Source organism: Pistacia vera, unplaced genomic scaffold (assembly GCF_008641045.1).
Source record: "Pistacia vera cultivar Batoury unplaced genomic scaffold, PisVer_v2 Contig534, whole genome shotgun sequence".
NCBI classification, from domain to species: Eukaryota; Viridiplantae; Streptophyta; class Magnoliopsida; order Sapindales; family Anacardiaceae; genus Pistacia; species Pistacia vera.
Window position 1 is genome coordinate 424,840 of NW_022196373.1, and position 72,089 is coordinate 496,928.

The following is a 72,089-nucleotide window of genomic DNA, read 5'->3' on the forward strand; positions in this document are numbered from 1 at the left end:
TTTCTTTTATTTCTTTCTATTCTTTCCTTCTTTCTATTCTTTCTTTTCTTTTCTTTTCTTTCTATTCTTTCTTTTCTTTTATTTCTTTCTATTCTTTCCTTCTTTCTATTCTTTCTTTTCTTTTCTTTTCTTTCTATTCTTTCTTTCTTGCCGATCGGACTCGGTTGAGGCATGGATTTGGAACCCTGGCCGTGTGACTGTATTCTCTAATTCTGGGTACAGTCCTCATCCACATGCACTTCTAATGGACTGTACAATTCTTCTTTCTGAATTCTGAGGCCGCTCACTAAAGGCGGTGTGCATGTGCAGCTATGTCACTCATGGGTTCCCATCGCAACAACTTCTCTTCTTTTATCTTTTACTCTTCTTTAAATAAAAATTCAGATTTGAACTTCTTTAATATTCTCATTTCTTTCTATTTTCTCTTTAATGTTCTTTAATGCTTTTTAATGCTCTTATGAGTATGTGTGCATGAGATGGGCTCATGCTTATAATTCTTTCTAAATTCACATATTTAGATGCAACAATGCATATGGAATGTAAACATGTCATTCTCTACCATCTACAAACTCATCTCAAGATAACAAATAATCATACTCATACATGCACTTTTCTTTGACATTTCATTAAACAATTTATGTGCACACACAAGCTCCAAATTGTCTACACTTATAATTCTCTTCTAAGCCACCATTGGAACAAAATTCTCTGAGATTAATGCAAACCTATCCAGGATTTACACTCCATAAATTCTACTCCAATTCTTCCATAATTCATCCAAACTCTCATCAAACATCAAGTACACAAACACTACTTCTCATGGATAAATTCTAATCATCATTCAACATCCATTCCATCAACAATTCTTCATATATAAACACATATATGCATAAAAGAAATTCTCTACACAATATTATTCCAATCATAACTAGGGTTGGATTTACTTACCTTAGATGTGAGCAATCCAACACTTTAGTAGTCTTCTTTGCTCCAAGTCTCTTTCTCTTAAATCCTATGAACACAAATCATAAGAATTCAACACTTCAAAAATCAAAACTCATATCTTAGTGCAAGGATCTTACCTAAGGATGCTTGGGATTGAAATTCCACTAAAAATAACCCAAAATCTATGAATTTCCCTTGAAAAATAATTGAAGAAATTGAGAGAATTTGGGGATGAAGGTTGCGTGAAAGAGGAGAAGAAATGGCTAGGGTTTCATTCTTCAACTCTTGATATAAAATATTATTTGTAGTTTCCCATTTTACCCTTGCACTTTATATGAAATTCCATCAATATTCCTTAGTCAATTACCATAATGCCCTTATTTTTATTGCATTCTCTATGAAATTATATCTCTTTTCACTCCCAACATTTTCAACTAATTATGAGTGAAAAGACCATTTTACCCCTAATGAAATTTTAAGGCATTTTCTTCACATTTGTTCACGATAACTTTAACAAAATTTAACTAAGGGTATTAAGGCATAAGTAAAGCTACATACCTCGATGTAGGTGTTACAATTCTCCCTCCTTACAAGAATTTTGTCCCCAAAATTCACAACAAACAACTCAGGATGGCAGTTCCGCATATCTTGCTCTACCTCCCATGTTGCTTCTTCTACCTTATGATTCCTCCATAAGACTTTTACGAGTGAAATACTTTTGTTTTAGAGCTCTTTAATCTTTCTATCTAAGATCTGTACTTGTTGCTCCTCATAAATGAGATTCTCTTCTAACTCCACTTCTTCTACTTTTAGTATATGGGAGAGATCACTGACATATCTTCAGAGCATCGAGACATGGAACACATTGTGCACCCTATCCATATTAGGTGGTAACGCCAACTTATAAGCTACCTTTCCAACTCGTTACAACACTTTAAAGGGGCCAATGTATCTAGGTGCTAACTTTCCTTTACCACCAAAACGTATGACCCGCTTGTAGGGGGAAACTTTAATAAACACTTTATCACCCACTTCAAATTCCACGTCCTTTCTCTTTAAATCTGCATAGCTATTTTGTCTATCTAGAGCTTACTTCATTTTACATCGGATCAACTAGATATCTTCTATCATTTTCTAAGTTAGCTCCAGCCCAAGAGCTATATGTAACTCATCTTTCTCTCCTACCTCATCCCAATGCAATGGAGATCTACATTGCCTACCATATAAGGCTTTATAAGGAGCCATCTTAATTGTAGGCTGATAACTGTTATTATAGGCAACTCCACCAACGGTAACATCTCATGCCAAGTCTTTCTATAATCCATGCAACATGCTCTCAACATATCCTCAAGTATCTGATTTGTTCTCTCAATCTGGCCATCTGTCTGAGGATGGTATTTTATACTAAATGCTAATTTGGTACCCAAGTTTCTCTGCATACTGGTCCAGAAAGCCGAAACAAATTTGGAATCTCTATCCAACACTATAGTCTTGGGCACACCATGGAGTCTGACTATCTCCCTAACATAGATCTAGGCCAACTGATCTATGGTAGTGTTATCCTTAACTGGAAGAAAATGGGCTAATTTCGTTAATCTATCTACTATCACCCATATCGCATTATACCCTTTTTGAACTCTTGGAAGGACTGTGATAAAATCCATTGATATACTTTCCCATTTCCATTCAGGAATGTTGAGTGGCTGAAGCAAACCTGATGGTCTTTGGTGTTCTACTTTCACCTGTTGACAAACCAAACACTTAGTCACATAATTTCCAATATCTCTCTTCATACCTGACCACCATTAACTTTTCTTTAAATCTTGATACATCATGGTTCCTCCAAGATGAACGATATATGGTGTATCATGAGCCTCCGCAAGAATCTTTCTCTTCAACTCAACATCTTGGGGAATGCATATATGATTCCGAAAATGGAGAACACCATCTAACAGTTCGAATTCTGATATCTTACCCCCAATCACTTGTTGACTTATTTTCTGACACTACTCATCAACAACTTGTTTTTCGTTAATCTTTTCTAGCAAAGTAGGCTGAATGTCTAACCAGGCAAGCCTTCCCGATATCACCTCTATTTGGTCCTTGATCAACTCGCCCAATAACTCTTTCTGTCTTGTGAGTTGAGACAAGGAGACCTTTCTACTCAAGGCATCAGCTACTACATTGGCTTTTCTAGGCTGATACTTAATTTCACAATCATTGTCCTTTACCAACTCTAACCATCTCCTCTGCCTCATATTCAACTCTCTTTGGGTGAAGAAGTACTTCAAGCTCTTATGATCCGTATAAATGTTACTCTTTGCTCCATACAAATAATGTCTCCATATTTTTAGTGCAAAAACTACAGCAGCCAACTTTAGGTCATGCGTAGGGTATCTCGTCTCATACTCTTTTAATTGATGAGAAGCATAGGCTATTACCCAACTGCATCAATACTGCACCAAGTCCCTGAAATGAGGCATCTATATAAATATCATAATCTACAGCCTCCTGTGGTAACACAAGAATAGCAGCTATGGTCAATCTTCTTTTTAACTCTTGAAAACTTTCTTCACAGGCATTCGACCATATGAAAGGAGTTCTCTGTTTAGTGAGAGTTGTAAGCAACTTAGCCAACTGAGCAAACCCTGCTACAAACCGCCTATAGTAGCCTGCTAGCCCCAAGAAACTTCTAACTTTCTTTACTGTCTTCGGCTTTTGCCATTCTAGAATTGCCTTTACCTTACTAGGATCCACTGATATACCCTCCTTTGAGACGGTATGGCCTAGGAAGATAAATTGATCTAGCCAAAACTCACACTTAGAAAATTTGGCAAACAACTTCTTATCTCGCAATTACTATAGCACAAATCTTAGGTGTTTTTCATGCTCCTCTTCTGTTTTAGAATAAACCAAGATATCATTAATAAACACCACTATGAATCGATCAAGACAATCTTGAAATACCTGGTTCATTAAGTCCATAAAGACTATTAGGGCATTGGTTAACCCAAAGGCCATCACCACAAACTCATAATGCCCATATCTGGTCCGAAAAGCAGTCTTGGCAATATCTTGCTCTAAAACCCTTACTTGGTGATAACCCGACCTCAAATCAATCTTTGAGAACACGGCTGCACCTTTCAACTGATCAAACAAATCATCTATACGAGGTAATGGGTATTTATTCTTCATTGTCACTTTATTTAACTCTCTGTAATCTATACACATCCGTAAAGATCCATCTTTCTTCTTCACAAATAAAATTGGAGCACCCCAAGGAGAATGGCTAGGTCGAATAAAACCCTTGTCTAAGAGTTCCTAAAGCTGCTTTTTCAATTCCTGAAGCTCAGCTGGGGCCATCCGGTAAGGGTTTTTAGAAATTGGTGCTGTCCCTGGTGCCAGTTTAATACTGAATTCTAGTTCTCTTTCCAGAGGTAAACCCGGGAAATCTTCTAAAAATACATCTAAAAACTACCAGACTACTGGCACATTCTGAATCTCTGGTTGTGGGACATCACTACTATGCACTACATGAGCAATATACCTTGACCACCCTTTTCTTGGCATCTTTCTGGCCTTTACACTGCTAATTAACATACAAAGTTGGTGACCCTCGTCAAAATTAAACAATTTGATGAGAATGAAAAATATCATATTTACCCCCCTTAATGTTTATTCTTTTATATGTATTTGTTGCCTAAATGTACTCATTATTATTCTATTTTGATTTAGGATGCAAATGGAGGCGTTAATTGCAAAACGGAACTAATTAAGTGAATTCGGACAGTTTCGACGTTGTTTCATAATCTGAGTATAACTCTCTCATCAGAGCTCCGATTGAGAGGATTCAAAATGCTGTGGAACTCTAAGAAATATATCTACAACTTTCATGTTTTGAGTTTGGAGAGATACTCACTTCATCAAGGTTGTAATCGAGCTTGAAGTTGACGCATCTACACTGGATGTCCTGGAGCATTATGCCTTGTCATGCAAATCAATTGGGCAGTTTATTATTGGAAGATTTGAGGACATGTGGCACGCAAGTTACAGCTCAGAATCACCACTTTCCTATTTTATTTTAGGACTTTATCTTATTTTCAATTAATTAGAATCAAATTAGGATTAATGTTATTTTAGGATATTAGAATATTTCTTTTAGGAGATTTAGGGGGATTCAAATACTTGAACTAGATTTTTGTTAAAGGGATCAGATTAGGGTTTTTGAGGGGGATCACGCCTCTCTTTTCTCTTCTCGGCAATTTTCTATTTTGAGTTTTGAATATGGCCATGAGCGGCTAAAACTTTTGTAACTTGGTCGTCGGAAACAGAGACCTAGGAATCAACCAACTGTGAGATCTAATCTATTTTATTTTAGTGTTCAATTTTCGTGTTTGAGTATTGAATGTTATTCTGTGCATATCTTCATGATTGATGCATTTAATTACTAGGAGGCCTACTAGTGTATTATTTGTTGCAATCTACTACTAAGTTAGATATCAAATCCGTAATTGTTTGATCCCTCTAACTTGTGAAGCAATTAGGGTTAATAATTTGCTGCGTCAGGAATTAGTAATCTTAAGAAGAACATTCAACTAAATTAAATACAACCACTTGTGTTTGTGTTGTTTAGCTTCATCGATTTCTTTAATTCTTAAGGTTGCCATTAGATTAAATCTTTAGCACTTGTCTAGGGTTGTTTAATGGTAAGATTAATTAAGATCGCTTGTTTCCTAATTAATTACAATTAAGGAGAGATAGGAAAATAGTTCCAACGGTGAATATTCAAAGTAAGAATTGATTTACTTTTGCATCAATGATCAGTTGTAAGATTCCGATGGTGGATGTTGACAGAGACCAAGTTTCGTTATATTAATTGATTTCAAATTGAAATGTTTTTGTTTTTGTTTTTGGCTAAGATTGTTTTCTGTTTTACTCAAAACCCCCAGCCTTATTCACATCATAGAAAATTCGGCTAGACACTCTTCGTAGGATCGACTCTTGCTTACCCTATTTACAGTTCAGTAGTTAGGTTAGGAAGGTTTTTAATCTTGGTTGCCTACGACAGCATACCACTTGTCACCATCATCAAGATTAAATCTGGCTTTCTTCTTTCGACAATCAATCTCTACTCCAAATCTCCCTAGGAAGTCCATGCCCAAAATAACATCAAAATCGGGCATATCAAACACTATCAAATCCACTGGCAACTCCCTTCCATGGATCACTACGGACTCCCCCAGAAGCATCTCTTCAGTTACTACACTAACACCATCTGGTAACTCTATCTTAATGGGACAATCCATTCTAATAGGTTTCAAACCTAATCTCTCTAAAATCCCATGTGTAATAAATGAATGTGTGGCTGTAGAATCAATTAATGCATAAAAGGAAACTGAGTGAAATAATAACTGACCGGTAACTGCAGATGGGCTAGCTTCAGCTTCACTCTGAGCTACTGTACGCACTCGAGCATTGGTGCCTCTAGGTGTTTGTGCTGCAGGTGTAGGAGGGGCTTTACAATCTCTCATCATATGTCATGGCTGCTGGCATCTATAGCATACATTTCAGCCCAAATCTTTAAGACACTCCCCAGAATGATTTCTTCCACACTTTTGACACTGGGGAACTTTAACAGTTCTTGACCTTTTATTCTGCCAATCCCTCATGTTCTTCTTCGGTTGAAATCTTTTCTTATTTCTCACCTCTCTATTAGTGGGGGCATAAGCTCTATCTCTATGTGGAGCAAGAGGTGGAACGCTAGAGGCTACTGTCGATGGAGTTACTAGGGTTAGCTTATTCACAAATATTTATGCCCATAAGGCTCATTCCAAAGCTTCATTGTATGTTTGAAGGGGCTGGGCACCGACCATCACATCTCGGGCTATTTCTAGTTTCAGTCCATGTACGAACTTATCCCTTCTCAATTCTGGTGTACTTATTACACCTGGCGCAAACCTTGCCAAGGAATTAAATTTCACTGAATATTCTTTCACTGAGTTAGTCCCCTGTTGCAAACTGATAAACTCTTGAATCTTTTCATGAACTTGATCAACTGTTCTATATTCGACCTCAAACAATCTTCTGAAATCTCCCCAGGTCATCGAGGCTATATCGTGGGTGTCCTCTATCAATTCCCACCATATACGGGCATCACCCCTAAACAGAAAACTGCCATACTGAATCTTCTCCTGGTCTGTCATAGGGAAAAGTGTCATCGTACTCTCAACTGATCTAAACCACTTGTCTGCCACTATTGGGTCCGTCATACCCCTAAATTCTGACAGCTGATGTTGACTAAGGAACCCATATATCGACTCAATATGATTATGCACAATCAGGGGTATTGGCCTCTCTCTCTCCTCTATGGGGGTTGGTATAATAACTGGGGTCTCAACTCTCTCTGGAATAGAGCCTCACTGATTCTTTACCAAGACTTGCTGTATAATATTAGGAATTCTTGCTTCATTGAGGATAGGCAGAGTAGATTCTGAAGGGTAGGAAGGTTCACCCGTACTTATTTTCTTCTTACTGCTTGCTCGAGTTCTACGTCTCATCTACATAACACCAACACTTTTAGTCAACTTAATTAACTCATCTACTACAAGTAAGGAAAGAAATAACTTACAACAGTCGACTACAGAACGTCAATGCGGTGTGAGAGGCATACTGTCAAAATCCCAAAACCTTTGCTCTGATACCAAAAATGTAATCCTTTCTCTCTAGCTAGTATACTCATAAAATAATAGTAAAACTCACTAAATATATGTAAGAAAATATACATGTAGATGAGTATAAAATAATAGGCCCATAACTAATTTTTTCTTTATATACAAATCTTTACTTAATATAATAAAGTCTCAAAATAGTAACTCGACAATGTTGCCAAACCCTTCCGCTTCTTGACGTTCCAAGCGACCGCATCTCACCTACAACCTGTAAAAACATTGAAAACAACAGGGTGAGAACTAATTGCTCAGTAAGTAAACTCGCTATGCTACCCTTCTCTCTCCGTTGCTTAAATTCTGAATTTCATTCCTTGCATCACACTTCTCTATTCTTCTCTGTTCTTTCTCTATTCTTTCTCTGTTTTCTCTCAGTTGTTTCTCAATTTCTAATTTCTCACTACTCATGATAATAGGCATGGTATCATGCACAGGTATGATGCAAATGCATAAATGCATATAATGTGCATTTTCTTTTCTATTTTTCTTATTCTGTTTCTTTTCTTTGTGTTTCTTTCTTTCTTTCTTTCTTGCCGATCGGACTCAGTTGAGGCATGGATTTGGAACCCTGGCCATGTGAGTGTATTCTCTAATTCTGGGTAAAGTCCTCATCCACATGCACTTCTAACGAACTGTACAATTCTTCTTTCTGAATTCTGAGGCCGCTCACTAAAGGCGGTGTGCATGCACGGCTATGTCACTCACGGGTTCCCCATCGCAACAACCTTCTCTTCTTTTATCTTTTTACACTTCTTTAAATAAAAATTCAAATTTGAACTTCTTTAATATTCTCATTTCTTTCTATTTGCTCTTTAATGTTCTTTAATGCTTTTTAATGCTCTTATGAGTATGCATGCATGTAGATGGGCTCATGCTTATAATTCTTTCTAAATTCACATGTTTAGATGCAAATATTGCATGTCATTCTCCACCATCTAAAAACCCATTTCAAGATAACAAATAATCATACTCATACATGCACTTTTCTTTGACATTTCATCAAACAATTTATGTGCACACACAAGCTTCAAATTGTCTACACTTCTACTTCTCTTTTAAGCCACCAAAATTCGGAACAAAATTCATTGAGATTAACGCCAAACCTGTCCAGGATTTACACTCCATAATTCTACTCCAATTCTTCCATAATTCATCCAAACTCTCATCAAACATCAAGTACACAAACACTACTTCTCATGGATAAATTCTAATCATCATTCAACATCCATTCCATCAACAATTCTTCATATATAAACACATATATGCATAAAAGAAATTCTCTACATAATATTATTCCAATCATAACTAGGGTTGGATTTACTTACCTTAGATGTGAGCAATCCAACACTTTAGTAGTCTTCTTTACTCCAAGTCTCTTTCTCTTAAATCCTATGAACACAAATCATAAGAATTCAACACTTCAAAAATCAAAACTCATATCTTAGTGCAAGGATCTTACCTAAGGATGCTTGGGATTGAAATTCCACTAAAAATAACCCAAAATCTATGAATTTCCCTTGAAAAAGAATTGACGAAATTGAGAGAATTTGGGGATGAAGGTGGCGTGAAAGAGGAGAAGAAATGGCTAGGGTTTCATTCTTCAACTCTTGATATAACAAAATATTATTTATAGTTTTCCATTTTACCCTTGCACTTTCTATGAAATTCCATCTATATCCCTTAGTCAATTACCATAATGCCCTCATTTTTATTGCATTCTCTATGAAATTCTGTCTCTTTTCACTCCCCACATTTTCAACTAATTATTATTGGAAAAACCATTTTACCCCTAATGAAAATTTAAGGCATTTTCTTTACATTTGTTCAAGATAACTTTAACAAAATTCAAATAAGGGTATTAGAGCTTAAGTAAAGCTACGTACCTCGATGTAGGCGTTACATATGAAGAATGATATTAGTGATTATATGGCTAAATGTTTAATTTGTCAGTAGATTAAAGCAGAACACCAACGACCATCAAGATTACTACAACCTCTTAGTATTCTTGAATGGAAATGGGAAGACATATCTATGGATTTTATTGTTGGCCTTCCAAGAGTACAAAAAGAAATTGTGAGGTTGCATGGTGTGCCTAAGACAGTAGTGTCAGACAAAGATTCAAGATATGTTTCAACCTTTTAGCATGGGTTACAAAAGGCGCTAGGTACAAGGCTAGCTTTTAGTACAACTTATCATGCCCAAACAGATGGCCAAACTAAGAGAATCAATCAGGTGATTGAAGATCTGTTATGGGCCTGTTGTATGGATCATAAAGAAAATTGGAGTGATATAATTCCAATAATGGAATTTGCCTATAATAACATTTATCAGGCTACTATCCAGACGACACCATATGAAGCTCTATATGGGAGAAAGTGTAGATCACCTTTGTATAGGGATGAAGTAGGAGAGAAAGAGTCTTTGGTTCAAGCCTTAGGACCAAAGATGACTCAAAAGATGATTGAAGATATCAAGTTAATCAGAGAGAGCATGAAACAAGCCTAGAATTGCCAAAAGAGTTATGCAAACTTGGAGAGAAAGGAAGTGGAATTTCAAGTAGGGGACAAAGTGTTTGCTAAAATTTCCCCATACAAACATGTCAGGAGATTTGGCAGAAAAGGAAAGCTTGCTTCACGACACATTGGTCCTTTTAAAGTACTAGAAAGGATTGGGAAAGTAGCTTACAAACTTGCATTACCACCGAGCATGGAACAAGTGCATAATGTTTTTCCGGTGCCATTGTTACGCAAGTACATAAATGATCCTTCTCATGTATTATGAGTAGAGGAAGTGAAATTGAAGGAGAATTTGATTTATGAGAAGTGTTCAGTCCAAATATTGGACAGAAAGATTAAAGAGCTCCAGAATAAAAGTATTCCACTCGTCAAAGTTCTTTGGAGAAATCATAAGGTTGAGGAAGCTACTTGGGAAGTGAAACAAAATATGAGAGACCGCTACCTTGAGTTATTTGCTTAATTTCAAGGATGAAATTCCTATAAGGAGGAGAGAAATGTAAACCCCACTGGTATGTCCAAGGCTAAAATAGTCTTTTCACTTTTATATGCTAAGTTAACTACCATGCACATGCCTTAGGGGTAAAGTGGTAAAAGAATGATGATATTTTTTTGGCTTGACAAGATAAAGATGATGAAGGATTGAGGAGTAATTAAAAGAACATTGTTAAGGGCAAAAAGGGAAATGATGTTATAAGCCATTAAATGCAAAATGCAAATGAATGACTTTTGCAAACAAAAAAATAAAAAATAATCTTGCTTTTAGTTTGTATGAGTTGGCCAACACATGTATTCTTCTACTTTCCATCATCTTCTTCAATATTTCTACGATATTCCATCTTCTTCTTCGATACTTCTCCATTAATTTTATTTCCTCCATTGAAATTTCAAGCTTCTTAGTTGCAATCTTTCAAGTGTCTTGTGATAATCCAAGGATTATACTATTTAATTTAGACTTTTTAATCAGATTTTGGATACTTCTTAGTTCGTTTATGCCTGAATTGCTACTTAATTTAAACATATTTTCTATTTTAGGCAAAACGTGTATTTTGAGCGAGTAATGAGCGGATTGGAGTTTCTGGACCCAGAAGCAAGTGAATCTCAGAATTTGGGAAAGTTCTGAAGCGGAATTGGAGCACTATGAAGCTTGTTCCCATGGGAAAGCATCGAAGATCGAAGATTAAAGCAAGGAAGCAAACAGAGGGCAATTCTATAAATTCAAAATTTTTCAAGAAGGTTTGCCGCAACGAAGTTTATTCTTCGCCGCGGTGAAAGAAGCTAGGAACGAGATTCCACTTTAGCTCTTCGCCGTGACAGAGTTTGCGAAATTTTGTTTTCTCCAAAACACACAGTTTTATTTTAGGAAAGGTTTTAGGTTTTTGGGCGAACTATATAAGAGAAACCTTGCCATTTTGAGAGGGGTTCGTCTAGTTTTTGTTTGGTTTAGAGTAACTTTTACATTTGGAGAGAAGATTGGAGATTTACCTTGTGGATTCATCAAATATGGGAGATCTTTACTCTCTTTTCTTTGTTTCACTATGTTGATTGCTGTGTTTACTGTTTTTCTTGCTATTTGTGTTAATTTAGTTATGAACTAACCCATTTTGGGTTAGGGTTTTGATGTAATTCAGATTTCTATGGATTAATCAATTGATTATTGTTGCTTTTATATTCTATTGCATAGATTGTGTGATTATTCTGATTTTTATTGATTTTACTTGTTGAACATGATGAGATTGAGAAATGAATCATGTTGAGCTTCTTAGGTAATCACCATTGTTGTTTTGAATGCTAGAGATAGATTTGAGAAATAATGAAATCAATCTAGGATTCCATTAGCTTAATGAACTTGGATTTATTAATCTTCAATTTGTTGGGTGCGGAAGATTAATAGGGAAAAGTAGGAATTCATAGCCTGAGAAGGTATGTTTTACAACTTAGGGAATTTGATTTACAATCCATGCATGTGAGTGTAAAAGTAGCATAAATGTGTAGAATTAATCCATAGGATCCTAATAAAGTCAAAACCCTAACTGTTTGCTTTACTTGATATTACTCTTGCTTTAATCTTGCTTTCAGTAAATAGTTTTTTTTTTTTTAATTGCATAATAGATTTTGCTTTCGATTTAGTTTTATATTCTCCCATAAATCCAAACACTTTCGGTTTCTCCAAGTTGAAAACGAATAGGAAAATCAGTGCTTAGCAATCAATCCTCGTGGGAACGATACTCACTCATCATTTTATTACTTTGAATGACTATATTTGCGTGTTGTAGTAACAACGCATCAAGTTTTTTGCACCATTGTCGGGGATTGATTTTTGTTTTGACATTGAAATTTTCTTAAGTTAGCTAGATTGGAGTTTTATTTTTGTTTTAATTGTTATTAGTTACTTTTTGTTGTTCTTTTCTGTTTTCTAGTGATCTTATGTTTTCTCTCTTTCTTTTTAATTTATGCGAAGAGCTAGATGTCAGCCAGTGGTTCCTGTAGATCCAGAGATTGAAAGAACCGCAAGAAGACTTAACAGAGAGAGAAGAGAACGAGAGGCCATAGCTGTGGAGATGGCAGAAATTAGAACATTGAGGGAATTCTCAGTTCCCATAGTGGATGGCAGTGGGTCAAGTATTACTAGACCAGCAGTACAAGCCAACACTTTCAAAATAAAGCTGGCAATCATCGAGATGATCCAGCAGTTGGTACAGTTTAAAGGGGATTTAAAGGAAGATCCAAATCTGCACATTGCAAACTTTTTGGAGATTTGCGATACTTTCAAGTCAAACGGAGTGTCAGATGACACCATTAGATTGAGATTGTTCCCTTTTTCATTGAGGGATGAAGCAAAGGGATGGTTAATGGCACTACCACCAGGGACGATTGATGCGTGTTTCTTAAAACATGCAAAATGTAGCAAGTATACTAGTCGCTCAAGTAATAAAATGATGAGTAGAGTATCTTTCCCACGAGGATTGTTAGCAAAGCACTGAGTTTCCTAATGTTATCAAGTTGAAGCAATCGAATTCTTTGGATTGGTGGGAGCAAATTCTAATTAAAAACAACAATGAATTTTAAACTAAGATTAAAACTTAATTAAGAAAGAAATATGAAAGCACTGATAATCAATTAAAGCAAAACAGGTAGGGTTTTGACTTCATTTGAATTTTTATGGGTTAAACCTAAAAATTACACTACATTCACATTCATACGCAATGGTTGTAAATCGAACTCACTAATATGTTAAACATACCCTCTCGGGCTATTTTTTCCTATTCATCCTTATTAACCTTTCGCACCCAACAAATTGAAGATTAATAATTCCAAACTCATTAAGCAAAAGAATCCTAATATGATTTCATTAATTCTTGAATATATCTCTAGCATCCAATACTATAATGGTGATTACCCAAGAAGCCTAACATGATTCATTTCTCAATCTCATCATGTTCATTACATACTTTATTAAAAATCAGAGTAACACACAACCAAAGCATATTCATATGAAAATAACACAATCAAACACTTAATCCATTAAAAATCCAAACTGCCATCAAAACCCTAACCCAAAATAGATTAGTTCATAGCTAAATCAATATTACAAAAATGTAAAATGGAAATAATCAGGTTCAGCATAATGAAACTGAGATAAAAGAAGAAATCTCCCCAAAAGATGAATCCTTTAGTCAGAATCGAATCTTCTCCCTTAAGCAAACCAAATCGCTCAAAGTTTTACTAAGAAAAATGCAAAAGTAGCTAACCCTAAAAAGATGAAGACCCCTGGGCAAAAGGCTAAGTTTTTCTTTTATACTTAGTCTAAATAACCCAGCCAAAACATGCACAAAACGAAACTGTACATTTAACAAAACTGAAAATAATGACTGTCGCCGCGGCAAAGAGTGAAGCAGACACGTTCGTCCCTAGCTTACTTCGCCGCAGCGAAGACAATTCCTTCACCGGGGCAAAGCTTCTTGAAAAGTTCTGAAATTACAGAACTGCCACTCTTCTTGCTTCTTCGTTTGATTCTTCGATTCTCGGTGCTCTCCCTTGGGAACAAGCTTCATCGTGCTTTATACGGCTCCGGAACTCTCCTATCTTCTAAGATCCGCTAATTTCTGAGTAAAAAATATCCAATTTTGTCCTTATTTGCTCAAAATGTCCATTTTAACCTGAAACACGATAAGTAAAGAATTAAGCAACAATTCAGGTCAAAATGCACTAGAGAGTACCTGAAATTCGACAAAAAGGTCTAATGAAAACTATATAATTCACGGATTATCAACTACCCCCAAACTAAAGCTATGCTCGTCCCCGAGCATACAGTACAAAACTAACGAAAACACAAACAACAAACAAAAACAAAAACACAAAACACACACAACAAAACTGAAAAACAAAAACCAACAAGACTCAACTTTACAAAGAATTACCTAGAATTTGCACATGTCTCAAAAGTTGTTGAAAAATTATTATCAGGAAATGTTCAACACTCCAAGAAGTTATAAGCTACATCGACTGTCTTCCTCAATCGGTCCACCAAGTAGGTGATCCCCACTTCAACCCACATTTCAACTTCCCGGATTATTTTATGCAAAAATTGTAAAGTTTATCAAATGGTGGCATACTCCATAAGCCTAAATATCGAACTACTCTCCACTAATGAGGACTAGACACAGATAAGAATCAAAAGGTCTTTAAAAGCTTATAACGTTAGGCTCGGGTAGTGGGTTCCAATAAAAAGGATAGGAATAACAAAGTAAGAGAACTCGGTTGTCCTAAAGCAAAACTAAAATCACATCGAAACCCACACCTTCTCAACCACCAATCGACATGTCCACTAATTCACAACCTTCAAACGCGTATCTTTAAAACTTTTGGATACCATAAATGCAGGGGAGATTCGTTTAAGGTGTACGTGGCGTTGTTATACCCGAGGTCGCCAAGTACTGCTAGGCAATTTTTAAGGCGGGTTCTGGTTTCCAGCCGGTATACCCTTAAACTAGGCAGAATTTTGTGTTTTTTTTTTTTTTTAACACAATCAATTGAATTGAATTGAGGTGACTACCTCTTTTGTTTTTATTCTTTTCTCTCAACCCCCACATTATTCTTTTGGTCTCTTCATCATTTTTCTTCTCTCAACCCCCAAACTATTCTTTTGCTCATTTGTACACTCTTCTCGTTCTTTGTTTTGCACTAGGACCGAATTCTCCTAAGGGTACGATAAAGCGTTTAGGGTAAAAGGATTTGACAATTTTTGTTGTTTTCCAAGAAAAATAAAACAAAATTCATACGGCTCAACTGGGCGACTAGGGATAATTTCATTCATGGGTCGGCTAGAAAGGCTCAAACGTTCCGAAAAATACCTAAATCATCTCCTCAACCATGTCTAATCCTAGAATTTCGCCTCAAGCATTTCTCAACTAGGTTCTAGAGTCAACCAACATTAACAAGACTTTACCTAACCGCATAAAATGAATCTAAGCATGCCGAAAAAAAAAATGAAAATGGTGGTTGAACCACTCAACAAACCTCAATCAAAATCCAGTCAATAAACATAAACTTGAAGCAATGCTTAACATTTCTCAACAATAAAAATTCAACAATCCTATTCTCATCATTGATTTATACAAATCATCATCGACAAAAACGAAACAACCAAAAGAAACAAAAACAAAAATAATTTTTTTTTTCAGTTTAAGGTGTACATGGCGTTGTTAAACCCGAGGTCGCCAAGTGCTGCTAGGCAGTTTTTAAGGCAGTTACTGGTTTCCAGCCAATATACCCTTAAACTTGGTTTTAAGTCTATTCCCTGCCCCCAAACTAAACATGACATTGTCCCCAATGTTCCATTATGCACAAATCAGGAATAGAGAATAAAAACACAATAAAGGTATGAGAATTCTCCCTGGTTAATCCATTAATTGTCGCTCTAAAATGAACACTCGGTCTCGAATTTTTCATCATCCAAAATCTGTCAAAACAATTAAACTGTGGTGTCCTTTATGTTAGTACAATTCACACTAACTTGAAAAAATTACAACCTAATCTCGTCCTTTTAACAACTACAAATTAAAACAATAACTAAACAACTAACAAAATAAACAAAATGCAAAACCAAAATAAACTGAGTTTAATGTTTCAAGTGAACATGAAATTAAATGAAAACTATTAAAAACATAAAACAAAAACAGGGGGCTCGGCTCATGTCTGTTTCTATCTTCCTCTTCTTCCTCAGAGCCCATCCACTCATCCGAGTTCCAGTAGACCATTGGTATGCTGAAGTGTCAACATTAAGCTCCTTGAAGCTATTTGTCAGTAGCTCATGCATCTTTGTCCGCTCCATCATCCAATCCTGACGTCTCTTCATATATTTCATCAGGACATCATTTCCTGCATCATCTCTTTTTGTGTACCTGTGGAGTGGATGATGTGGGCAAGGCTTGTTCTCTCTGCCTTTTCGCCCCTACTCTTGGTGTGCGCAGCTTCCGTTCGGTCAAGGTTGTTTTTGTAATAATCTGAATCTAGAGTTGGAGCAACAAGAATACACTGCTCGTCATCCTGAACCTTGACCCCAGCTTTAGGCACAAGGCTATGATGAGATGCGGGAAACAGTAACTTGCTCGCCTCTGTTGGATGCTAGTTAACGTTGTTAAAAATGATGTCTTCCACATCAATACTCTTCCCTGTGGCAATAGAGTAGAGCAACATTGCCTTCTCATGAGTCACTGTGCTATATGTGATTCCAGCATTAATTTCGCACAGACAAAATATTGCCATAGCCGAGCCATCGGTATCAACTGCGTTCCTTTGAGTGTCTTATTTGTTTTTAGACACTTCCCACTCCGCCTCTGGTTTCGCAATGAACGACAGGATTATATTATCATCAAATTGTGATCTTTTGAACTCCACATACTGATCATTGAGAATTCGGGCAAGTTATAGAACTTATGATCTCCCTTGCCGTAAATTGCACATCCTCCCCTCTTACAAACAACAGTATCTTTATGACATTCCGGGAAGTTGGCATAGAACTCCCTCACCAATGGTTTACAGTGGATTGTCAGGAGCACGCATAAACATGTCCCAACATCTCCCGCTACTCCAGTCCAAAGCTTGTGTTGCGGTCAATCCACGCTCAGGGATGAAACCCTTATCCTTTCTTTGGATTATGCCTCATATCTTTTACGGGCTTCATCATTCACAAACCGGTTGTCAACACTCTTCCCTTACTCTACTCTTGCCCTTGTACGGTTGCTTAATTGTCGAAGCCATTGTTCCAACTGAAAATTCAATCCAAAATTAAAACCCTAGAATTCAGACCTAATTCTACACAGCCACTTCAAACCTGCAAAAACAACCCACACTTCCAAAAATTCGCAATTCAACCCCCAAACTACAATTTTCCAATTCAAACACAAACACTCCAAAAAAATCAACACCCACACTCTAACAATCAGTTAATTCACAAACTTCTCTCTCAATCAATATCACAACTCAAAATCACCCAATAATTCTCAAGTCAATCTCAACAAAATTCTCAAATCTATGATTAGAAACTTGAAATTTTCCGAAATAAAGTTTGGGTTATTGAGATCTTACCAATATGAAGGAGTGTGCACCACAATTGAACGGAAACGACCCAGATAGAAAGCCCCAAATTTTCAATCCAAAATTTTTGGTGAAATTTTCGCGAAAATTGTTGTTGAAAAGGGTTGTTTTGGTTTTAGGAATGTTGTAGAGTAAGAAATTGGTTGGAAAAACAAAATGAAGCAAAAGATGGAAGTTTGAAAAATTCTCTCTAACTCAAAATGCAAGGCGGCGTGAAAAATGAAAAGAAAAAAGTGAGTATTTATAGAAAACCATCGTCGCCACGGCAAAGAAGAAACTTCGTCGCGGCGACGTTCTTCGTTTATGAACCCTAAAAATTTTCCAGGTTTCGCGCCGGCGAAGAAAAATTCTTCACTGGGGTGAAAACTTCCGAGGATACAAGGCTTACTTCGCCCCGGCGAAATGCCTTAGCCAATTTTCCAAAAAATTTTTTTTCACTTTCTTCGCCACGGCGAAGACAATTCCTTCGCCGAGGCGAAAATGGCCAAGAGCTTACCCAATTTTCAAGTCTCTTCGCCGCGGCGAAGAAATCTTCTTTGCCCCGGCAAAGTCTGGAACTTTTTCATACTTTCCTTTGTGTAAAGACTTCACCTGAAAACACCAAAACAATTACACAGAATTCATAAAAACTATAATGAAATTAAACAAGATTGACAACCAAAATGACAAACAAAAAGTTAAAAACACTTGGGTTGCCTCCACGAAGCGCTTGTTTATAGTCGAAAGCTCGACCGTCTCAATTCTCAATCAGCCCGGACTATCCAAATACATCACATCCTGGAAATTTCCCTTGTACGGAGCTTCAATTGCTGATGATCTTTTTCACACAGTGGCTTTGTTGAAAGTTTCACTATCCATTTCCATCCCTTGGTCATAAATTTGGTAGCCGACTCTCTCTTCCGACCGCCTCCTCGTTTTCTTGCTAACTTCACCCTTTTTTATCCCAGAGGCCCGTTCCTTATGTGTACCAAACTCGACGTGGCTTGTCTTGGAATTTGTGCAACCTCTTCCGTCATGGTCCTCACTTCCGAACTTATCGGTTTTACAATGCAGTTCTTAATTTCCACTAATATTATTCAGTTGGCAGGGCTCAACTCTTGACTGATTACCACATCGATTTTTAAACACGACTCTTGTTCAGGTGGAGCTTCATGATCCAAGGACATAAATTTTATTTCTTCATCTTGCATCCCATGACAACTTCCCTTCGAACATCGATTAAGCTCTTCTGGTGGCTAGGAATGGTCGTCCAAGATAAGAGGAATTCTTTGTCTTCTTCCATATCCAACACAAAGAAATCCGCAGGAAAAATAAACTTGCCATCTTAATCAAAACATCCTCCACTATGCCCTTGGAAGCTTTATTGATCGATCTAGAAGTTGCAAGCATGTGGATGTTGGCTTAACTTCAATTCCTAGTTTCCTGAACACAGAAAAAGGCATAAGGTTAATGCTTGCACTAGGTCCATAGAACTCGATCAAAGGTTATATCTTATAGTGCAAGGGATAGTAAAACTCCCTGGATCTTTGAGTTTTGGGGGCAGCTTCTTCTGGAATAGCGATGCACTCTCGTTAGCATCACCGTTTCCTCATCTTCTAACTTCCTTTTGTGCGATAAAATTTATTTAAGAAATTTCGCGTAGCTGGCATCTGTTGCAATGCATCTGCAAAAGGAATGTAATATGCAGTTTTTAAAAACACAAGAAACTTAATAAAATGCCTTGATGTTCTCTTTTTGAGTCTTGAGGAAGGGTAAGGGTGGTGTGTGATGCGCCAACTCTGGTGGAATCTCGGGGAATGGCAATTTCTCTTTCTTTTCTTTTTCCCTTCTTCTACTCCTGCTTTTCTTTTCTTAGGTGGGTGGTTTCTCTTTGCTTCACTTTCTTCATCAATTTCCTCATCAGAATCTTCCTTTTTTTTGATGAAGTTTCCTCTTTCCTTGGGTCCCTCACCTCTTCTAAACTCTCACACTTCTCAACGAAATTGCATTACTTGCTCACGTGGGTTGGTTACTATATTGTTGGTAAGGAACCTTGCGCGTCGATCATTAAGCTTTCGGCCAATTGGCCCATCTGTACCTCAAGATTCCGAATGGACGCCCCTTGGTTTCTAAAATTGTCCCTCGTTTCAATGAAACCTGTGGTCTTTGTATGAATTTACCAAACATGTCCTCCAACTTCGTCACTCTTTGATCTCCGGTTGATTGGTCACCCCTGGCTGGTAATTGGAACTTGCCTTGGTTCCATGATTATTTTGCTTTTCTGATTTCCCCAAGCCAGATTTGGATGATTTCTCCAACCTGGGTTATATGTGTTGGAGCATGGGTTGTCTCGGTTGCTCTGATTTCCTGCCAAGTAATTCACTTGCTCGTTGATGAAGATGACGAAGCAAATGGTTCTCAACTTGACACTCGCTGCTCACATGGTTTCTGCACAAATTCACATGTAGTTGAGGTGCTTGTATAGAGTTTACCTGCATAGTTCCCAACTGTTTTTGAAGTACAGTGAGTTAGGCTGAGATGGCTGTGAAGGCATCAACTTCATGAAAACCGAAGTTCCTTGTTATAACTCTCTCATTTGGTCTTTGATAGTTGTTGCTTGCCAAAACCTCAAGCAACTCATATGCCTCCTCTGGTGTCTTATTCTGCAAAGCCCACCTGAAGCTGCATCCACCATGGTTTGCACATTACCCATCAAACCATTGTAAAAAGTTTGGACTTGAAGCCAACTGGCAAACCATGGTGTGGACACTTCCTCATTACCTCCTTGTATCTCTCCAAGCCTCGTACAATGACTCGGCATCATCTTGTACAAATGATGTGATATCATTTCTAATTTCGCTGACTTAGCTGGAGGAAAGAACTAGTCAGGAATTTCGTGTTAGATCATTCCACGTTGTTATTGTTCCCGGTGATATGCCATTAACCACCCCTTTGCTTTATCTCCAATGAGAATGGAATAACCGCAGCCTAATAGATCATCCAACACTCCATTTGACTTGAAGGTGTCACAAATTTCCAGGAAATTTGCAATGTGCTGATTCGGATCTTTCTTCAAATCACCGTTGAATCTAACCGACTGGGATCATCTGGATGATTGCCGACTGATCTTGAAGTTGTTGCTTGTACTGTAGGTCTAGTAATATTGACCCACTTACTTCACTGTGGGAACTGAAAATTCCCTCAGTGTCCTGTTTTCTTGTTTAGCCATTTCAACAACAACTTCTTAGATTCTATAGTAAGATTCTCTCTTTCTCTTCTTTCTCTGTTATGTCTTCTCACCGGTCCTCCAAGCTCAGGTCAACAGGAACCACTGGTTGAGTCTTGCTCTTGCATAAACTGAACGAACACAAGTGAAGGAAAGAGATATCACAACTCTAATGAAAATTAAAAACAAAAATAAACTTCAATCTAGCTAAACTTAAGGAAAAACTCAATGTAACTTAAAACAATCCCCGGAACGGCGCCAAAAACTTGATGCCGTTTCTTACAACATGCAAAAAGTAGCAAGTATACTAGTCGCTCAAGTAATAAAAATGATGAGTAGAGTATCGTTCCCACGAGGATGTTTAGCAAAGCACTGAGTTTCCTAATGTATTCAAGTTGAAGCAACGAATTCTTGGATTGGCGGGAGCAAATTCTAATAAAACAACATGAATTTTAAACTAAGATTAAAACTTAATTAAGAAAGCAATATGAAAGCACGGATAATCAATTCAAGCAAAACGGGTAGGGTTTTGACTTCTTTGGATTTTTATGGGTTAAACCTAAAAATTACACTACATTCACATTCATACGCAATGGTTGTAAATCGAACTCACCAATATGTAAAACATACCTTCTCGGGCTATGTTTTCCATTCATCCTTATTAACATTCCGCACCCAACAAATTGAAGATTAATAATTCCAAACTCATTAAGCAAAAGAATCCTAATATGATTTCATTAATTCTTGAATCTATCTCTAGCATCTAATACTATAATGGTGATTACCCAAGAAGCCTAACCTGATTCATTTCTCAATCTCATCATGTTCATCACATACTGCAATTCAAAATCAGATAGTAACACAAACCAAAAGCATATTCATATGAAAATAACACAATCAAACACTTAACCCATTAAAAATCCAAACTACCATCAAAACCCTAACCCAAAATAGATTAGTTCATAGCTAAATCAATATTACAAAACGTAAAACGGAAATAATCAAGTTCAGCATAATGAAACTGAGATAAAAGAAGAAATCTCCCCAAAGATGAATCCTTTAGTCAGAATCGAATCTTCCCCCTTAAACAAACCAAATCGCTCAAAGTTTTACTAAGAAAAATGCAAAAGTAGCTAACCCTAAAAAGATGAAGACCCCTGGGCAAAAGGCTAAGTTTTTCTTTTATACTTAGTCCAAATAACCTAGCCAAAACACGCACAAAACAAAACTGTGCATTTAACAAAACTGAAAATAATGACTGTCGCCGCGGCGAAGAGTGAAGTAGACACGTTCGTCCCTGGCTTACTTCACCGCGGCGAAGACAATTCCTTCGCCGGGGCGAAGCTTCTTGAAAAGTTCTGAAATTACAGAACTGCCACTCTGCTTGCTTCTTCGTTTGATTCTTCGATTCTCGGTGCTCTCCATTGGGAACAAGCTTCATCGTGCTTTATCCTGCTCCGGAACTCTCCTATCTTCTAAGATCCACTAATTTTTGAGTCAAAAATATCCAATTTTGCCCTTATTTGCTCAAAATATCCATTTTAACCTGAAACACGAAAAGTAAAGAATTAAGCAACAATTCAGGTCAAAATGCACTAGAGAGTACCTGAAATCCGACAAAAAAGTCTAATGAAAACTGTATAATTCACGGATTATCAATGATCACTACATGGAATGAATTAGCACAGAAGTTCCTGAGCAAATTCTTTCCTCCAGCAAAATCTGCGAAGATGAGAAATGATATCACATCTTTTCTATAGGAAGAGTCTGAATCATTATATGAGACGTGGGAAATATACAAGGAACTACTGAGGAGGTGTCCACACCGTGGGTTGCCAGTTTGGATGCAAGTCCAAACGTTTTACAATGGATTGATGGTTAATGTGCAAACCATGGTGGATACAGAATTGGGAGGAGCATTGCAAAATAAGACACCAGAAGAAGCTCATGAGTTGCTTAGTCAAAGAAATCTATGGGTCTTCATGAAGCTGATGCATACACGGCTATTTCAGCCCAACTTACATCACTTCAGAAATAGTTGGGAAGTATGCAGGTAAATTCTATTCAAGCACCTCAACTAACTTGTGAATTTTGTGCAGGTAGTCATGTGAGCAGTGAATGCAAAGTGGGGAACGCGTTTGCTTCAACGTCTTCATCATCAGAACAGGTTAACTACTTGGCAAGAAATCAGAGGCAACCGAACAATCCGTACTCCAACACATATAATCCTAGTTGGAGGAATCATCTAAAACTCTCTTGGGGTAATCAGAATCAATAGAATCAGTAGAACAATCAATGGAACCAAAGAATGATGCCAAACAACCAAGCGGGGGTGAACAATCAACTGGGAGAGCAAAGATTGACAAAACTGGAGGATAGGTTCGAAAACTTTATGCAAGAGACCACATTTTCATGAATGAGACCAGGGCGAATTTTAGAAACCAAGGGGCGTCCATTCGGATCTTGGAGGTACAAGTGGGCCAATTGGCTGATAAGCTAAATGATAGACCACAGGGCTCCCTAATAAGTAACACAATGACAAATCCACGAGAACAAGTGAATGCAATAACACTAAGAAGTGGAACAGTCTTGGGAGAGGTTGAGAAAGAAATGAAGGATGCGACTTCACCAAGTAAAGTGAAGGAAGATTCGGATGAAGAAGTAGATGAAGAGATCATTACTGAAGAAAAACCACCCAGCCTTGGGAAAGATGAACAAAAGCAAAGGAAAGAGAAATTGCCAATTTTTGAGACACCACCGGGATTAGCACATCACAGTCCTCTGGTGCCTTTTCCTCAGAGGCTGAGAAAAGAAAATCAGGATAAGTAATTTATTAAATTTCTCGAGGTATTAAAAAAACTACATATTAACATTCCTTTTGCAGATGCCTTGCAGCAAATGCCGAGCTACGCGAAATTTCTCAAGGACATTCTGTCGAATAAAAGGAAGTTGGAAGAGGAGAAAACCATGTGTAATGCTTTCTTTCTAGCTAGTATACTTGTAAAATAATTAATAAAAAATAAATCTCATTAACAATATATATAAGAAAATACACATATATACGAGTAACAAAGTATAGGCCCATATTGAATTTTTTCTTTATATACAAATATTTACAAAATATACTCAAAATAGCAATGTGACAGTGTAGCCCAACCCATCCACTGCGTGATATTCTGTGCGACCGCAACTCACCTATTACCTGCAAAAACATTAAAAACAACAGAGTGAGCACTAATTGCTCAGTAAGAAAACCCGCTATGCTACCCTTCTCTCTCTGCTGCTTAAAATTCCGAATTTTCTTTCCTTACATCACATTTCCCGATTATTCTCTATTCTTTCCCTGTTCTTCTCTCTGTTCTTTCTCTGTTCTTTCTTTATTCTTTCTCTATTTTGCTGTCTGTTTTTCTTTCTGTTTCTAAATTTCTCACTACCCATGATAATGAGCATGGTATTATGCATATTCATGATGCAAATGCACAAATGCATAAATTATGCATTTTCTTTTCTATTTTTCTTATTCTGTTTTTCTGTTTCTTTTTCTTTATTTCTTTATTTCTTTTCTTTCTTTCTTTTCTACTCTTTCTATTCTTTCTTTCTTTTCTATTCTCTCTTTCTATTCTTGCCTATCGGACTCGGTTGAGGCATGGATTTGGAGCCTTGGCCGTGTGAGTGAATTCTCTAATTCTGGGTATAGTCCTCATCCACACACACTTCTAACAGGCTATACATTTCTTCTTTCTGAATTTTGAGGTCGCTCACTAAAGGCGGCGTGCATGTGGGACTATGTCACTCACGGGCTCCCCATCGCAACAACCTTCTCTTTTTTTTTTTTTTTTTAACACTTCTTTAGGTAAAATTTCAGATTTGAATACCTTTAATATTCTCATTTATTTCTATTTTCTCTTTAACATATTTTAGGGCTTTTTCATGCTCTTATGAATATATATGCATGTAGATGGTTTCATGCTTATAATTCTTTCTAAATTTACATACTTAAATGCAATTATGCATTATGGAATGCCAACATGTCATTCTCTACCATCTACAAACACATCCCAAGGTAACACATAATCATACTCATACATGCACTTCTCCTTGGCATTTCATCAAACAATTCATGTGCACAAATCAACACTAATTTGGCTACACTTCTATCTCTATTTTAGGCCACCAAAAACTTGGAATAAACTCCTCCATAATTAACTCCAAATCTGCCCAAAATACACACTTCAAAATTTTCACTTCAACTCTTCCAAATCTCAACCAAACATTCATCAAGTATCACATACACCAACCCAACTTCTCATGGATAGATTCTAATTATTATTCAACACCAAATCCATCAACAATTCCACATATAACATATATATATGTGGTGTGCTGTTGTAGGCAACCAAGATTAAAAACCTTCCTAACCTAACTACTGAACTGTAAATAGGGTAAGCAAGGGTCGATCCCACGAAGGGTGTCTAGCCGAATTTTCGATGATGTGAATAAGGTTGGGGGGTTTTGAGTAAAACAGAAAACAATCTTAGCAAAAACAAAAACAAAAACAATTCAATTTGAAATCAATTAATATAATGAAACTTGGTCTCCGTTAGCATCCACCATTGGAACCTTAAAACTGATCATTGATGCAAAAGTAAATCAATTCTTACTCTGAATATTCACTGTTGGAATTATTTTCCTATCTCTCCTTAATTGTAATTAATTAGGAAACAAGCGTTCTTAATTAATCTTACCATTAAACAACCATAGACAAGTGCTAAAGATTTAATCTAATGGCAGCCTTAATAATTAGAGAGATCGATGAAGCTAAACAACCCAAACTCAAGCGGTTGTATTTAATTCAGTCGAGTGTTCCTCTTAAGGTTACTAATTCCTGACGCAGCAAATTAATAATCCTATTTGCTTCACAAGTTAGAGGGATCAAAAAATTACGGATTTGATATCTAACTTAGCAGTAGATTGTAACAAATAATAACCTAGTAGGCCTCCTAGCAATTAAATGAAACAATCATGAAATTAAGCATAGAAGAACATCCAATACTCAAAGCGTAAAATTGAACACTGAATTAAAATGGATTAGATCTCACAGTTATTGATTCCGAGGCCTCCGTTTCCTTCGACAAAGTTATAAAAATTAGCTTCTCATGGCCACCACAAAATTACAGAGGAAAAGTTGCAGAGAAGACTAGAGAGAGGCGTGTGTGTATCCCTCAAACCTAATCTGATCCCTTTAAAAAAATATCCAGTTTAAGTATTTGAATTCCACTAAATCTCCTAAAAGAAATATTCTAATATCCTAAAATAACATTAATCCTAATTTGATTCTAATTAATTGAAAATAAGATAAAGTCTTAAAATAAAATAGGGAAGTGGTGATTCTGAGCTGTAACTTGCGTACCACATGTGTCCAAATCTTCCAATAATAAACTGCCCAATTGATTTGCATGACAAGGCAAAATGTTCCAGAATGTCGGCAGTGCAGATGCATCAACTTCAAGCCCGATTACCACCTTGATGCAGCGAGTATCTCTCCAAACTCAAAACATGAACGTTGTAGATATCTTTCTTAGCGTTTCACAGAACTTTGAATCATCTCAATCGGAGCTCGGATGAGAGAGTTATGTCCCGATTACGAAACAATGTCAAAACTGTCCGAATTCACTTAATTAGTTCCATTTTGCAATTAACGCCTCCATTTGCTTCCTAAATCAAAATAGAATAATAATCAGTACATTTTAGGCAAAAAATAAGTATAAAATACTAGACATTAAGGGGGGTAAATATGACATTTTGCATTCTCATCAATATGCACAAAGAAAATTCTCTACACAACATAACTTAAATCACACTTAGGGTAGGATTTACTTACCTTTGATATGAGCAAATTCAACCCTTTAAGAATCTCCTTTGATCAAACTCTCTTCCTCTTAAATCCTATGAGCAAAAACCATCAAAATCAACACTTTAAAAACTAAAATTCACTTCTTAGTGCAAGGATCTTACCTATAGAAGCTTAAGATTGAAAATCCACTAAAAAACACCCAAAACCTTTGAATTTCCTTTGAAGAAGAATTGAAGAATTTGAGAGAATATGGAGGTGAAAGTGGCGTGCATATGGGTAAGAGTGGCTAGGGTTTTACTCTTCAACTTGATATAACATAAAAATTATATATAGTTTCCCATTTTGCCCTTGCACTTTCTTTAAAATTTCATCTATGTCCCTTAGTCAATTACCATAATGCCCACATTTTTATTGCATTCTCCATGAAATTCTATTTTTATTGCATTCTCCATGAAATTCTATCTCTTTTCACTCCACACAATTTCAATTAATTTTTTGAGTGAAAAGACCATTTTACCCTTAATGCAAGTTTAAGGCATTTTCTTCACATTTTCCTTAAAATAACCTTAGCAAAAATCAACTAAAGGCACAAGAACATAAATTAAATTACATACCTCCATGTGGGCGTTACACCGTGATGCTAACAGAGGAGTGTAGTGCCATTCTACATAAAAAGCTACCACCGAAACTCAAGGATCCAGGGAGCTTTACTATTCCTTGTGTTATAGGAAATATCACCTTTGATAGAGTTTTGTGTGATTTGGGTGCAAGTATAAATCTTATGCCTTTTTCTGTTTTCAGGAAACTAGGAATTGGAGAAGTAAAATCGACAACCGTGTGCTTGCAGCTTGTAGATAGATCCATCAAGCATCCGAGGGGAATTGTTGAAGATGTGCTGGTTAAGGTGGACAAATTTATTTTTCCAGCAGATTTCTTTGTGTTGGACATGGAAGAAGACAAAGAGATTCCTCTTATCCTGGGATGACCATTTCCGGCTATCGGAAGAGCCTTAATCGACATACAAGAAGGGAAGTTGATCATGAGGATGCAAGATGAAGAAGTGACATTTAATGTCCTTGAGTCGATGAAAGTTCCACCGAAGCGAGAGTCATGTTTAAAAATTGACTCGGTGGATCAGTCAATAATGGAAACCTCCCAACTTGACAATTCTAATCCGCAAATTAAGGGATGCATGGTCAAGTCGAATCAAATCGAGGATGGGGACCATAACCCAGAAGGTTACACTACATTCCAAGATGGATCAAGATTGAGCATGTATCTTTCCAAGAGACGGATTTCTCAGTTCAAAAATCATTGCAAGGAAAATGTTCAGGAGATGATATATTTGGACAATCTGGATTGACATGAGGACTTGAGAAAATCGAGCTTCCGACTATAAACAAGCGCTTCTTGGGAGGCAACCCAAGTGTCTTAATTTGTTTTTCATTTGTTTGTTGTTTTGAATTTGTTTAGTTGTCTCATGATTTAGAATGATTTTGATTTTGTGTGTTTTTGGGTGTTTCAGGTGAATTATCGTATTAAGGCAAAAAAAGGAAAACTTCCAGTTTTTGTTGCAGCGAAATACTTTTTTCCAAGAAGAGGAACTCAAAAAGTCCCAGACTTCGCCGAGGCGACGTGCTCTCTGAAAATTTTCACCACGACTAAACAATTTTCTTCACCGCGGCAGAAAGGGTTTTGCGAAATTGAACTAACGGAATTTTGCCATGGCATCGATTAGGTTTGAAATTTTGTATGGAACGAAGAACTTCGCCGCAGCGAAAACTGCTTTATATAAATAAGTTCATCGTGACTCTTCATTTTTTCGAAAAAGTTCAAAACGCATCCGAGAGCCAAACACTTCAACCTTCAATCCAAAGCTTTTCCAGTGAATGTCCATCACTTTCCTCACTCCTTAACCCTCACAAACACCAAAACAACTTATTTTAGCAAAAAATTGTGTGAAAAATTGAAGAAAATTTTGGAAACCCTTGGTTTTCAAAAATTGGGGATCTTGCAATCTGGGCCGCAATTGGTGAAATTGGTGGTGCATTCAACGTGAGAATAAGATTTCGAGTTCTCTAACATCTAAATTGCTCAATTTCGATTGTAATGCCTTAAGTTTGAGATATTGCTTGAATGAGTTGATTTGTGGATTTTTGAGATTGTTTGTAGGTTGATTTTGATTAAAGAAGTGTAGATTTTGATTTGTATGGTGTTGAAGAGTTTGGGTGTGAGAACTGGGAGTGTTTTGTTGAGTTTGGAAGAAGAGTGAATTTGGGGGTCTAGGTGCAAAATTTTACAAACTTTGGTGCATTTGCATGATTGATTGTGGTCGATAGCAAGGGTATTTAGAGCTGAATTGTCTGGTTAGAGTCTTAGTTTGGGGGTACATTAGAGTTGTCGAAAATGTCGCTCAAAGTACCTTCCAAGGGTAAAGGAAAAGGGAAAAAAGTAGACAATAGATTTGTTAGTGACAAGGCTCGGCAACGATATGAATGAGCAATCCAAAGGAAGGATAAGAGGTTTATTGTAGAGCGTGGATTGACCACTGTCTATGCTGAAGAGGAATAGAAGGAGAAAGTGGGATTCATTTATGAGTGAACCCGGATATACGGCCGTAGAGCCGATAGTGAGAGAGTTTTATGCTAACCTCCCTGACTATTATCCTGGGCATGTATTTGTGAGGGGTACTGATGTGCCAATTTATGCGAAGGTTATCAACAATTTTTACAACTTGCCTTCGATTGACCGTGATGAGTATCTGGAATTTAAGAAGAAACAATTTAAGGAGGATGAGATACTTAAGGTCATAGCAAAACCGGATACCCCTTGGGAGGTTTCGAATAAGGGAAATAGGAGCATCAAGGGAACTAATCTGATACCGATGGCTAGGTTGTGGTAGTACTTTGTGAGTGCGAGGATGATTCCGAAGACACATTATAGTTCATTAACTTTTGATAAGGCGGTATTGCTTTATTCGATTGCCACTGGAAAGAGAATGGATGTGGGAAATATTATCATGACGAGTATGCAAAATGCAGCCCAACCAGGATGAGGGAGCTTCCCCTTCCCATATCTCATCACCGAGTTGTGCACTCGTGCAAGAGTAGATAAGACAGATGATGAACCACTTATCCATCCTGTCCCAGTTCTCGACACCTCCTACTATCGAAAGTTACTTGGGCATACTCCTAGAGAAGAACCTAGCTTCAAAACAAAAAGACAAAGAACCACAGAAGCTACCACATCATCCAGTTCGACATCCACAACAAAGGAGCTACTGTAGTAGATTTTGGGCAAGATGAAACGGATGGAATGATGGCAAGTTTGGCTGGCAGAGCAGACTCGAATGATGTATGCTATGCAACACAGCTACTGCACCAAGCTCGACATTGATACTTCAAGCTTCCAATGGGAAGACTAGGATTCTGAGGAATGAATATGCTCTGAAGAAGATGAAGACACCGAAGAAGATGAGAAGGTCGAAGAATGAAACCTGAGCACCTGTTTTGTAGTTTATTTTTTTGTTTTGTTTTAATTGTCATTTTCTTTTATTTTGTACATTGAACCTAATTTTCTTTTTGTTTTGGATTGTTTTAATTTTGTTTGAGCTTCTTAGTAGTCGTAAGGGTGAGATTAGGATTGTAATATTTTCATCTTAGTCATGAAATTTTCTAACATAGTGGACACCACAAAATTTCAATTGTTTTACAGATTATGGTTACGAGAAAGCCAAGGAACAGGTGTGCATGCTGTTGCGTGAAACACCGACTTCACGGATTAATCAGGGAACTATCTCATACCTTTTGTAAATTCTATTTTGCTTTTCCTAAATTGTGCATCATGTGACATTGGGGATAATGTCATCTTTAGTTTTGGGGTAGGAAAAATTTGAACAAATTTGTTATTTATGTTTAGTTGTTTTCATGTTTTGTTGTGTTATGCCAATGATGAATTACATAAGTCTATGTTGAGAATAGGATTGTTGGGATTTTATTGTTGAAAAATGTTAAGCATTGCTTCAAGTATGTTGGTTGACTGAATTTAGCTTGAGGTTTGTTGAGTGGTTCAACCACCATTTTCATTATTTCGGCATGCTTAGATTCATTTTATGTGGTTAGGTAAAGTCTTGATAATGTTCGTGGACTCTAGAACCTAATTGAGAAGTGCTTGAGGCGAAATTAGAGGAATAGACATTATTGAGGAAGTGATTTAGGCAGTTTTTTGAAAAGGTTGAGCTTTTCTAGCCGACCATGAATTTTATCCCTAGTTACCCATTTGAGCCTTATGAAATCATCGTTGTCCTATTTTTCTTGTGCAACCAATAATGACCAAACCTTTCACCCTAAACACGTCCGCAACCTTTAAGAGAATTCTAAACCTAATGCAAACACAAAGAGATTGGAGAGTTGTGTGAGATGCTTACGAACTAAACGATTAGTTTGGGGGTTGTGAGAAGGGCAAGAAGAATAAGAGGGGTAATTAACCTCGATAAGACTATTGTTGTTTATTAAAAAAAAAAAAATTAGAGAATTCGAGAATTGCAATTCAAAAGCAAAAATAAGAAGTGCACATGTTTGAGGGTTATAAAATGGTTGACATCTTGGGTGGTGGTTGAGAAAGAAAGTGGAAGTTGAGTTAAGTCTTGGTGTTTGCTTAAAGGAAACCGAGTTCTCTTGCTTAGTTTATCCTTTCCTTTTCTTTGAAGCCCACTAATCGAGCCTAACGTTACAAGCCTGTAAAGTCCTTTTGATCCTTAGTGATGTCTAATCCTCATTAGTGGAGAATAGTTCAATACTTAGGCTTATGGAGTCTGCTGCCATTTAATAAACTTTGCATTTCTGCATAAAATAATCCGGAAAGTCGGAATGTGGACTAAAGTGGGGATCACCTACTCGGGGGACCAATAGAGAAAGATAGTCAATGCAACTTATAACTTCTTGGAGTGTTGAACATTTTCTAGTAATAATTTTTCAACAATCTTTGAGACTTGTATAAATTGTAGGCAATTCGTTGTGTTGAGTTTGAGTCTAATGTTCTTATTTCATTTTCTATTTTGTTGTTTTTGTGTTTTTGTTTGTTAGTCATTTTTCGTGTAGTCATGTTTTGTACCTGATGCTCGGGGACGAGCATGTCTTTAGTTTGGGGGTATTTGATAATCCGAGGATTATACTGTTTTATTTAGACTTTTTAACCAGATTTTGGATATTTCTTAGTTTGTTTATGCCTGAATTGCTACTTAATTTTACATATTTTCTATTTCAGGCCAAAACGTGTATTTTGAGCGAATAATGAGCAGATTGGAGTTTTTGGCCCCAGAAGCAAATGAATCTCAGAATTTGGGAAAGTTCTGAAGCAGAGTTGGAGCACTATGAAGCTTGTTCCCATGGGAAAGCATCGAAGATCGAAGATTCAAGCAAGGTGTAAACCCTGCGTTATTATTCCGACGCCCTAAGGTATGAAATTTACCTTTTCAAGTAATTTTCTTTTTTTGAATGGAAGGGTAAAATGGTCAATTTACATGTATTTCAAGATGTGGCCATTATAAAGTGTAAGGGGTGATGCCATTGAAGAGAAATGAGGGTAGAATGGTCATAAAGTTGATTGATATGGTTAAATGGTGTAAACGGTAACCAAGGGTATAATGGTCTTTTCATACAAATCCATATGAATTAAGTATCCATAAAAGTGCACCAAGGGTAAATTAGTCATTTAGCTAATGGGATTGCTTAATTTTTAAGTGTTTTAAGGAGTCAAATGGCATTAAATGAGTGCTAATGATTATGTTGTGGTAAAAATGACCAAAACACCCTTATATGAAAAATTTATGCCAAATGACCTTACATCTAACTTTTATTGACCAATCATAATAGAGAACCAATGGAATAAATATTTACAAGGCTTTAAGAGAGAGTAGTCAGCCTTGTGCACCCCAAATATATCATCTTCTTCTTCATTTCTCAAATCCACCATAAAAGCCACTAATCCAAGCATTTTATTCTCAAATTTTCATAGGGTTTCAAGTTGATTGTCAAAGGAGATCACCATCCACACTTAAAGAACTTCAATTTCAAGGTTTAAGGTGAGTTCCAAAACCCTAGTTATTCTGATCTTTTAGTTAAAAGAGAAATCCATAAGTGGTTATATGTGTATAAGGTAGAAAGGGTGAACCTTTGGAGCTAAGGAGGAGTGTCTATGTGCTTTGAATACTAAGGTAAGGAAAAAATCTCCCTATGACTACAATTGATAATACCTAGGGTTTATGAAACTTACATTTATTTATGTTAATATGAGTGTGATCTATGTTTTGGTTATGGATTGTTTAAATGGGTGTGTTGATTGGTGTATGTGTGCATATGGAGGATGATTATGCCAATTAAGAGATTTGTAGTTGGACGATGTTTTGGACTTTTTGGTTCTGTAAAAAGGGAGGTTTTTATGGCCTTTATACTTAGAATGATATTGTAACATTACTGAAAACTAGTCCAATGCATGCATGAATACAATATAAATTGGGCCCAAAGTTTCTTTTTCATTAATAATACATATGTCTTTTATACACAAATAGTACTGTTTACAAAAATGCATTTTAAAGACGAATTAGGGGAAACAGTGTAGTAATCCTCTCACTTGCCGACGCCCCTCCGATGCTTCATCACCTAGAACCTGCAACACAAGGAAAATAACGGGGGTGAGCACAAATAATGCTCAGTAAGTAACCCTCTAAACTGTTGTCCCCGTAAGGTAACTCTTAACTCTTTCCTATACTATTTTGATTCTATTTCTGTTTTAATAACATCATGGCCCATCTTACCGGAGGTACGGCGGGCATCACACAGCACCATCTCACTCTTATGGCTATCGGGTGGAATTCACACAGTACCAACCGTCTTAGTGACTACCGAGTGAGGATCACAAAGCACCAACTCGATTCTTCCTAACTATCGGGTGGAATCACCAGCACCTACCCGTTCCTCATGAATTTTGGATAACGTTCACCAAGCATACCCGTCTCTAGTCACTATAGGGTAGGATCACAAAGCATCAACCCGCTCCTACTAGCCGTTGGATGATGATCACAAAGCATCAACCCACTTATTAATAACTAATCGGATAGTGATCACAAAGCATCTACCCCATTTCTATTACTCATTGGGTGACGGTCACAAAGCATCGACCCATCTCCAAGGGCCTATCGGGTGATGATCACAAAGCATCAATCCGATTCTCATAACGGTCGGGTGATGATCACAAAGCATCATCCCAACATTACTACTCTTCTAAATCATTCTATTGTAGCATTTTTCAATGCTCTCTACCCTTAGAGTAGTTATACCCACCAAGCTCTCTACTCATAGGGTAATTTCATACACAAAGTTCCTAATCTTTCTTAGGGCACTTTCTATATACAAAGTAGTGCCTATGGATGGTTCAACTTCACCATACATTTATGAGATGCCAACATGAAATGTTGCAGGAATTAAGGTTCATTACTCACACTCAAACCTCTATTAGGCATTTCATCAAACAACTCATGTGCACTATAAACTTGTTATAGCATGATTCTAAAACTTTTTAACCATCCAAAATGGGGAAAAACCCCTTCACAAAGCCATGAAAACCTGTCAAACAAGACACTTCCAAAAGGGTTTCATAACACCCTTTCAAATCATCTCAACTACTGTCAACCAACAACCCATTTCTCATATTTGCAAGGTATTAATATTCACAAAGCATAGAAATATCCATTTAATACTCCATACATGGCATATTACATGCACATCACAAACATACATCATTTCTATCAAAACCCTAATCAAGAAATTTCATGAATCTCAACTTGGTGTGGTTTACTTACCTGTTATGGAGAGACTTCACAAATTCCTCCTTATTGCTAAGCTTGACTTTCCTCTAATCTTAGCCAAAAGAATGAAAACCCTCAAATTCAAATGGGTTAAAACTCCAAATCACACAACTTAAGTAGAGATTCTTACCTTAGGAAGCCTTAGGTTGCTTTTCTACCTCAAATCACTTCAAAAACCCTTGGAATTCCTTGATCAAAAGAAAAGAGAAGTTGAGAGGAGTGAAGATGGGAGTTGCGTTTGAGAAGAAGAAATGAGGGGTTTTTTTGATTCTAATTCCTTTAATGAAATAAAACACAATCATTCCCTTTTGCCCTTACTCTTCTTTGGAATTCCATCTAATCCTTTGATTCATTACAAACTCACCCCCATAACAACCATTCTCCATGAAAATCCTTACAATTAACTCCCTACTTTCTTCTGCTAATTAGGGGTAGAAAGGGCAAATTGCCTTAGGGAAGAAAATGTCTAAAACTCAACCAACATGAAAATCGGCCCGTCGCCGCGGCGAAGAAACTTATGTCGCCGCGGGAAACGTCCAGAGAGTTTCCGGTGGTTTCAACACATCTTGCCGCGGCGAAGTTATTCTTCGCCCGGCGAAGTTCGGCATACTACACTTCTTCCATTTTTAACCCATTTCAGGCAATTAATCCACACAACACTCATACTAATGAAAATCAACAATATTACCAAAAACAACTCAAATGAGGGCGAAAGAGGAAACAATAACAACGTACCTCAAGCGGGGCGTTACAGATATGGTAAATGATATGAATATACAAATGAAGGTGACATGGTTAAAATGAATAGAATTCGGATTGTGTCTTTTAAGACTTACACTATACATGCTTCACTGAATCGGTCAACTGAAGTTATAGAAGTCAGATTGAGTTGATTCTTGAAGGTTAATAGACCTAAAACTTTTATGTTTATCCAAAAATCAATTCGAATTGGAAGATAAGGGAAAAATTTCTTGAAAAGTGACGAACTATATGGCATCACCTTCTTAATGGAAATTCCCATTTGTTTCTAATTCTAACAAACCCCTGAATAATCTTACTACTGAAATTCCGTCTGTAGGAGAATTGAAGAATTAAGTTAAGAATTAGTAGGAGAATATAGTATGATTGAGCATGGGAGATGTAGTCCATATGCTTGCATATATGGTAATGCATATAGCTTATAGTTGTCTTATGAAAAATTTATTAAATGTTAAGAATGAATTCATGAGTCTCTGAGGTACAAACCAAGATCAGAGGAATTGGATTCTTATGGAAACCATGAATCCTTTGAGGTGACGACCAAGAACAAGGTAATGGTTCAAATGAATTGATCGGATAACAAAGACTAATGAAACCATCAAGTATAAAGACAAAAGAAATAAGCATGCCATGTACATGAATATTTCATAAGTCATATGTGTTCTATGTTATATTTCTATGGTTATGTTATGACTTATGTTTATGAGAAAAGTCTAAAGTGTATGATATGTTTTATGAACTTGTTATGTCAAGAATGAAGGTCATGTTTTGTAGGTAGGTAAGGTCCTAAGTAATATACTTGTATAATGAACCTTAATAGTTTATAAATGGCCATATTCCTTATTGAGCGATTAGCGCTCACCCACAAAATGTGTTATAATGTTTTGCAGGTAAGGTTAAGGCATGTGTTAGTAAACGGTCCCGTGTACACAGCGGAAACATATATATTTATATATATATATATATATATATATATATATATATATATATATATATATTATATGGATCGTTTACATGAGCCAAGATCAAGGGTATAATTTTCAATTCATATTAAAGCAAGAATAGCAGAAATTAATAATCTATGTTTAGAAACCATACACACGTTTGGAGGCTCCACCACGATTGTCTTTAACATTTTGCTACCGATCCAAGTGTAGGATCGAACCCACGTAGTTCACACGAAGACAATCTCAAAAGAACCAAAGAGGGATTGCTAGACCTCTTTGGCTTCAGATTGAAGAAAAGAAAAATCAATGAAATTGATTTCAAGGCAAAATGAATCGCGTGGGAGTGTCAATATTTGGGGGCATGTGTTTGCTTTCAAAGAGAAAAACAACTAATGAAAAATCACAAATGTTTTTACATTTAATTTTTCTTTATAGTAAAACCTTAATGCCCTATTCCCATATGGAACAGGTTTGGGCTCCAACCCAAAACACCCCTAATTAGATATATTAATTTCATCATTATCTCAATTAAACTCAATTAATATATTTTAAATATATAAACATTTAACAATAGATTGATTTAATAATATATGCAAATACATATTTAAATGTAATTTCACTTATTTAATTTTTTTAATAAATTAAATAAAGACTATGACCTCAACAAATTTAATTGCATTGTGAAATTATCAAAATACCCTTTCGCCTAAAAAGACGAAAACGCTCTTCTTTCTTTTTGGATATGAAATTATCTTCTATGTGTGTGACCTATAGGCTCCTCATCATATTGGCAATGTATAGTATGGCAATTAACACCAATTAATCATCTCACTAATACACAAACCAAGATTGGCCCCTAGCAAGGCATCATGGCCACCCGATAGATTCCGATTCAGCAAAGTAGCTACCTGTCAACGATGTTGTTACCGTTCAATTCGATCTTTTCATCATACGTTATCTCGACGAGACGAAGGCATAGAAATAATGTCAACCTTCGATTACTCTCGATATTATGTATTCAGTCTTTGGACCAATGACCCGTATCATAAACTGGATAGAGCAACAACTCAATCCCACTGTGGCCATAGTTTTAGTGTCATTGCCATATACTGAATTGCGCCGTGAGATAACTTCTCCCATACCTGGGAGTGATGAATCCTCTGTCAATCCACCATAGTCTTGATACACTCCTTGATGCAGCCAATCACCACCGTATTGACACCTCTGAAAAGAACTGCGTTAGGCTAGTGTCAAACTGCACCAATCAGTGCACAAGGCGCTCCGGTGATCTCAAGTCTAAGGATCACATGCACCACCCTTTGTTAGAGGATTTGTTCCATAGACATTGGGGTTACCATCCATATGGAATCCTCTGGTGGGTCAGTCTAGTGAACTTGCTGCGGTGTAATCGCCTACAGCAAGCACCCATGTGTTGCACCAGGTTGTCACCAAACAACCTTGACAAGTGAGATCAGTCACTGCCTTTCGACAGGGTCATTCAACACTGTGATAGCCTTACCATATTATCTGTGCCCTTACTTCAGAATAATACTAGGGCTACGGACGTTTCTAGAATGGCCACCATGTGTGCTCATAGGGTTCTCACTATCAAGATTTGAAACACTTGATACCCTCGTCACGGTTCTACCATTCTAAAGACATAAATCAATACATATTGCAATAATAATGATCTATGCGATATAGAATAAAATGACTTTTATTGATTAATGAACATTATTACAAAGAGTCAATTCTACAATAATTGATTGGCTCTAGGGCATCTACTCTAATAGCATGAAGCTGGGAGAGGATTCTGAGGGACACTATGAGCATGAAGGGATGTTTTAATGATGACTATTGAATGGTTTTGTTAATATTTAGTGTAGTAATTATGTTCATATTTCATAATGTAGTAAACATGTCCATGTTCTATAATGGAGTAAATAGGTTGTATTAATAAAGGAAATCAAATTGCTAGTAACTTTTGTAAAAGTGTGTATGTTCTAGTAAGTATTACTATGGATTTCATAATTTACTCCAAGAAAGGAAACTATATTTTTTGACTTGTACAATAAACTTATTATAGTTTAGAAATTAAATTAAAAAAAAATATTTTTAAACTACAGGTTTATTCTTTAAATAGGATTTTAAAATAAACTTCTTTCCTAGGCGTGCATTTTCTAGGTTCTCAATGGCCAAGAGATACTTAGGAAATACTCGGCTAGGGAAGGGTTTTACACAAGGAAGCAAGCGGAGCGAAAGAACCTAGGCACGAGATTCCACTTTAGCTCTTCGCTATGGCGAAGTCTGCAAAATTTTGTTTTCTCCAAAACGCACAGTTTTATTTTAGGAAAGGTTTTAGGTTTTTGGGCAAACTATATAAGAGAAACCTTGCCATTTTGAGAGGGAGACGGGTTCGTTTGGTTTTTGTTTGGTTTAGAGTAGCTTTTACATTTGGAGAGAAGATTGGAGATTAACCTTGTGGATTCATCAAATAGGGGAGATCTTTACTCTCTTTTCTTTGTTTCACTATGTTGACTGCTGTGTTTACTGTTTTTCTTGCTATTTGTGTTAATTTAGTTATGAACTAACCCATTTTGGGATAGGGTTTTGATGTAATTCGGATTTCTATGGATTAATCAATTGATTATTGTTGCTTTTATATTCTATTGCATAGATTGTGTGATTATTTTGATTTTTATTGATTTTACTTGTTGAACATGATGAGATTGAGAAATGAATCATGTTGAGCTTCTTGGGTAATCACCATTGTTGTTTTGAATGCTAGAGATAGATTTGAGAAATAATGAAATCAATCTAGGATTCCATTAGCTTAATGAACTTGGATTTATTAATCTTCAATTTGTTGGATGCAGAAGATTAATAGGGAAAAGTAGGAATTCATAGCCTGAGAAGGTATGTTTTACAACTTAAGGAATTCGATTTACAATCCGTGCATGTGATTGTAAAAGTAGCATAAATGTGTAGAATTAATCCATAGGATCCTAATAAAGTCAAAACCCTAACCGTTTGCTTTACTTGATATTACTCTTGCTTTAATCTTGCTTTCAGTAAATAGTTTTTTTTTTTTTTTTTATTTCATAATAGATTTTGCTTTCAATTTAGTTTTATATTCTCCCATAAATCCAAACACTTTCTGTTTCTCCAACATGAAAACAAATAGGAAAATCAGTGCTTAGCAATTAATCCTCGTGGGAACGATACTCACTCATCACTTTATTACTTTGTGCGACTAGTGCACTTGCTATATTTGCATGTTGTAGTAATAACGCATCATCTTGTACTTCTTCCCTTATAAAAAATATTAGGAGGTGAATTTCAACTCCTTATCTTATATGAATATTATGTATTTCAAGTTATTAAAGTTTTCTTATAAATTATGTTAGAATAAAGAGTCAATTGGAGATAAGGAGGAAATTTGCAAAAGAGTGTGGTTTCTTAACTCAAGGTAAGGAAACCTCCCTTTAATATGAAATAAGAATAGGTTTCTAGGTTTAGTATTAGGGAACCTTAATTCTTGTCTCACAAAAGAAATTGAGCTTGGTTTGATGCTATAATTTGCAATTGATGGATTCATATGTGAATTGTAGAAAATTGAAGTTTGATGGCAATTAATGGAAATGGTTGTGTCATAAGCATTTAACATATTACAAGGGAGGTTATTATTGATCTTTTGACATGTTTTCACAGGGAAGAATGGTTAGGAAAGGTGATGCGTGTCTCCTACAACATGCAATATGTAGCAAGTATACTAATCGCTCAAGTAATTAAGTGATGAGTGAGTATCATTCCCACGAGGAATGCTAGCTAAGCACTAAGTATCCTACTGTTCTTAAGTTGGAGCAATCGACTTCTTTTGGATTAATGGGAGCAATTTTAATTAAAGAAAACAAAATCTGAAATTACTGACTAAAATTTAACTATGAAATGCGAGATGAAAAAAAATACAGATAAAATCAATTTAATTAAAAAGGGTAGGGTTTTGACTTCATTCGGACTTTATGGGTTAAACCTAAAAATTAAACTATAGTCACATTCATATGCATTGGTTGTAAATCGAACTCACTAAGGTGTTAAACATACCTTCTCAGGCTATGTTTTCCTATTCTTCCTTATTAACTTTCCGCACCCAACAATTTGAAAGTTAACAAATCCAAACTCATTAAGCATAAGAATCCTACAATGATTTCATTAATTCTTGAATCTATCTCTAGCATCCAATACTATAATGGTGATTACCCAAGAAGCCTAACATGATTCATTTCTCAATCTCATCATGTTCATCACATAAAGCATTAAAACTTAGAGCAAACACACAATCAAAGCATAGTCATATGAACATAAAACAATCAATCACTTAACCTATTAAAATCCGAATTACAATCAAAACCCTAACCCAAAATGGGTTAGTTCATAGCTAAATCAACACTACAAATAAGAAAAACGATAATATTCGAGTTCAACATAATGAAAAGTAAGAGAAAGGATAAGAAATCTCCCCAAATGATGAATCCCTTGGTTCAAAATCGAATCTTCACCCTTCTAATCGCTAAATCTTTTGAAGCTTAATCAAAGAAAATGTAAAAGTTGCTAAACCTAATTCCTGGACTCCTGGTCAAAAAGGTTAAGTGTTTCTTTTATACCTCGCCCAAAATCCTAAGAAAAACACGCACAAAGTAAAACTGTGTATTTCACAAAACTGGAATTTACGACCGTCACCGCGGCGAAGAACCAAACAGATCTGGTGCGTGACTGGCTCACTTCGCCACGGCGAAGCTTCTTGAAAAGTTCTGAAATTACAGAACTGCCACTCTGCTTGCATCTTTGCTTGATTCTTCGATTCTCGGTGCTTTCCCTTTGGAACAAGCCTCGTCGTGCTTTATCCTGCTTCAGAACTCTCCTAACTTCTGAGATCCGCTAACTTCTGAGTCAAAAATTTCCAATTTTGTCCTTATTTGCTCAAAATGGCCATTTTAACCTGAAACAGTAAATGTAAAAAATTAAGCAACAATTCAGGTCAAAATGCACTAGAAAGTACCTGAAATTTGATTAAAAAGTCTAATGAAAACTGTATAATCCATGGATTATCAAAAGGTTAGGGAGTAAGTGGAGGTAAATTGGTATGGAAAAGCCTTTAAAAAGCCATGTTACCTGTAGCAACTGCTGTAAGCTAATACAATGCATGCATAATAACAATAGAAAATTGGGCCCAAAAACTTTCTTTTCATTATAAGTCATATGTCTTTTATACACAAAGAGGATTGTTTACAAAATTCATTTTAAAAGACAAAACAGGGGAAACAGTGTAGCTATTGCTCCTCGCTTGCCGACGCCCTCCGACTGCCTCACCTAGATCCTGCATCCACAAAGGAAAATAACGGGGTGAGCACAAAATAATGCTCAGTAAGTAAAACCCTCTATCTGTCTGTCCCCGTATGTATTACTCTTAATTCTTTCCTTATACTATTTCTGTTTCTATTTCTGTTTCTACTAAACGTCATGGCCTCATCTTACCGGAGGTACGGCCGGATGGCGTTCACACAGTACCATCTCACTCTCCATGACTATCCGGTGGAATTCACACAGTACCAACCCGTTCTTACTGACTATGGAGTGGGGATCACGAAGCAACTACTCGGTTTTCGTAACTATCGGGTGGAGACCACCTAGCACCTACCCGTTTCTCATGACTTTTAGGTAACGATCACCAAGCATTAACCCGACTCTAATCACTGTCGGGTGATGATCACAAAGCATCAACCCACTTCTAATAAATGTCGGATGATGATCACAAAGCATCAACCTCTTCTCTAAAAACTAACCGGGTGGTGGTCACAAAGCATCCACCCGTTTCTAATACTTATCGAGTGATGATCACAAAGCATCAACCCATTTCCAATGGCTATTCGGGTGGTGATCACAAAGCATCAACCTGATTCCCATAACTGTCGGGTGATGATCACAAAGCATCAACCCATTTCTACTACTCTTCTCATTCACTCTACTCTAGCACTTCTCATTCTCTCTACCCTTAGAGTAGTTGCATCCACCAAGTTCTCTACTCATAGAGTAAGTGCATACACAAAGTTTCCTACTCTTTCTTAGGTCACTTCTCAATGCATAAATAATGCATATGGATGGTTCATCTCCATTATTGCACTTATGAAATACCAACATGCAATGTTGCAAGAATTAAGGTTCACTACTCATACTCAAACCTCTGTTAGGCATTTCATCAAACAACTCAAGTGCATCATAAAACTCTACTATAACAATAATTCTAAATCTTTCTCTAACCATCCAAAATGGGGAGAAACCTCCTCACATAGCCACATAACCTGCCAAAGAAAGACACTTCCAAAAGGGTTCCACAATACCCCTTCAATTCCATCTCAAACTACCTTTCCAACCCACAACTCACTTCTTATAGTTGAAAGGTATAAACAGTCACAAAGCACTAGAAATCTTTATTTAAGCCCCAATAACATAGCATATAACATATATATAACACACATACATAAGTGCTATCAAAACCCTAATCAAGAAAATTCCCAAATCTCAACTTGGGTTGGGGTTTACTTACCTTGATATGGAGAGATTTCACTAACTCTTCCTTTCACTTGGTTTGCTTGACTTTTTCTCTACTCTTAAACAAAAGAACAAAAACCCTCAATATTCAATATATACAAAAAACTCACAAAGCTTCACAACCAAAGTAAGAATCCTTACCTTAGGATGCCTTAGGTTGATTTTCTACCCCAAATCACTCCAAAAGCCCTTTAAAACTCCTTGATCAAAAGAAAGAGAAATTGAAAGGAAGCAAGAGAGGAGAGTGGCGTTGGAGAAGAAGAATGAGGGGTTTGCAATGTCTTAATTCCTTTTAATGAAATTTATACACAACCATTCCCATTTTGCCCTTACTCTTCTTTGGGTATTCTATCTATATCCTTTGATTCATTACAAACACACCCCCATATCAACATATTCTCCATGAAAATTCCTTACATTTTACTCCCCACTTTTCCTGCTAATTAGGGGTAGAATGGTCAAATTGCCCTTAGGAAAGAGAATATCTTAAACTTAACAAACATTTTGGTCGGACTGTCGCCGCGGTGAAACTGTCCAGAATGTTTCCCCCGTGGCTTCAACACCTCTTCGCCGCGGTGAAGATTCTTCTTCGCCCCGGCGAAGCTTGGCACACTGAACTTCTTCTATTTTCAACCAATTTCTAGGCAAGTATTCAACACAACACTCAATCAAAGGTCAACCAAACAATATTACCAAGAGACCGACTCAAATAAGAGCAAAAGAAGAAACAATAACTACGTACCTCAAGTGGGGCGTTACATTACCATGGTTGCCACTATCAAGTTTGTGGCCTTCTAAGTGATTTTTGGGCATCTTATCTATTGAACTAGGTTGAGGTCTATGCATCAAAGTTGTAGTCCTTTCTTTAAGCTTTAAAACAAGACCAATATTGTGTCAATCGGATCTGTATAACTTGAGATATACCTTCTTGAATATGACCTGCGCAGTATGACTACCTCATATGTGCTTCCAATTTCTTAATTTTTTTTTTTTTTTTTAGCCTAATAATCTATGATTGATTCCAAGTATGGAAATACTGCTTAAAGGGTTTTGAAGCATGTTTGAATGAGTGACCTTTGTGATTATTTAATGATTGTATGAACATATATATTTGATGTAATGAATGACCAAGGAGGTTATGTGTAATATGTTACGTATTACCTAATTATGAGCTTGTTTATGTATAAACAAGCCTAAGTATGCTATGTTATCATGAAATGATATGGTCATATATGGAAAGTGCATGTTTTTAAGGAACAGAGCATGTCAAGCATATTAATGATGAAAAAAGGTGGACTTGATCCCAAGTTTGAGCAAAATGCTTTCAAGGTACATAGACATGCAATTTTGTGAACAAAATGATTTTTAAGCTTTATGGAAGCTGTTGTCATGTTATGGGGAACCTGAACTCACTCATGCATATGTCCAGACCAAAATAAATGAACAATCCATAGCGTGCATGACCATGGGGACTGTGTTATAAGTTAAGGTTATGTCATTAGCCAAAGGTTCCATAATCCATGCCTTAGCTTAGTCCAATCGGTAGACAGTAAAAAGTTTTCAAAGAAAAATGTATTTATACATGCATGGTATTGAAGTGCATCATTCATGAACATTAAAGGAAAGAATTACATGAATTATATTATGCATTATTGATATGAACTGAATATGCTATGTTATATTACATTTATGTTATTATATGTTATTAATTTTTTGGTTAATATACAAGTAAATAAGATTTTTTCCAAGTTTAAGAATGTTACATAGGGTTAAATGACCGATACCCTTACTGAGTGATTAGCACTCATTTCCTTAGTTTCCATGTTTTGCAGGTTATGGTTAAAGTGGTAATGGCGAGCAACATCCAAGGAAGATCGGGGGCATGCATGTTAACTTTTGTTTTAATTAAACTTATGATGTTATATAAAGGATGTTGTTTCTGAATTAATGTATATAGTCTAAATTTTATGAAATAATAAATATGTTTTGCTTATAAATGATGGGAGATATTTTATATTTGCTTCTGCTATTAAACAATTGATGTAGTTGTTTTCTTTAAATGATATTTTTCATATATAGTCATATTTCGACAGGTTGATTAAGAAAGTAATGTAAACGAGGGGAGAAGCTTTTATTTATTTTCATATTTCACATGTTTGTAACCAGGATTTACGTTTTAAATTACACAACCTTCCAGGCATGAATTCTCTAAGTTTCCATCGTAATGGAATACTTACAGAGTACTCAGTTGGAAAGGGGTGTTACAAGCTGTAACAATTCTAATATCAATATCAGTTCAACGTCAATCAACTGTAGCATAAAAGGTTTGCATTCAGCATTCAACTTTTGTTATCTACAACTTTAACCTGAACTGTAACTATCTACTCTTCAACTTCCACTCAAACTACATTTGTTAATCATTCAATCACAACAAACATACACTTAATTAGCTTCGAACAAGTTTTTCTTCAACTTCAGCACACTAATACTTCAGTATCAACTAACACCGCTTCACACATCATCTGCAGCACATGTTAGTAACAAAAATTAACAATACATAACTTCAGAATCTCGGCAATACAAGTTTTGAATCAGATCAAATTAAAGAACACTTTCTTTTCATCTCAATACCTTTTCAACACAATTCAACTTAAAGAACACTTTTTTTTCATCTCACAACTTTCTCACCACAACTACTTAAGATAAACTAAAGAACACTCAAAACAATTACTTTAGATCAAAAACTAACTTTTTCAACACAATTTAGCTCAAAGAACATTTTCTTTTCATCTCATAACTTTCTCTACACAGTTACTTCAATTCAAAAACTATTTCAGCTAATAACCAATTATTTCAACTTACACCTCACAGTATTGCAGTGTAAACTTGAACACTTCCTATCTTGCAGCTAAACTACTCTCAAGCTAAACTTCTCAAAACAATTATTGTAGCTTGCATCTCACAGTAAATGAATCTCTGCTACTGCTAAACGTTTAAAACAACTTCTACTTCATCCCAAATTACCATTTCACCACAAAATTAATAACTTCAATGCCAACGTCAGATTCATCAACTGCCAGTATCTCGCCAATTTACTAACTTCAGAGTAACACTTCTAGCATAAATAAGTGGGTTCTTAGTTGACTGGCACAACTACCACATATCTTTTCTTTTAAGTCTTGAAATTGAGCAACTGAGAGTGCTATAGTTAGAACATCTACAATTTGCAACTTTGTAGGCACATATTGCACTAGAATTTTCCTGGCCAAAACTCGATCCCTTATATAATGTGCATTGATTTCAATACACTTTGTTCTAGCATGGAAGACAAGATTGGTTGCTAATTCCCCTGCACTAATATTATCACACCACATTACAGGAGCTTGATGTAAATTTTTTCCCAATTCAGAGAACATACTTTCTAATTAGGCTATTTCAGTTATTGTGTGAGCCAAAGCCCTATACTCAGTTTTAATAGAAGATAAGGCAACTACCTTTTATTTTTTGGAACTCCATTAAATTAGACTAGGGCCTAAATATACACAATAACCACTATTGGACCTTCTGTCATCAAGATTACTACCACAATCTGCATCAACATTACATTCAACACATAAGGAGGCTACTAGTTTGAATTGTAAACCATGATCCTGAGTTCTTTTAAGATACCTCAGCACTCTTTTGCAAGCTTTCCATTGGAGTTGAGTGGGAGCTTGTAAAAATTGACTAAGCTTGTTGACAATATAGCTTATGTCAAGTCTGGTTAGAATCAAATATTGTAAAGCTCCTGCTTTTATACAAGCTTGGATCTTTGAGCACTTCACTATCAGTAGAGAAAAGCTTAGGGCCCACAGCCATAGGAGTTGAACATGAATGTGCTTCCATCATTTTTGTTTTGGCAAACAAATCAATAACATACTTATTCTGTTTTAAGTGAATTCCTTAAGTTGTTCTTAGAGCCTTTATACCAAGGAAATAGTTTACTGAACTAAGTGTTTTTAGAGAAAACTGATCATTGAGCTCTTGCACCAACTATTGTGTAAAAGACTTATTTGCACCAGTAATAAAAATATCATCTACATAGATTAGAATGCAAGTCATTTGACAATCACTCTGAAGAATAAACAAACTGGAGTCAGAGATAGAATTGCGAAACCCTTTGTCTAGAAGAGCTTGCTTTAACTTGTCAAACCAAGCTCTTGGTGCCCACTTGTAATATACTTTCTAGCTAGTAGTTCTTTGGAAAAATATAAGTAAAATTCACTAAACATATTATAGAAAATATATATGTATATGAGTATGTAATAGAGGGCCCATAAATAAATTTTACTTTATATACAAATCTCTACATCAAGTAAGAAAGTCACAAAAATAAACTTAAAATACAGTCAGATAGTGTTGCCTTTCTCCTCCGCCACTTGACGTTCCATCCGACCACATCTCATCTACAACCTACAAAACTAGTGAAATCAACAGACTGAGCACTAATTGCTCAGTAACTAAACTGATGCGTTGTTACTACAACATGCAATATAGCAAGTGCACTAGTCACACAAAGTAATAAAGTGATGAGTGAGTATCATTCCCACGAGGATTGGTTGCTAAGCACTGATTTTCCTATTTTTTTTCAAGTTGGAGAAACCGAAAGTGTTTGGATTTATGGGAGAATCTAAACTAAATAGAAAGCAAAATTTACTATGTAATTAAAAAGCTAATTAATGAAAGCAAGAGTAAAGTAAGAGTAATATCAATTTAAACAAAAGGGTAGGGTTTTGACTTCATTAGGACTCTATGGATTAATGATTAATTCTACGAATTATGCTACCTCTACACTCACATGCACGGATTGTAACTCGAATTCCCTAAATTGTAAAACATACCTTCTAAGGCTATGAATTCCTACTTTTCCCTATTAAGCTTCCACACCCAACAATTTAAAGATTAATAGATCCAAGTTCATTAAGCTAATGGAATCCTAGGTTGAATTCATTGATTATCAAACCTATCTCTAGCGTTCAATACAACAATGGTGATTACCCAAGAAGCTCAACATGATTCATTTCTCAATCTCATCATGTTCAACAATTAAAATCAATAAAAATCAGAATAATCACACTATCCATGCAATAGAATGTAAAAGTAACAATAATATATTGATTACCCATAGAAAACCAAATTACATCAAAACCCTAACCCAAAGTGAGTTAGTTCATAACGAAATTAACACAAATAGCAAGAAAAACAGTAAACACAGCAGTCAACATGTTGAAACAAAGAGAAAAGAGTAAAAAGATCTCCCTTAATTGATGAATCCACAAGGTTAAATCTCCAATCTTCTCTTCTTTTCTCCTAAAATGTCAAAGCTCTCTCAACCAAGACGAACCCCTCTCAAAATGTCTAAGTTTTTCTTATATAGTCCATCCAAAAACCTAAAAACTTTCCTAAAATAAATACCACTATAAATCGATCAAGGCAATCGTGAAACACCTGGTTCATCAAATCCATAAAAACTGCTGGGGCATTAGTTAACCCAAAAGGCATCACCACAAACTCATAATGCCCATATCTAGTTTGAAATGCAGTCTTGGCAATATCTTACTCTGCCACTCTCTTACTTGATAATAACCCAACCTCAAATCAATCTTTGAAAACACTGCTGTTCCTTTAAGCTAATCAAATAAATCATCTATGCGAGGTAACGGGCACTTATTCTTCACCGTCAATTTATTCAACTCTCTATAATCTATGCACATCTGTAGCAACCCATCTTTCCTCTTCACAAATAAGATCGGAGCACCATTTTTTTAACATCTTTCTAGCCTTTACACTGCTAATTAACATACTAAGCTAGTGGCCCTCTTCGGAACTAAACTTATCCCCATCATCAAGATTAAATCTTGCTTTCTTCTTTTGGCAATCAATCTCTACTCCATATCTCCACAGAAAATCCATGCCTAAAATAACATCAAAATCGGGCATATCAAACACAATCAAATCCACCGGCAACTCCCTTCCATGGATCACTACGGACTCCCCTAGAAGCATCTCCTGAGTCACCACACTAACACCATCTGGCAACTTTATCTTAATGGGCTGTCCCACTATGTAACGCCCCACTTGAGGTATGTAGCTAAGTTATGGTGTATTGCTTGAATGTTTATTGTTTTGCTTTCATTTGGGTTGATATATTGTTAATATTGGTTGGTTGGCCCTTAGTTGAATTTTTGTTAAAGTTATTTTGAGAAAAATATGAAGAAAATCCCTTAAACTTTCATTAGGGGTAAAATGGTCTTTTCACTCAAAATTAGTTGAAATTGTGGGGAGTGAAAAGAGATAGAATTTCATAGAGAATGCATTAAAAATGAGGGCATTATTGTAATTGACTAAGGGACATAGATGAAATTTCTAAGAAAGAGCAAGGGAAAAATGCGAAGACATGTGTTAATTGTGAGTTAATAAGGGTTTGGGTCTAGAAAACCCTTCATTCTTCTTCCCCACTGCCAACTTCTTCTCACCACTTCCTCTCAACTCTTTTCTCAACATTTCAAGATATTTCAAGAATTTTAGAGAGCTTTTTGAGTAGTTTGGGATAGAAACTTAATCCAAAGCACCCTAAGGGTTTTATTGTTTAAAGGGTAGAGAAGAGACAAGCTATCAAAGGAAAGGAAAAGTGTTAGTGAAATCTCTCCATTACAAGGTAAGTAAATCCAACCAAGTTAAGATTCAAGAAAAGTAAATGAGTAGAGATTTATTTTAATTATGTATATATATGTTATACATACTGAGAAATTGAGATGAGATGTGTGCTCAGTCATAGTTGTTGGATATGCTTAAATTATGAGAAGTGTTTTTGAGATGTGATGAGAGGATGTAGTTTGAGGAGATTGAGTAATTTCTTTGGGAGTGTTCTTTTATGATAGGAATTATAGCTATGTGAGGGAGTTTCCTCTCATTTTGGATGGTGAAAGAGAGGAGTAGAGTTATAGATAAAGTAGAGTTTGTGTATGAACATTAGTTGTTTGATGAAATGCCTAAGTGAAAAACTGCCCTGTCACAGTTGTGACATTCTGTGTGATATTTAGGCATCTTACAAATTGAACTGGGTTGAGATCAAAACATAAACGTTATATCGCTGTCTCTAAGCTTTAAAACGAGACCAAAATTGTAGCAATCCGATGTGTATAACTCAAGTTATGCCTTCTTGAGTGTGACCTGTGCAGAATGACTATTTTGATGCAATATTGCATTTGTGCATTTCATAAGTGCACTAAGTAAGAAACTTTAAGCATGAACCATCCTTATGCATTAATTGTGCATTGAGAAGTAGTTTGAGAAAGAGTTGAGAACTTTGTGAATGGACTGCTCTAAAAGTAAAGAGAATGAGAAAATCTAAGAATGGGTTGGTGCTTTGTGAACTCCACCCGGAAGTTATGAAGAATGGGTTGGTGCTTTGTGAACTCCACCCGGAAGTTATGAAGAATGGGTTGGTTCTTTGTGAACTCCACCCAGAAGTTATAAAGAATGGGTTGGTGCTTTGTGAACTCCACCCGGAAGTTATGAAGAATGGGTTGGTGCTTTGTGAACTCCACCCGGAAGTCACAAAGAGTGGGTTGGTGCTTTGTGAACTCCACCCAGCCGTGCCTCTAGTAAGATGAGGCCGTGACATTCAAGTGACAAAGAATGAGAAAATATGAGAAAGAATAGAGGAAGAGAATGAGTATAAGTCACGAAGAGTGGGTGGATGCTTTGTGATCTCCACTCAGCCGTGCCTCTTGTAAGATAAGGCCGTGACATACAATAGAAAGTTAATAGAAAAGAGCTTTGTGAAAGAGAAATAGAAAGAGAAAATAAATGAGATGAGAAGAGTGTAAGGAAGGAATTACGAGAAAGAGTTATGGGGACAGACAAGTAGAGGATTTACTTACTGAGCATTATTTTGTGCTCACCCCGTTTTTTCTCTTTGTGTTTGCAGGATCTAGGTGAGGACGCGGTCGAATGGGCGTCAGCAAGCGAGGGGCAATAGCTACATTGTCCACTGTTTTTGATAACTTTTACAAATGATACCTTACTTTGTATAAAGAATGATTATATCTATTAAAAGAAAATTTTGGGCCCATTTACTTTTGCTAATGTAAATGTATTTTACTTGATGTATTTCTATGAGTATCCTAGTATGAAGCAGTTACTACATTTTTGGTATTAGAGCAGAGATTTTGGGATTTGACAGTGTATTATTCTCATCGCCCCGACGTCCAATAACTGACTGTGTGAGTTAATTCTTTCCTTACTATGAGTGTTTCTCGAATTGATTAAATGTGGTTGTTTTGTAGACGAAGCGTAGTACCCGAAAGCGTGGTAAAAGTGTGATGAATGAGAGAGAACCTTCTAACCCATCAAAAGCTACGCCTCCTCCCTTGGATGAAGCTAGAATTCGGGGAATTATACAACAAGTTATGGCAAAAAGCCAAGGGAGAGTTGGGACCCCCGTACAAGTACCACCAACCACTAATGTAGAAAGAGAACAACCAGTACCTCCCCAGTACAGAATAGATTTGAATCGATTTATGGTCTTCCCAGCCAACATCAACCCTCAGAGTTTAAGGGTACTACGGATCCGGTAGTAGTAGAAGAATGGTTTAGATCCATAGAATGTACCACAGCTTTGTTTCCTATGACAGACCGGGAGAAGATCTGGTATGCGAGTTTCTTATTTTGGGGTGATGCTCGAATTTGGTGGGAATTAATAGAAGATACCCATGATATGGCAGTGATGACTTGGAAAGAATTCAAACAAGAATTTGAGGCCGAGTACAGGACAGAGGACTGAGTTCATGAGAAGGTCCAAGAATTTATTAGTTTGCAGCAGGGATCTAGTACCGTGAAGGAGTACTCAGTGAAATTCAATTCCCTTGCAAGGTTTGCACCCGAAATAGTTAGTACTCCGGCATTGAGAAGAGACAAGTTTGTACATGGGTTGAAGCCAGAGATAACTCGGGATATAATGATGAGTTCTGATCCCCCTCGAACTTATAGTGAGGCCTCAAGGGAGGCAATGAGGGTGAAAATATTTGAGAATAAAATTCCCCCAGTAGGTTCCTCGACAGGAGGACCAAGTGAGCCATCTTCCGCCCTGCAGAGAGAGAAATTTAAGGGTGTGAAAAGCAAAGAAATGAAGAACAATAAGAAGAAGTTTCAGTCTAGACAGAACAGAAGAGAGTGGAGGAGTAAGCGGCCCCGGACGGAAGGGTTTCCTCTTTGCCCTAAATATGGGAGGAACCATCCAAGAGAGTGTTTGAAGGACCAGAGGGTGTGTTATAGGTGCCAACAGCCAGGGCACTTGATGAGAGATTGTAAAGCTTCTCTTTCGCTACCAGCACAGAGTTCTAGAGGTACTACTAATGCCAGGGTGTTTACAATGGCATAGGGTGAAGCAGAGGCTAGTCCATCAACCGTTACTGGTCAGTTACTATTTCATGCTATTCCTTTATATGCCTTAATTGATTCAGGAGCCACTCATTCTTTTATATCTTATGGGATGATAGAGAGGTTAGGCTTGAAACCTATTAAAGTGACTCAACCCATTAAGATAGAGTTACCCGATGGGGTTAGTGTTCTGACGTAGGAGATGTTGTCAGAAGAGTCCGTGGTGATCCAGGGTAGAGCGTTAACAGTTGATCTAATAGTTTTTGATATGCCCGACTTTGATATGATATTGGGCATGGATTTCCTAGGGAGGTATGGAGTAGAAATTGATTGTCTGAAAAAGAAAGCGAGATTCAATCTCGATAGTGAAGACAAGTTTAATTTTGGAGAGGGCCATCAGTTGAGCATGTTGATTAGTAGTGTGAATGCTAGAAAGATGTTGAGAAAGGGGTGTTCGAGATATATTGCCCATGTAGTGCAGAGTGGTGATGTTCCACAACTAGAGATTCAGAGGGTGCCAGTAGTTCGAGAGTTTCTAGATGTGTTTCCGTAAGAGTTATCGGGTTTGCCTCTAGAAAGGGAGGTTGAGTTTAGTATTGAACTAGCACCAGGAACAACACCAATATCTAAAGCCCCTTATCGAATGGCCCCAGCAGAGCTTCAGGAATTAAAGAAGCAACTCCAAGAGCTTTTGGATAAAGGCTTTATCCGACTGAGTCATTCTCCCTGGGGAGCTCCAATTTTGTTTGTGAAAAAGAAAGATGGGTCACTACGGATGTGTATTGATTATAGAGAGTTGAATAAAGTGACAGTGAAGAATAAGTACCCACTACCTTGTATTGATGATTAGTTCGTTGAAAGGTGCCGCAGTGTTCTCTAAGATTGATTTGAGGTCAGGGTATCATCAGGTAAGAGTGGCCGAGCAAGATATAGCTAAGACTGCCTTCAGTATAAGATATGGGCATTATGAGTTTGTAGTGATGCCGTTTGGCTTGATTAATGCCCCAGTAGTTTTTATGGACTTGATGAATTGGGTATTCCATGATTATTTGGATCAATTTATAGTGGTTTTCATTGACGATATCCTGATTTATTCTAAGTCAAGAGAAGAGCATGAGAAACACCTGAGAATAGTGTTGCAACGGTTGAGGGGAATTTGTATGCTAAATTTTCTAAGTGTGAGTTTTGGCTTGATCAAGTGATATTTCTGGGCCATACTGTGTCCAAGGAAGGGATTTCAGTGGATCGGAGTATAGTGAAGGCAATCCTTGAATGGCAGAGGCTGAAAATAGTAAAAGAGATCAGAAGTTTCTTCGGCCTAGCACGTTACAACCGGCAATTTGTAGCAGGGTTCGCCTAGTTGGCTAAACCGTTGACAGCTCTTACCAAATAGATAACTCTTTTTGTATGGTCAGAAGCATGTGAGGAGAACTTCCAGGAGTTGAAGAAGAGGTTAACGACAGCTCCCGTGTTAGTGCTACCACATGAGGGTGTAGATTACGACATTTATACAGATGCTTCACTACAAGGACTTGGTGCCATATTAATGCAGTTAGGTAGGGTAATAGCATATGCCTCTCGACAATTGAAAGAATATGAGACGAGATACCCTATGCATGATTTAGAGTTGGCAGCCGTGGTCTTCGCATTAAATATTTGGAGGCATTACCTTTATGGTGCCAAGATTAATATCTACATCGATCATAAAAATTTAAAGTATTTCTTTACTCAGAAAGAGCTGAATATGAGACAGAGAAGGTGGTTAGAGCTGGTTAAGGATTATGAGTGTGAGATCAAGTATCAACCGGGGAAAGCCAATGTAATAGCCGATGCCTTGAGTAGAAAAGCTTATCTATCCCGGCTCACTAAGCAAAAAGAGTTGATAGAAAAATTGTGTAGAGAACAGATTGAAGTGATTCCGGGAAGGATTGCCAAGTCAGAGGTTCAATCTACTTTACTGGAGGAAGTCAGAGATAAGCAAGTGGCCGATGTGTGGTGTCAGAGAATAGTTCAATAAGTAGATGAGGGCAAGGTAACAGAGTTCCATTTAGTAGATGGTGTCCTCTATTTCAGGAATCGGTTGTGTATCCCTCAAAATGATGAGTTGAGGAAGAGAATACTTACAGAGGCTCTTGACACACCGTACACTGCTCATCCTGGAGCAACCAAGATGTATCAAGACGTAAAGATACGCTACCGGTGGCCAGGTATGAAGAAGGATATTGTAGAATTTGTAGCTAAGTGTCTAGTTTGTCAGCAAGTGAAAGTAGAACACCAACGGCCATCAAGGTTACTTCAGCCACTTAGTATTCCATAGTGGAAATGGGAGAGCATTTTGATGGATTTTATTATATGTCTCCCCAGAGTACAGCGAGGGTATAATGCTATATGGGTGATTGTGGATAGGTTAACCAAGTCAGCCCATTTCCTTCCAATAAAGGAGAGCACTACTACGGATCAGTTGGCTCAGATTTATATTAAGGAGATAGTCAGGTTACATGGTATGCCCAAGATAATAGTGTCAGATAGAGATTCTAGGTTTGTTTTAGCTTTCTGGATGAGTTTACAGAGGAATTTGGGTACTCGTTTGGCATTCAGCACTGCCTATCATCCTCAGATGGATGGCCAAACAGAGAGAACGAATTAGGTGCTTGAGGATATGTTGAGGGCCTGTTGTATGGATTATAAAGTATCTTGGCATGAGATGTTACCCTTAGTAGACTTTGCCTACAACAATATTTATCAGTCTATAATTAAGATGGCGCCTTACGAGGCCTTGTATGGTAGACGATGTAGGTCTCCACTACATTGGGATGAGATAGGCGAAACAGACGAGTTGAGTACTGCTCTTGGGCTAGAGGTGACTCAGAAAATGATAGAAGATATATGGTTAATCAGAAACAGAATGAAGCAAGCCCAAGATCGTCAGAAGAGTTATGCCAACTTGAAAAGAAAAGAAGTTGAATTCCAAGTGGGTGATAAAGTGTTTTTGAAAGTTTCCCCCTTTAAGCGAGTAATGCGCTTTGGAAGCAAAGGGAAGTTAGCACCAAGGTATGTAGGTCCGTTTGAGGTATTGCAACGAGTGGGAAAGGTGGCCTACAGATTGGCACTATCACCTAGCATGGACAAGGTACATGATGTTTTCCATGTCTCGATGCTACGAAAGTACGTAAGTAATCCCTCCCATATCCTGAGATTAGAGGACGTTGACCTAGAAGAGAACCTTGTGTATGAAGAGCATCCAATACAAATTTTGGACCGAAGGATTAAAGAGCTCCGGAATAAGAATATTCCATTAGTAAAAGTCCTTTGGAGAAATCACAAGGTAGAAGAGGCTACATGGGAGGTAGAACAACACATGCAGAATCGTTACCCAGAGTTGTTTGTGTGAATTACGGGGACGAAATTCTTTTAAGGGGGGGAGAATTGTAACGCCCCAGTTGAGGTGCATAGCTAAGTTATGGTGTATTGCTTGAATGTTTATTGTTTTGCTTTTATTTGGGTTGATATATTGTTAATATTGGTTGGTTGGCCCTTAGTTGAATTTTTGTTAAAGTTATTTTGAGAAAAATATGAAGAAAATCCCTTAAACTTTCATAGGGGTAAAATGGTATTTTCACTCAAAATTAGTTGAAATTGTGGGGAGTGAAAAGAGATAGAATTTCATAGAGAATGCATTAAAAATGAGGGCATTATTATAATTGACTAAGGGACATAGATGGAATTTCTAAAAAAGAGTAAGGGCAAAATGGGAAGACATGTGTTAATTGTGAGTTAATAAGGGTTTGGGTCTAGAAAACCCTTCATTCTTCTTCTCCACCGTCAACTTCTTCTCACCACTTCCTCTCAACTCTTTTTTTCAACATTTCAAGATATTTCAAGAATTTTAGAGAGCTTTTTGAGTAGTTTGGGATAGAAACTTAATCCAAAGCACCCTAAGGGTTTTATTGTTTAAAGGTGTAAAGAAGAGACAAGCTATCAAAGGAAAGGAAAAGTGTTAGTGAAATCTCTCATTTACAAGGTAAGTAAATCCAACAAAGTTGAGATTCAAGAAAAGTAAATGAGTAGAGATTTATTTTAATTATGTATATATACGTTATACACACTGAGAAATTGAGATGAAATGTGTGCTTAGTCATAGTTGTTGGATATGCTTAAATTATGAGAAGTGTTTTTGAGATGTGATGAGAGGATGTAGTTTGAGATGAAGTTGGAGGAGATTGAGTAATTTCTTTGGGAGTGTTCTTTTATGACAGGAATTATAGCTATGTGAGGGAGTTTCCTCTCATTTTGGATGGTGGAAGAGAGGAGTAGAGTTATAGATGAAGTAGAGTTTGTGTATGCAAATTAGTTGTTTGATGAAATGCCTAAGTGAAAAACTGCCCTATCACAGCCTTGACGTTCTGTGTGATATTTGGGCATCTTACATATTGAACTGGGTTTAGACCAAAACATAAAAGTTATATCCCTGTCTCTAAGCTTTAAAACAAGACCAAAATCGTAGCAATCCGATGTGTATAACTCAAGTTATTCCTTCTTGAGTGTGACCTGCGCAGAATGACTATTTTGATGTAATATTGCATTTGTGCATTTCATAAGTGCACTAAGTAAGAAACTTTAACCATGAACCATCCTTATGCATTAATTGTGCATTGAGAAGTAGTTTGAGAAAGAGTTGAGAACTTTGTGAATGGGCTACTCTAAAAGTAAAGAGAATGAGAAAATCTAAGAATGGGTTGGTGCTTTGTGAACTCCACCCGGAAGTTGTGAAGAATGGGTTGGTGCTTTGTGAACTCCACCCAGAAGTTAGGAAGAATGGGTTGGTGCTTTGTGAACTCCACCCGGAAGTCATGAAGAGTGGGTTGGTGCTTTGTGAACTCCTCCCGGAAGTCACGAAGAGTGGGTTGGTGCTTTGTGAACTCCACCCGACCGTGCCTCCGGTAAGATGAGGCCATGACATTCAAGTGACAAAGAATGAGAAAATATGAGAAAGAATAGAGGAAGAGAATGAGTAGAAGTCACGAAGAGTGGGTGGATGCTTTGTGATCTCCACTCAGCCGTGCCTCTTGTAAGATGAGGTCGTGACATACAACAAAAAGTTAATAGAAAAGAGCTTTGTGAAAGAGAAATAGAAAGAGAAAATAAATGAGATGAGAAGAGTGTAAGGAAAGAATTACGAGAAAGAGTTACAGGGACAGACAAGTAGAGGATTTACTTACTGAGCATTATTTTGTGCTCACCCCGTTTTTTCTCTTTATGTTTGCAGGATCTAGGTGAGGACGCGGTCGAATGGGCGTTGGCAAGCGAGGGGCAATAGCTACATTGTCCACTGTTTTTGATAACTTTTATAAATGATACCTAACTTTGTATAAAGAATGATTATATGTATGGAAAGAAAATTTTGGGGCCATTTACTTTTGCTAATATAAATGTATTTTACTTGATGTATTACTATGAGTATCCTAGTATGAAGCATTTACTACACCTATAATAGGTTTCAAACCTAATCTCTCTATGATCACATGTGTAATAAATGAAAGTGTGGCTCCATAATCAATTAATGCATAAAGAGGAACTTAATAAAATAGTAACTGACCGGTGACTGCAGATGGGCTAGCCTCGGCTTCACTATGTGCTACTGTAAACACCAAAGCATTGGTACCTCTGGATGTCTACGCTGCGGGTGCAGAAGGGGCTTTGCAGTCTCTCATCATGTGTCCCAACTGTCGGCATCTGTAACATACATTCCGGCCCAATTCTCTGAGACGCTCCCTCGGATGATTTCTCCCACACTTTTGACATAGGGGGAAAATCGGTAGTCCTTGGTCGTTTATTCTGCCAATCCCTCTTGTTCTTTTTGGGCTAAAATCTTTTATTATTTCTCACTTCTCTATTTCTGGGAACATCAATTCTATCTCTCTATGGAGCAGGAGGTGGAACACTAAGTGCTACTGCTGATGGAATTGTTGGAGTCAGTTTATTCACAAATACTTCAGCCCGTAAGGCTCGTTCCAAAGCCTCACTATAGGTCTAAGAGGGATGGGCACCTTGATAATCCGAGAATTATACTATTTTTATTGGGCTTTTTGGCCGGATTGTAGATACTTTTTAGTTCATTTTTACCAGAATTGCTACTTAATTCTTTACATTTTGTGTTGCAGGCCAAAATGGACATTTTGAGCAAATAATGAGCGAATTGGAGTTTCTGGACCCAGAAGTAAGCGGATCTCAGAAGTTGGGAGAGTTTTGAAGCAGAGTGAAGCACTATGAAGCTTGTTCCCATGGGAGAGTATCGAAGATCGAAGATTCAAGCAAAAAAGCAAGCAAAGGGCAATTCTATAATTTCAAAATTCTTCATGAAGGTTCGCCAGATTCCATTTTACCTCATTGTCGCGACAAAGCTTGTTCTTCGCCGTGGCGAAGTCTGCGAATTTTAGTTTCTCCAAAACGCACAGTTTTATTTTAGGAAAGTTTTAGGTCTTTGGGTGAGGTATAAAAGAAAAAATTTACCATTTTCGTAGAGGTGGTCCAGTTTTCGTCGGTTCTCATTGAGTTTAGAATAAATTTGATATTTAGATCTTGTGGATTCTTCAACTAAGGGAGATCTCTACTCTTTTCTTTGCATTTTAATATGTTGAACATTGTGTTTATTGTTTTTCTTGCTGTGTATTTTGATTTAGTTATGAACTAACCCATTTTGGGTTAGGGTTTTGATTAAGTTCGGATTTCTATGGATTAATGAATTGATTATTGCTATTTCCATATTCTATTGCATAGATTTTGTGGTTATTCTATTTTTAATGGAATTTATTTGATGAATATGATGAGATTGAGAAATGAATCATATTGAGCTTCTTGGGTAATCACCATTGTAGTATTGAATGCTAGAGATAGATTTGAGAATCAATGAAATCAATCTAGGATTCCCTTAGCTTAATGAACTTGGATCTATTATTCTTTAATTTGTTGGGTGCAGAAGTTTAAAAGGGAAAAGTAAGAATTCATAGCTTGAGAAGGTACGTTTGACAACTTAGAGAATTCGATTTACAATCTGTGCATGTGAGTGTGGAATTAATATAGTCCGTAGAATTCATCTATAGAGTCCAAATGAAGTCAAAACCCTAACCGTTTGTTAAATTGATATTATTCTTGCGTTTTAATTCTTGCCTTTATTAATTACTTTTTAATCATTAGTAAGTTTTGTTTTAGTTTTAGTTTTAATCTCTCCCATTAATCCAAACAAATTCGGTTCCTCCAACTTAAAAAACAATTAGGAAAATTAGTGCTTAGCAACCAATCCTCATGGGAACGATACTTACTCATCACTTTATTACTTTGTGCGACTAGTACACTTGCTATTTTTGCATGTTGTAGTAACAACACATCAAGTTTTTAGTGCCGTTTCCGGGGATTGAGTTTTGTGTTAACATTAAATTTTTCTTGTGTTAGCTAGATTGGAGCTTTTTTTTCGCTTAATTGTTGTTTGTTTAAATTTTGTTATTCTTTTAGGTTGGTTTGTGATCTTACTTTTTCTATTTTTCTGTGTAGTTTATGCGAAGAGCAAGACGTCAGCCAGTGGTTCCCGTTGATCCAGAGATTGAAAGAACCACTAGAAGACTTAACAAAGAAAGAAGAGAAAGAGAGGCTACATGTAATACCCAAGATGTCAAAGGTATGTTCCTAACTCAAAATAGTCCTTTAAATGTTTATTTTGTGTTAAAAAGCATAAAATCTAACTAAGGGCAAAATAGTCAATTCATTTGGAACAGTATGAATCAATTATCCATAAAGAGGCTTAGGGGCAAAACGGTTATTTTACCTATGGATAAGCATTGAAAAAGTCAAGGATGAGTAGGCTTCATTGCATTTAATGGCATTAATTAAGTAATAATTATGTCTAGTGTGAAATGACCAAAATGCCCTTATATGAAGAATTAAGGACTTATGAGTTATACAATTAAAATAATTGGGCCAATTGCATAATTTTGGAAAATAAATGAAATATTTTCCTATAAATGAGATGAAATTCGTTCAAGCCAAAGGAGAGAGCCTTTCTTCAACATTTCTTCCATTTTCTCTCAAATCTTCCATGAAACAAGCTTTCTTTCTCTAGGTTTTCAAGGAGTTTTGCATAATTTTTCAAGGAGAACAAGATAGGAGCCTTGGATCTTCAATTTGAAGGGTTTAAGGTAAGGATTAAAAACTTTAGTTTTGATGTAATTTGAAGATTTGAGGTAGATGTTGAGGTATAATGTTATATATGTAGGATTAAGGTGTAAAAGAAGTCAAAGGCAAAGGATTTGTTGGAGGAAGTCTTTAAAAAGGTAAGGAAGAACCTCCCATGACTTTAGGGTTTATGCTAGGGTTTGTAGATTTTTATGAAACCTTAAATTAAAGCTTTAAGGCATAGAATTAGTTGATGGCAAGTGTAGTTGAACTCATTTATTCTACTTATTGCCTTGAATTCATTATACATGAAGTTATTGCTCTTTATGTTTTATGAGTTGTTATGTTTGATTGAAGAAAATGAAGTGTGGATACTGATTGTGGCAAAAATTGTAGTATTGGAGGCCACATGGTGTTGAATGGTTGCTATTAGAAGTGTTGATGTGTTGTTTGCATTAGCTTACAATGTTATAGCAATAATGGATGATTATGGGAATGAGATTTTACACTTCCTTTAAGATGTTAAAGACTATTAAGGGGAGGTTTATTTGATCCATAAGTTAACCTATTGGTTAATGTCAATAGGAATTGATGTGGCATAGTTAATATGAAAATTCGGATTTAGTGGGCTTAGGGGTTTTGTTAACCCTGCTTCAGTATTTCGACCATAACTTGAGTTATAAAAATCGAAATGAGATGATTCTTGAAGCATTAGAAAGCTAAGACACAGACCTATAACTTTTATGTTTATGCCAAGAGCCAATTCGTTTGAGAAAAGGATGGAAAATGGCCTGAAGCATAAACTGGTTATTAAAGTTTAAGATTTAACATGATCAATTCTTATGATTATGAATTGATTATTAATGTATTATTGTAAGTATGCCATGTACTAATGTTTACCCATTAGTTAGATGATCTTTGAAAGATATACATGGTCATGATGTCAATACATGATTAATGTTATGAAATGGCATGAAGATGCAATATAATACATGTTTTAAGATGATGTATGTGAGCAAGAGGTAATGTAAATGGATTGATAATCCATAGATGAATTAAAAGTATTAAGCTCACCAAAATATGTATTTACATGCCATAAGATGTTAGAGATGCAAATAGACATGATAGAGATGCATATAGACACGATGGAAAACGCGTAAGCATATCCTCGTATACCGGTTGAGGAAAGATGAATATATGCTTTAGATGCTAAATAACGCGTAAGCACGCCTCCCGATGATATGAGCTCTAGATGAAATTTGAGGCTAGATGATATGAAGTGCTTAAGATGCTAAGAAAGGTCCGATCGGCTAGACGTTAAATGTTTCATATGCATTTAGTTGCATTACATGAGTTATGATGTTATTTACATCATGAGATGATTTATACTCATGTTAGATGATTTTAGATGTTATGTCATGATATGTGATGTGTGTGTACACATTGATGTTTATATAGCCATGGGATAAAATGATGAAAAGCATATGAATTAGTAATAAAAGGGGAAGTATCCCTAGATGTAAAAGATAAGTGATGTGTTAACAGATAAACGGATCATTCCTTACTGAGCGATTAGCGCTCACCCTTTCATTGTTGATTGCTTTGCAGGTAGACTAGAAGCGAGGGATGCTAGAGACAGCGGGACTACACGTGAGGGGAGATGATTTATTATCATCTCGATATTTTTATCTTGATGTAAATATGTAAATGATAAATATCTGTGAAATACATTTGGAAGCTTCCACCCTATAAATATGTTTTGATCTTGTAATTTCTTAAAGTTTGTAAATTATAAGTTTAGATCCTGCGTGATATTTTATATGCATGTTTTGGATATATTATTATTATCCTTATACAGATTTTTTCTAAATACAACTCGTTCTCCAGACATGTATCCTCGGGATTCTCATTGAGGGATATTCAGAGGATACCTGACTGGAGGGGGTTTTACACTACAGTTGAACCAGAAGTCATAGTTGTTGAGATGGCAGAAAATAGAACACTAAGGGAGTTTTTAGTTCCCTCAGTTGATGGTAGTGGGTCGAGTATTACTAGACCAGCAATACAAGCCAACAACTTTAAGATAAAGCCAGCAATCATCTAGATGATCCAGTAGTTGGTACAGTTCAGGGGAGATTTGAAGGAAGATCCAAATCTACACATTGCCAATTATTTGGAGATTTGTGATACTTTCAAGTCAAACAGAGTGTCAGATGATGCCATCAGATTGAGACTATTCTCTTTTTCATTGAAGGATAAAGCTAAAGGATGGTTAATGGCATTACTAACAGGAACGATTACAACATGGAACGATTTAGCACAGAAGTTCCTGACCAAATTCTTTCCTCTAGCAAAATCGGCAAAGCTGAGAAATGATATCACATCGTTTCTATAGGAAGAGTCGAAATCATTGTATGAGGCTCAGGAGAGATACAAAGAATTACTGAGGAGGTGTGCACATCATGGGTTGCCAGTTTGGGTGCAAGTTGAAACATTTTATAACAGATTGATGGTGAATGTGCAAACTATGGTGGATGTAGCATCGGGAGGAGCACTGCAAAATAAGACTCCGGAAGAAGCTCACGAGTTGCTTGAAGTTCTAGTAAGCAACAATTCAAAGACCTAATAAGAGGGTGCAACCGAAGAAATCTATGGGTCTTCATGAAGTTGATGCATATACAGCCATTTCAACCCAACTGACAGCAGTTTAGAAATAGTTGGGAAGTATGCAGGTAAATTCCATTGAAGCACCTTAACTAACTTGTGAATTTTGTGCAGGTAAGCAGTGAATGTCAAGCGGGGAACACGTTTGCTTCAACATCTTCATCGGAGCAGGTAAACTACTTGGCAGGAAATCAAAGGCAATCGAACAATCCGTACTCCAACACATATAATCCTGGTTGGAGGAATCATCTGAACCTGTCTTGGGGTAATCAGAATCAACAGAATCAGCAAAACAATCAATGGAACCAAAGAGCATTGCCAAACAACCAAACGGGGGTGAACAATCAATCAGGAGAGCAAAGAATGACAAAATTGGAGGACATGTTTGGAAAGTTTATGCAAGAGACCACAGGTTTTATGAATGAGATGAGAACGAATTTCAAAAATCAAGGGGTGTTCATTCGGAACTTGGAGATACAAGTGGGTCAATTGGCTGATAAGTTAAATGAGAGACCACAGGGCTCACTACCGAGCAACATAGTGGCTGACCCACGTGAGCAAGCAAATGCAATAACTCTGAGAAGTGGGATACTGTTGGAAGAGGTGGAAAAATCAAGGGAAGAAGAAAGTCTATCAAAGGGAAAGAAAAAGGAAGACTCTGATGAGGAGGTTGATGAAGAGATATTTGCTAAAGAGAAACCTCTAATTCTAGGGAAGAAGAACAAAAACAGGAAGTGAGGCAAAGACAAAGGAAAGAGAAATTGCCATTTTCCGAGATACCACCAGAATTGGCACATCACACTCCTCCTATGCCGTGTCCTCAGAGACTGAAGAAAAAGAATCAGGATAAGTAGTTTTCCAAATTCATTGAAATATTTAGAAAATTACATATTAACATTCCTTTTGTAGATGCATTGCAACAGATGCCGAGCTACGCGAAGTTTCTCAAGGAGATTTTATCTAACAAAAGGAAGTTAGAGGATAAGGAAACAATGATGCTCACGGAGGATTGCAATGCCATTCTCTAGAAGAAGCTACCCCTGAAATTCAAAGATCCAAGGAGTTTTACTATTCCTTGCATTATAGGCAACATTACCTTTGATCGAGTTTTATGTGATTTAGGTGCTACCATCAATTTAATGCCTTTTTCTGTTTTCAGGATATTGAGAATTGGTGAAGTTAAGCCAACGACCATGTTGTTGCAACTCACAGATAGATCCATCAAACATCCAAGGGGTATAGTCGAATATGTGTTGGTGAAGGTGGACAAGATTATCTTTCCGGCGGATTTTGTTGTATTGGACATGGAGGAGGATAAGGAAATGCCTCTTATTTTGGGCCAACCATTTTTGGCCACGAGAAAAGCACTCATTGATGTGCAAGAAGGAAAGTTACTGTTAAGAGTTCAAGATGAAACAGTAACATTCAATGTGTTTGAAGCTATGAAGTTTCCATCCGAGTCAGATTCATGCTTTAGTGTTGATGTGGTGGATAAACTAGTAGCAGAGGCTATTGAAGAGAACACTCCACAACTGCCTCTAGAAGCTAGTATTGCCCAATCAAAAATAGTAGAGACAGATGAGTCGGCGAAGAATGAATGTGCTAGATTGTTGGAAGCACTTCAGCCGATTGATGAGAGCCAAGATCTAGAATTTGAGGAATTTGATTTTGAAAAAGAGAAGGAAAAGGAAAGAAAGGAAGAACCTCCAAAGCTTGAGCTGAAACCTTTACCTTCCTACCTCAAATATGTGTATCTTGGGCAATCAGAAACCTTCCCAGTAATAATCAATTCAAGGTTGAGCAAATTGGAAGAAGAACAGTTAATTCGGGTATTGAGGGAACACAGATCCACAATTGGATGGACTATTTTAGATATTAGAGGCATCTCTCCATCTTTTTGCATGCATAAGATACTCATGGAGGATGATATCAAGCTTAGAGTTCAACCACAATGAAGATTGAATCCTTCGATGAAGGAAGTGGTGAGAAAGGAGGTGGTGAAACTTCTAGATGCGGGAATAATTTATCCCATTTCTGATAGTCCATGGGTGAGTCCGGTGCAAGTGGTTCTGAAGAAGGGAGGTATCACAATGATAAAGAATTTGGGTTAGGGTTTTGATGTAATTCAGATTTCTATGGATTAATCAATTGATGATTGTTGCTTTTATATTCTATTGCGTAGATTGTGTGATTATTCTGATTTTTATTAACTTTACTTGTTGAACATGATGAGATTGAGAAATGAATCATGTTGAGCTTCTTGGATAATTACCATTGTTATTTTGAATGCTAGAGATAGATTTGAGAAGCAATGAAATCAGTCTAGGATTCCATTAGCTCAATGAACTTGGATTTGTTAATCTTCAATTTGTTGGGTGTAGAAGATTAATAGGGAAAAGTAGGAATTCATAGCCTGATAAGGTATGTTTTACAACTTAGGGAATTCGGTTTACAATCCGTGCATGTGAATGTAAAAGTAGCATAACCCACATAATTAATCCATAGAGTCCGAATGAAGTCAAACCCTAACCGTTTGTTTTAATTGATATTGCACTTGTGTTAAATCTTGCTTTCATAATTTAGTTGTTTTTACATTTAGTAAATTTTTATTTCAGTTTAGTTTTATATTCTCCCATAAATCCAACAGTACTCGGTTTCTCTAACTTGAAAACTAATAGGAAATTCAGTGCTTAGCAACCAATCCTCGTGGGAATGATACTCACTCATCACTTTATTACTTTGTGCGACTAGTGCACTTGCTATATTTGCATGTTGTAGTAACAACGCATCAAGTTTTTGGCGCCGTTTCTAGGGATTCATTTTTGTGTTAACATTGAGTCTTTCTTGGGTTAGCTAGATTGGAGTTTATTTATTTATTTATTTTTGCTTTAATTGTTTGTTAGTTTAATTTTTGTTGTTCTTTTCTATGAACTTGTGATCGCACTTTTTCTCTATTTCGGTGTAGTTTTTGCGAAGAGCAAGATGTCAGCCAGTGGTTCCTGTTGATCCAGAGATTGAAAGAACCACTAGAAGACTTAACAGATAAAGAAGAGAAAGAGAGGCTATAGTTGAACTAGAGGTCATAGTTATTGAGATGGCAGAAAATGGAACATTATGGGAATTCTCAGTTCCCACAGTTGAAGGCAGTGGGTTGAGCATTACTAGACTAGCAGTACAAGCCAACAACTTCGAGATAAAGCCGGCAATCATCTAGATGATTCAGTAGTCGGTACAATTTAAGGGAGATTTGAAGGAAGATCCAAATCTGCACATTGCCAATTTTTTGGAGATTTGCGATACTTTCAAGTCAAACGGAGTGTCAGATGATGCCATCAGATTGAGACTGTTCCCATTTTCATTGAGGGATAAAGCTAAGGGACGGTTAATGGCATTACCATCAGGAACAATCACAACATTGAATGATTTAGCATAGAAGTTCTTGACCAAATTCTTTCCTCCAGCAAAATCGGCAAAACTAAGATATGATATCACGTCGTTTCTACAAGAAGAGTTTGAATTATTATATGAGGCTTGGGAAAGATACAAGGAATTACTGAGGAGATGTCCACAGCATGGGTTGCTAGTTTAGATGCAAGTCCAAATGTTTTATAATAGATTGATGGTTAATGTGCAAACTATGGTGGATGCAACATCGGTAGGTGCATTGCAAAATAAGTCACTGGAAGAAGATCATGAGTTGCTTGAAGTTTTAGCAAGTAACAACTATCAAAGACCTAATGAGAGGGTGCAACAAAAGAAATCTATGGGCCTTCATGAAGTTGATGCATACACTACCATTTCAGCCCAACTCACAGTACTTCAGAAATAGTTGGGAAGTATGCAGGTAAATTCTATTCAAGCTCCTCAAATAATTTGTGAATTTTGTGCAGGTGGTCATGTGAGTAGTGAATGCCAAGTGGGGAACACATTTGCTTCACCGTCTTCATCATCAAAATAGGTTAACTACTTGGCAGGAAATCAAAGGCAACCGAACAATCCATACTCCAACACATATAATCCTGGTTGGAGGAATTATCCGAACCTGTCTTGGGGCAATTAGAATCAATAGAATCAGCTAAACAATCAATGGAACCAAAGAGCAATGCCAAACAACCACGCAAGGGTGAACAATCAACAAGGAGAGCAAAGAGTGACAAAACTAGAGGATATGTTTGGAAAATTTATGTAAGAGACCATAGGTTTCATGAATGAGACGAGGACGAATTTCAAAAATCAAGGGGCATCCATTCAGAACTTGGAGGTACAGGTGGGGCAATTGGCTGATAAGCTAAATGAGAGACCACAAGGTTCCCTACCAAACAACACAATAACTAACCCACGTGAGCAAGCAAATGCAATAACTCTGAGGAGTGGGACAATTTTGGAAGAGGTGGAACAATCAGGGAAAGAAGAAAGTACATCAAAGGAAAAGGAAGATTCTGATAAGGAAGTTGATGAAGAGATCGTTGCTAAAAAGAAACCAACCAGTTCTAAGGAAGATGAACAAAAGCGGGAAGAGAGGCAAAGACAAAAGAAAGAGAAATTTCCATTTCCGAAGATACCACCAGAGTTGGCACATCACACTCCTCCTATGCCTTTTCCTCAGAGACTCAAGAAAAAGAATCAGGATAAGTAGTTTTCCAAATTCATTAAACTAATTAAAAAACTGCATATTAACATTCTTTTTGCAAATGCATTGCAACAGATGCTGAGCTACGCGAAATTTCTCAAGGAGATTTTATCAAACAAAAGGAAGTTAGAAGATGAGGAAACAGTGATGCTCATGGAGGAGTGTAACGCAATTCTACAGAAGAAGTTGCCTCCGAAACTCAATGATCAAGGGAGTTTTACTATTCCTTGTATTATAGGAGACATTACTTTTGATAAAGTTTTGTGTGATTTAGATGCGAGCATTAATCTAATGCCTTTTTCTATTTTCAGGAGATTGGGAATTGGTGAAGTGAAGCCAACCACCATGTTGTTACAGCTTGCAGATAGATCTATCAAACATCCGATGGGTATAGTCGAAGATGTGTTAGCGAAGGTGGACAAGATTATTTTTTCGGCGAATTTTGTGTGTTGGACATGGAAAAGGATAAGGAAATGCATCTCATTTTGGGAAGACCATTTCTGGCCACTAGGATAGCTCTCATTGATGTGCAAGAAGGAAAGTTACTGTTAAAAGTTCAAGATGAAACAGTAACGTTCAATGTTTTTGAGGGTATGAAGTTTCCATCAGAATCGGAATCGTGCTTTAGTGTTGACATGGTGGATAAACTAGTAGCAGAGGCTATGATAAGTTGCATAAATTTAGTGTTTTTAGGTTTGTTTCTATAGCCTTCTAGTTAATTTCTCATTTGTTTTTTGTGTTTTGATGCTAGTTTTTGTTAAGTTTGAAATATGAATGGTCAGCTATTGATTTTAAGAATTTTTGTAATTTTCAGGCATTAATTGAGTAGATTGGAGCATTTGAATGAAATTGGAATTCAAAGCTTGAAGAAATTGTGATTAGCTGACAAGTTTGAAGGCCATGGCCTTGCCTTGGTGGTTTACCACGGCCGTGGTGGTGGAATGAAGATAAAATAACGAGGACAAGAAACACCATAGCCTAGGCTGTGGTGACGTACATTTAGGCTGTGTCGGGCACTTTTAGGGTTTTTATTAGTTTTTCTTTCCTTTTTCGTTTAGAACTCTTTTGGGTATTTAAGGATGATTAAGATTACTCCTTAGGGGCCGAATTTTACCTATTCTTGAAGGAAGATTATTGTATAACAAAAGAGAAAGGAGAATCAAGAACAAAATTCATCAAAGAGTTTGTTTGTACTTTTTCAATATGATTTATTTCTTGGATTCTACTCTTGTTTCTTTTATTATGAACTAATTTTCTCAGGCTAAGACTAGGGTTAGTCTATTTATGGATATGTGATCAATCTTTTACTTTTTTGTTAGTGAATTATTTTTCTAATGATGAGTTTATATTATGTGCTTAATGTTATTAGGAGCTTGATCAATTTCTGATAGAATTGTTTTGTGTGATTGAGATCGAGAAGAGATATCACACGAGTGCGCTAGTAATATAGGCGATGGATTAATTGGATATAGAGATATATGGATTGATACATGCAATAGTCATAGGCAGGATTAACTTGTGCTGAAAGCTAGAGGATTTCACAAAGCTTAATGCTCATCTATTTCATTAAATCTATATAGAGATATCTAGGTTGTGAAATAGAAGTAGAATTAATATTGCTCGAGAAAGAATATTGGTTAACCTAGGAAATCTCGTTGTCACATTAATTAAATAAATTCATTGACCATAGTAAATTGAGTGGTGCAGAGAAGTTATAAATGAGCCTGAAGTCTTAGCCGTTTTCTTTCATTGAATTCTTAATTTTAGTTTTACTGCAATTCGTTTCTAATATTTCAGATTTTAATATTTTCAGTTTTAAAGATCACCATTCTAAGTTTTGATTATCTAGATAAATTTAAGACTAATTAATATTTCAGTACTTGTTTACGCAATCCCTTGGGTACGATAACCTATATTTTATTATACTATATTACTTGAGACTAGTGCACTTGCTAGTAGTTGTTGTAAACGACACAACAATTTTTTGGCACCGTTGCCGGGGATTGTAGTTAGGCAATATTGAAATCATTAGTTTAGCTTTACTTTAGATCTTGTTCCATATATATATTTTTTTTATACATATATAAGTTTTTTTTTTTTTTCAAGTTCTTTTGTTTTTAGATTTTCTAGTGTATGACACACACTAGACGAAGATTAGAGATTCTTGAACCTTTTGACCCAGAAATTGAGAGAACAATACGAGCATAGAGAAGAAGGCAAACAAGGAATATGACAACCAACAATAATAATCAAGTGGATCCTGTACTTTTGGAGAATCTCGAAGAAGACGCAGCCCCACGTTCTTTAATGGATTATGCGATGCCGTCATTGAGTGGCACTGCTTCTAGAATTAGGAGGCCAGCCATTGCAGCAAATAACTTTGAAATTAAATCTACGATCATTCAAATGATTCAGTCAGCCTACCAATTCAGTGGTTTAGCTCACGAGGATCCAAATGCTCACATTGGTAATTTCTTGGAGATATGTGATACATTCAAGTAGAATGGTGTCACAGATGATGCAATTAGATTGAGACTGTTCCCTTTTTCCTTAAGAGATAAAGCCAAGAATTGGCTAAATTCTTTGCCTGCAGAATCTATTACAACTTGGGATGCATTGGCTCAGTGCTTTCTAGCTAAATATTTTCCTCCCTCTAAAACTGCAAGGATGCGTAATGATATCACTAATTTTATGCAGGTAGATGGAGAGTCGTTATATGAAGCATGGGAGCGTTACAGAGAGTTGTTGAGGAAATGCCCGCATCATGGATTACCAATTTGGTTACAGGTACAAACTTTTTATAATGGTTTAATTCCTGCTAACCGTTCTATGATTGATGCAGCTTCAGGAGGCACTATAATGAAGAAGACACCAAAAGCAGCGTATGAATTATTAGATGAGATGGCTTCAAATAGTTACCAATGATAGTCTGATAAAGTGCCACAAAGGAAGGCAGCAGGATTATACGTATGAATTATTAGATGAGATGGCTTCAAATAGTTATCAATGATAGTCTGATAAAGTGCCACAAAGGAAGGCAGCAGGATTATATGGAGTGGATGCAATCACAACAATTTCTGCTCAATTGGAAGCATTGAACAAAAAGATTGACAATATGAGTGCCCCAATCATGCAAGTGAAGAGCATGAGTTGTGATCTATGTGGAGGAGGCCATCTTAGCAATGAATGTCAAGTAGGTAACCCTTTTGCTAATTCTACTAAAATTGCTAATTCTGCTAAAATGCTAATTATGTTGGTAATTTTCACAAGCAACAACAAAATAATCCCTACTCTAGTACTTATAACCCTGGTTGGCGGAGTCACCCGAATTTTTCATGGAGCAGTCAAAATGTAGTGAAACCGCCACCTCCGGGTTTTCCTCAAGAAAAGAAGCCCAATTTGGAGGAACTAGTGACAAAGTTTGTAAGCTCCAGTGAAACAAGATTTCAGAATCAGGAAGCTTCGATCAGAAATTTGGAACTCAGATGGGGCAATTGGCAAATTTGATATCAGAGAGAGCTCAGGGAACGTTGCCTATGACACAGAGAAGAATCCAAAGGAGCATGTAAAGGCAATTACACTAAAAAGTGGCAAGGAAATTGGGCATAAAGAGGAAGAGAAAGAGGAAGCACCGAAAGTGCAACAAGAAAACATTGCTGAAAAGTTGTTTGAACCTAAGAAGATAGTGATTCAACCTCTTTTCCCTCTTGCATTGAAGAAGCAGAAAGTTGATCAGCAGTTTGCAAAATTTTTAGATATTTTTAAGAAATTGCACATTAATATTCCATTTGCAGATGCTCTTCTTCAGATGCCTAGCTACGCAAAGTTCTTGAAGGAGATCCTTTCCAATAAGAGAAAACCGGAAGAGCAAGAGACAGTAAAACTCACTGAAGAATGTTCAGCAATTTTGCAAAATAAATTACCACCAAATTAAAAGATCCAGGGAGCTTTACAATACCTTGCATTATTGGTTCACTTTCGTTTTCCAAAGCTTTATATGATTTAGGTGCTAGCATTAATCTAATGCCTTTATCTGTTTTCAGGAAATTGGGACTTGGAGAACCAAAGGCCACCACAGTGTCTCTACAACTTGCTGACAGATCAATTAAATATCCCAGAGGTATTGTGGAGGACGTGCTTGTCAAGGTAGATAAGTTTATTTTTCCTGTCGATTTTCTTGTGTTGG

At 36.7% G+C, this 72,089-nt stretch overlaps 1 protein-coding gene and 3 non-coding genes across 4 annotated transcripts; 2 read left to right on the top strand and 2 right to left on the bottom strand.

Moving 5' to 3' along the window:
* The first annotated feature begins 20,513 nt into the window (after positions 1 to 20,513).
* LOC116107377 lies at positions 20,514 to 20,619 on the top strand. Its single transcript, XR_004124454.1, has one exon. It is a non-coding gene; the product is annotated as a small nucleolar RNA R71 (small nucleolar RNA).
* A 2,903-nt stretch (positions 20,620 to 23,522) lies between these two features.
* On the top strand, positions 23,523 to 55,822 carry LOC116107370 (the record flags this gene model as incomplete). Its single annotated transcript, XM_031393650.1, has 3 exons — positions 23,523 to 23,771; positions 51,351 to 51,512; positions 55,364 to 55,822. Coding segments are annotated over exons 1-3 (870 nt in total), but the record flags the coding sequence as incomplete, so codon positions are not given.
* A 10,923-nt stretch (positions 55,823 to 66,745) lies between these two features.
* Positions 66,746 to 66,852, bottom strand: LOC116107379. The gene has a single exon (XR_004124456.1). It is a non-coding gene; the product is annotated as a small nucleolar RNA R71 (small nucleolar RNA).
* A 3,715-nt stretch (positions 66,853 to 70,567) lies between these two features.
* On the bottom strand, positions 70,568 to 70,674 carry LOC116107376. The gene has a single exon (XR_004124453.1). It is a non-coding gene; the product is annotated as a small nucleolar RNA R71 (small nucleolar RNA).
* Positions 70,675 to 72,089: the final 1,415 nt, after the last annotated feature.